General features: G+C 37.8%; 2 protein-coding genes across 2 annotated transcripts; both read left to right on the top strand.

Moving 5' to 3' along the window:
- The first annotated feature begins 3,489 nt into the window (after positions 1 to 3,489).
- LOC134795096 (uncharacterized) lies at positions 3,490 to 5,869 on the top strand. The gene is made up of 2 exons (XM_063766929.1): positions 3,490 to 3,550; positions 4,926 to 5,869. The coding sequence occupies exons 1-2, from the start codon at positions 3,490 to 3,492 to the stop codon at positions 5,867 to 5,869; spliced, it is 1,005 nt and encodes a 334-aa protein (XP_063622999.1).
- Positions 5,870 to 12,651: 6,782 nt separating this feature from the next.
- LOC134794710 (uncharacterized) lies at positions 12,652 to 36,865 on the top strand. Its single transcript, XM_063766493.1, has 2 exons — positions 12,652 to 12,893; positions 33,904 to 36,865. Exons 1-2 carry the CDS (start codon positions 12,854 to 12,856, stop codon positions 34,818 to 34,820), a joined length of 957 nt encoding a protein of 318 aa, XP_063622563.1. The 5' UTR covers positions 12,652 to 12,853; the 3' UTR covers positions 34,821 to 36,865.
- The last annotated feature ends 35,224 nt before the right edge of the window (positions 36,866 to 72,089 follow it).

Here is a 72,089-nt window from a genome sequence, read left to right as displayed (position 1 = left end):
TTCTCCTCCCTGCTAGGCCCGCGCACAGCGGCCACCAAGATCGTCGACCAAGCCGATGTGGATGGGAATGAATATTGTTACTCTTGCGTTAAAATCGACAACATCTGCTACAACCACACTTATTTGTTCGAGCTCCCCGCACCCTTCGATGAAAACCCCGTCGTTGAAATAATGGGCATCATGAACTTTACAAACATTATATTTTATACTTTTGAACCGAATTTCGGCAAAGAATACTCGAAAGTTGGCTACGTATCGTTATACCATCCGGAACTCTCTGGCGTGATCTCTGGCGCGCAGTCTTTCAACTTTCGTCCCTTTGATATAGATCACACAAAGAAAAAAGTATATCTAGGTGGTTCCGACGGCATATGGGTTGTTGACGATATCAACTATTCTCCAACATATTTTACCGTGAAGTCGAATCTCATTACTAACGTTGTTTTAAAGGACTATGTGTATTTTACTAAGTACAATCGGGAAGGAATATTTAAATATGTGGACGGGCATTATGTCGTTTATTTAAGATAAATAAGTTTATTTTGGATGTCGAGTATAATATTGTGTATTTCAATGTTAGTGGATTATTTATTTCATTTCTTACTAAAAATCACAAAGATGTACAATTATCAACGGAGCCATGGATGAGAGGTTTGACTGTTGATACGAAAGGAACGGTGTACGCCTGGCATATAAATGGGATATATAAAGTGACTGTAGGCAAAGTTCTTTCTCAGTCTAGATTGAAACGTGTTACCGGTATAGCTCCGGATGCGATGGCGTTTGATGAGTCAAACAACATCATATATTCGATCAGAAAAAAGTTGTACAAGTTGGCCAAAGTTGCTACCAGTAAGTGTTTTGGTAGATAATTCGAGTTGAAGAGTTGACGTATCTCTGTATAATTATTTGATCCTCTATATATTTGCTTTGCTTTGCCAAAGGCACTTCACAGCATGCATTTGTAACTAATTTAAGGAATTGTTTACGCGCTTGAAACTGCAAGAGAAACTCAATATATTTAAAATTTCCGATCTTTGTCCTACCAGTTTTCGTGTATGTTTTATTTAGTTACTGTAATGTATTTTGTTTTGAACAAATATATGTACCTTGTTTACTTGCCTTTAGTTGGTTTGTAATCTATTCATTTTTAACCCTTTACCTGTAATGATGAAGCATACCTATATTTCTTTCAAACCGAAGGTCGCAGGTTCGAACGAACTCCGGATACAAATGAGTTTCTTGAAACTTATAGACGACCGGTCTGGCCTAGTGGGTAATGGCACTGCCTATGAAGCTAAAGGTCCCGGGTTCGAATCCCGGTAAGGGCATTTATTTGTGTGAGTCCCGAGTCATTGGTGTTTTCTATGTATTTAAGTATTTATATATTATATATTATATTATAAATGACGACCGGTCTGGCCTAGTGGTGGTGGTGGTGGATAGTGGTAGTGATCCTGCCTATGTAGCCGATGGTCCCGGGTTCGAATCCTGGTAAGGGCATTTATTTGTATGATGATACAGATATTTGTTCCTGAGTCATGGTTGTTTTCTATGTATTTAAGTATTTATATATTATATATATATCGTTGTCTGAGTACCCACAACACAAGCCTTCTTGAGCTTAATTTGGGGCTTAGTCAATTTGTGTAAAAATGTCCTATAATATTTATTTATTTATTTTATTTATTTATATATATCGTTGTCTGAGTACCCACAACACAATCCTTCTTGAGCTTACTGTGGGACTTAGTCAATCTGTGTAAGAAGTCATATAATATTTATTTATTTATAAATGATACATTTTTAAGTTGATTTTTATTTTAGATTTAACGCTGGCTAATTGGCCATCTTTAATAATGAACGGAAATGCTGCCAGCATCTACGGCACCATGCCGCAGGGAGATAGTTTCACGTTATTTATTTTAAGATTTAGTATTTAAGTTTAGTAGGTAATTTTTTTTGGTAGATAATTCTGTTTTATTTATAGGTATATTAAGTTTGTAAGTAATTTTTCTGTTTATTTTATTGTCTGAAAACGAATAAAGATCCTAATGGATAGGCATATTAAATATTACATTAATTTCCCACTCAACTCCGCATAATACCCGAGCGTGTAGGTAAATAATAATAAATATAAATAAATATTATGGGACATTCTTACACAGATTGACTAAGTCTCACAGTAAGCTCAAGAAGGCTTGTGTTGTGGGTACTCAGACAACCATATATATAATAATATATAAATACTTAAATACATAGAAAACAACCATGACTCAGGAACAAATATCTGTGTCATCACACAAATAAATGCCCTTAATGGGATTCGAACCCAGGACCATCGGCTTCACATGCAGAAACATCCGGCGAAACATCTCCGTTTCAGAGTAGGCAATAATGCTTTCATATGTCCGGTTGTTCTCCTCCACAGGTCGCCTATCTCAACCAATTCTTGAGCAAGACTGCCACACTTTGTGTCAAAGTCAGAGCATGAGTGCAGAGTTAGCTTGTTCCGACTCTAAAACGTTCGGAATTTGTTCAATCTAAATGTTCTGACTGCCCTATTCTTTACTTTAACAGTACATCTGGTGTTACATTACGACACCAGGTGCTATAATAAGCACATTACGTAACTACGTCGCAAATTTAAAGGGCCATTATATGTGTACTGTAAAACGTTGTACGATACACGTGCGAATAGGTCATTCGCAACTCGTGTCGATTTAAAACACTCCCTTCGGTCGTGTTTTAATTTATCGCCACTCGTTGCGAATTTCCTACTTTTCGCACTTGTATCGTAATATACTCGTCGTAATTAAGGGGCTACCTGCGGTTTTCATCGTTTTTTGACAAGTTTTGAATCGTATCTAGGTTTTATATTCCTTGTTTTATTTTAGATATATTTAGGCTTGTTAATTAAAATTAACTAGGTACAATTATAATAAAGTTAATAACTGCATTTAGGTACCTAGTTATTTTTATCAGCATAAATATATCAATTTAAAAATAATTCAGGATCGGTAAGGTAAAGAGAGATAACGAAACATATATTAACCTACCAATTTATATATTATTGTTAAAGTCGGGATTAAACATGAAACTATGTGGTTTATCTATTCGACTTTTCTACATATAGTTAGGTTATCGTCTACGGTTGATTCTGAAAATAGTAGTACATAGGTACCTATCTAACAATGCTACGCCAATTACCTATGTGTAAAACCAGCCTAAATGAGATTGAACTTAATTTTTTTATGATAATGATACAATTTTCTTCCCTCTTTTAAGTAGGTATTTTTCTACAGTTAAACCTTATCAAATGTAAATTATTTTTAAATTGGTATATTCATTCTGATTGAAATAATTTAATTAAGATTATTAAAATTATGGTAAATTTGTACTTGTTTTCATGATTTCCGTTGAAGCGTCGTAATGCAGGCTATAAATTGACGAGAAATATTTGTGTGGCGCATTTTAAAGTGCAATACCATGGGTCGTGCACTGGCGGTGGTGTTTACCACATTGGTGCTACAAGCATTATGGGGCTCTGGTAAGCTATAGACATCTTCTTTTCTTGAATTTTGTTGAAAATCTCAACTACTACTTTTATTTATTTTAACCGACATTAAAATAGGAGGCCCTAAATTAATTTGGAATTTTTAATTTATTTATAAAGAAATAACAACATGACAAACATACAAACTAAATAAATCTAAGAATATTACTAAATGAAATCTAAAAGCCAAATTAAATCTAAAATTATACACACAAATCATATAAAACTACTGAAAGAGGCCTTCCCGCGCAACACCCGGCGCAAAGGTGCCCATCACACGTTACCTCGTTGAATTGCAATGGATAGTCTTTGCACCAGGAATGGCCATTTATAATTGTTTTTTTTGTTACTTTTCGCGGTTGTTAAAGTAGCCAAGTAATATATGCTCAACAGTGCTTTAGGTAGAGTTGGTGCGGAAAAAGAAGTCGTGAAATATAAGAGAATCGATACATTCTAGTTATGACTCTTCTCTTTCCGCTCAGACCCTAGTTGAAGTGAGGTAAGGTATGAAGACCAAGACCAACATCATCTGAATTCTGTTATGCTACGATGTACCGCAATCGTCTTTGACTTTGGGCTTATTCGATTGTTTACTATGGTCGTGAATGAATTTAATGGCTTTTTAAACTATTTTGTATAGTTGGTTTTTTCACAGGATAGGCGCACGGCGTGGTTCTTTCTCTTCCTATCCAAGAGATAAAGAGATAGGAAGAGGAGGCTTGTTCTGTGAAAGATTATCAACTAACGGCACCGTAAAGGCTTTTTTAATTATTTGAACATTGCGTTTTCGAAATTTCGTGCACGACGAAGACATGCACGATGCTAATTTGAAAAGTTAGGATTCACTTTGGATGTAATAATTAAAAACGAATACGCTAATTAATATGTAATGTACATCGTCCAATTGTCGAAATCGGTTTTAAATATGAGACAAGATTTTGTTTTACCTCATATTTAATTTACCCTACCGGTGGCCGCTTTTACTTTTCCCAAAAATTGGAATTACTATTTATTTGGTTGTTTCCGGTGTTTCCACAGGAGCCTTTTCAATTTCATTTACTCGAATCCTGGGATGCTTACTGATAAAGTCAGGAGTTTTCAGGTTCCCTCATCCTAGTGATCCGTACACTAACAAAATTTCAAAAGGGACGTTAAATTAATTTAGTATTGGTTACTTTTCTAATATACAGAATGCATAAAATAGAGAATTTCACATTGGTTCAGGCGATTCAGTGCAGCTACGTTAAAACAGTGTTATGTATAATATGGATTGTATTATAAATTCACTGAATAATATAGAGGTCAAAATGTATGGGCTAATTCATTTTATCTCTAATGCGGATATCTGTTTCGACTTGTTGATTACGAGTAACATTATCTACTAGATCTTTACCGAAACTAACATTTAGCTTTTACATTCCAGCCTTTTCTTCCCTGCTGGGCCCACGCACAGCGGCCACCAAGATCGTCGACCAAGCCGAGGTGGAAGGGAATGAATATTGTCACTCTTGCGTCAAAATCGACAACATCTGCTACAACCACACCTACTTGTTCGAGCTCCCCGCTCCTTTCGGTGGACAACACCCCGTCGTTAAAAGAATGGGCATCATGAACTTTACCAACGTTATATATTATACTTTTGAACCAAAGTTCAGTGATAAAGAATACTCCAAAGTCGGCTACATATCGTTATACTATCCGGAATTCTCTGGCGTAATCTCCGGCGGGCAGACTTTCAACTTTGGTCCCTTTGATATAGATCACACAGAGAGAAAAGTATATCTAGGTGGTTCCGATGGTATATGGGTGGTTGACGATATCAACTATTTTCCAACATATTTTATTGAGAAGTCGAATCTCATTACTAACGTTGTTGTAAAGGACTATGTATATTTTACTACGTCAGATCGTAAAGGAATATTTAAATATTTTGCCGGGTATTATTTCGTTCATTTAGCAGATAAAACGATACATAAGTTTGTTTTGGATGGCGAGTATAATATCGTGTATTTAAATGATACTGGATTATTTATTTCATTTCTTAATAAAAACCACAGAGATGTACAATTATCAACGGAGCCGTGGATGAGAGGTTTAACTGTTGATATGAAAGGATCGGTGTACGCTTGGGATATATATGGGATATATAAAGTGATTGTAGACAAAGTTCTTTCCCAGTCTACATTGAAACGTGTTACCGGTATAGCTCCGGATGCGATGGCATTTGATGAGTCAAACAACATCATATATTCGATCAAAAAAAAGTTGTACAAGTTGGCCAAAGTTGCTACCAGTAAGTGTTTTGCTAGGTAATTCAATAGAAGTGTTTTGATAGATAATTCGAGTTGAAGAGTTCACGTATCTCTGTATAATTAATTAATTACGTGATCTTCTATATATTTGCTTTTCTTTGCCAAACTTCAAAGCATGCATTTATAACTAATTTAAGGAATTGTTTACGCGCTTGAAACTGCACGAGAGACTTTTTTTTTTAATTTCCGATCATTGTCCTATCTATTTGTTTTACATGTATGTATCTGATTTTAATTACTGTAATGATGTATTTTATTTTGAACAAATAAATGAACCTTGCTTTGTTGCCTTTGGTTGGTTTAAAATCAAATTGTCCTAAACCTTTACTCTCTAAGCGTTGATGGTGGTTGATGGGGTAAGGCGTGCGACTTTCAATCCGAAGGTCACGGGTTTGAACTTCAAAGAATTTCTTGAAAATAAAGTACCAAAATATATTTGATACCTATTTGTTTGAGCTGTACCTACTGCTGGACATTTATGTATGGGCCATTAGTTGCCTGAAATAAAGATTTTCATTCATTTTCATTCATTCATAAATAATGACAATTTGAATGCCTAATACTCGATTATCTATTTGTGTAAACATGTAAAATAATGGGGATAAATATAACATTAGGTAATTAAAACTCCGCTTAAATATTATTGGGCGTGACATCTCGGTTATAGCTGGGGCAAAAATGCTCGGCTGTTCTCCTGCACAGGGGGTCTACCGCGAACCACGTTTGATGTGTTGCCTCCCTGTCACACTTGTAAATTCGTACGTGTGACAGGGAGGCAACATGTCGAACGTGGTTCGCGATAGGCCCACAGGTCGCATATCTCAACCGATTGTCAAATATTGCTACACTTTGTTCTATCAAAGGCAGTGCAGTTAGGAAACGCACGGAATTTACTTGAAATTCACACAAAACCGGCTTCCGGCAGTGACTTCCGCCGCTTTGTGGCCCCACACGTCCGTCATCCGTCACCGTGACGTGACCAGGGATACTTCAGAGCCTAAATTTTTCTGGTAGGTATGATGGATTTAAAATCAGGTGTTATTAGGGCTTGGGCCTTAATCGTTTAAGAAAGCCGATTGGCTATGGAAAAGACGGTTTGCTTTTAAACTCGTGTGTTTTACTAACAACGGAAGCTCTCCTTTCTACAGAAAGGAGAGCTTAAGGCCAACTGCAAAAGGAGAGCTGAAGGGCAACTGCAAATAACAGTAGCTTTATTTAATAGATTAGGGTTAAAGCCCGATTTTTTATTTATTTTTATATTTTATTAGTAAATAAATTACTTTTACTAGGTAGTCTAGCTTACGTATGTTGACCCCAGGGGCAAACAATTGGCAAGTACAATATACGGAGCCTGAAACCTATGTGTAATTATAAAAAAATATGATACTGTTTTACTGCCAATTAGCTAAGCCGAAGAGAATTGCTAAGCTAAGCTAATTTTAAAAAGTATTTTTCGACAGTTTGATACCTTATCGGATCTAAATTATTGTTAAATGTATTAATGCTGATTAAAATAATTGCAACATGACTTCTAATTAAGGTTATTATAATTTTAATTTGTTTTCATGATTTCCGTCAACACTGATTATGAGACTATTACCTACAATTCGATAATCAATGCAGGATATAAATTGGCAAATAAAATTTGGTGGATGCATTTCAATGTGCAACACCATGGGTGCCTTGTCGTTGGTTTTTGTCACTCTGGTGCTTCAAGTACTATGGGGCTCTGGTAAGTATTTTTATCTAGGTACCGGTTGCAAAAAGAGGGAGGTTCTTAATTCGGTTCTTTATATATTATTTAATTTATTTTAGTTATTGTGTTTGTTACTTCAGAACTCCAAATTTCTAAACCGTAGGAAATTGGTTTTTACTTCTCATATTCGTAAAACTGCATTTTTTGCCCTATGGAGGGAGCTTGCCATTTATTTTAAATCTTTATGTTTGCTCCGCGAGCCATTAACGCAATTGAATTTTGTAGATATACCCCTGTTGTCTTATTTTTAAACAGCATTATACAGCATTAAAATAAAATAAAACAGATTTTATAAATAAATAATAAACAATTAAACACAGGTCAAAATAATTACGGTATAAATATTTTCTCATGGGTCTTTGTATCCGATACGATTGCTTAATAATCTACTACTTACATATAAATTTACCAAAGCTAACATTTAACTTTCACATTCTAGCTTTATGCTCCCTGCTGGGCCCACGCACAGCAACCATCAAGATTGTCGACCAAGCCGAGGTGGATAAGAATGAATATTGCCACTCTTGCGTCAAAATCGACAACATCTGCTACAACCACACCGAGTTGTTCGAGCTCCCCGCGCCGTTCGGTGAAAATCCCGTCGTTAAACGAATGGGCATCATGAAGGAAACTCACGATCTATACTACACCTTCGAACCTACGTTCAGTGATAAAGAATACTCCAAAGTTGCCTTCGTGTCGTTAAACTCTACGAATTTCTCTGGCGTCATCTCTGGCAGGCAACCATTCAACTTTGGTCCCTTTGATATAAATCAGAACAATAAAAAAGTATATTTAGGTGGTTCCGACGGTATATGGGTTATTAATTATATCAGCCGTTTCCCAACATTTTTTAGTATGAAGGCGAATCTAATCACTAACGTTATTGTAAGAGACAATGTGTATTTTACTACGTCACGTCATAATGGAATATTTAAATATGTGGACGGGTATTATATCGGTCAATTAGTAGATAAATCAATAAACAATTTCATTCTGGATAACGGGCATAATATTGTGTATTTAAATGAAACTGGATTATATATTTCATTCAATAGTAAAAACCAGAGAGATGTGAGACTATCAACAGAACGGTTCATCAGAGGTTTGACTGTTGATGCCAGAGGAACAGTATACGCGTGGCATGTAGATGGGATGTATAAAGTGACTTTAGGCAAAGTTCTTTCTCAGTCTACACTGAAACGCGTTTCAAATATAGCTCCTGACGCTATGACGTTTGATCAGTCAAACAACATCATATACTCGATCAGAAAAAACTTGTACAAGTTGACTAAAGTTGACACCAGTAATTGTTTTGGTATGTAATGGTTGAATACAGCCGAAGATTACTAAAGAGATTTGCTGCATAAGTTGCTTTGCTTTGCCTGAATACATACATTTTATAACTAATTTAAGGATTTGTCCTACCTGTTTTATACGTATCTGCATTGTTATTTTTAAATACTGTATATTGTATCGAAAAAATAAATGAACCTTGCTATTTGCCTTTAATTGTAGTGCAATCAATTTGTCCTTAACCGTTCCTCTTTACCTCACTGTATGTTGCTCTTTTGATCTTATTTTGATACGACCTTGAACTTCGCTCACGCTGATTGGTGCATGCGAAATGAAGTGAATGTCGTGCGCTCGTGCGTGAGATGGACGTCAAAGTCGTCTCAAAATCAGTTCAACAACGTAACAGGTTGATAAATCTGAATCGAGCTCTATGATATTTTTCATTTCTCATGCTCTGAAAGAGGGTCATTGTTGTTCTAAAAGGTGTACAGAAAATGATACGTTTCTGCATTTTAGGTTCAAAGTACGATTTTTTTACGATATGGTTATCGTAAAAATAATCGTACTTAAAGTTTGGGTATAAATGGATTTGTTATACAATTTCCATTCTGATATTTGACTCCACATTCCATAAATAACGATACTATTGCCTAAATTATTAATTGAAAGTACCCTCAAAATATACTATAAAAAAGTATACTTAATCATGTTTTTTAAAAAACACATGCATTTTACTTTCCTCGTATTCGAAATGAAAAGTAGAGTGTTTAACTCGGGTGAAAGCATCATTTCAGCCTCGGACTATTGGCGCTTTCACTGCGTTCGAGCGCTAAACTACCTCAGCAAAAATGAGTGCCTTTCATAACGATCTACTATATTTGACTAACGCACGACAGCGAATGTCATGAGTATCTATATCTACTTCTACATAGCTCATATAGCAGTCAGCTTCATATAGTAGGTAGCATCCAAAGCATTCAAATAGTTCGGTACGCCATACATATTACATGTACCGTACTATTTGAATACTACATACCTACCTAATACTGAGTGATTTTAAATAGGTAATGAATATACAGATAAGAGTTTTGCTGTTAATTTCCTTTTAATCTCCGTGTTATAAACGTTTTTATATAAACGCGAAAATGACCTGATTATAAATAAAGGTCATTATCAATTATAATTACGATATTACGGTACACGAACACTAATAAAATGTTTTGACTTTGACTTTGAACGGTCACTGACCGGTGTTTAAAACGTTATAAAACAATACATAACACGCTTCAGTTGCTCTGTTTAAAAAAATAGTGAACAATGAAATAGGATTTAACGAAAAATGGTCAAACTGTGAATATGTTTCTTGGAAATTTGAGCTTTTTGGCCAACACTTAAAGCTGAGTTTACATTAGCTAACTTTTGCGTGTTACACAATTTTCCACAACTTTTTCTAAACTGAATGATTCGGTCATAGTTAGGCGAGGAACAGAACAAACGATTAATTTATTACTAGGTGATGAGTTTTTGTCACAATACGCATAGGTAGTCGTAACAGTTATTCGAAAACTCATTCCATTTTCTACAGTATTTCCGTGCAATAAGTTCCAAATTCAAACTGTTTTTTATGGCTGTTACGTCTGCTGTTATTAAGCGTGGTGCGGAAGTATTGTCATCCACACTTTGTGTAAGTATTAATTGTTTGGCTTTATTCGTAGTCACACTCTGAATCGACAGATGAATTAGAACATGGAATTAGTACGAAAACAACAAACTACAGAGAACTGTCAGATGCATTAAGGGTCAAAAACTTTCGGGAAACCGATGTCTTTTCTGTGGACATGACAAAGTTAACGATTTGGATACATTTTTATAAGACTTTCATTATGCTAATTTTAAGAAGTAGAAGATTTTTACATGCCTATAAGGATAAGGTACGAAAATTAGGCTTTGAAATCCATTTATTTTATGATGTCCACAGGAAAGTTGCATATTTTTTTTAACTTATACTAAAAAATAAAATTATGTAGGTATTATGTAAACGGTTTGTATCGCGTATAATAAATTTAAAATACATCCCGACGCTTCGAACCCTCAGCGTTCGTGGTCAACGGGTGGTGATTTATTTTATGAGTAACTATCGCGGTAACCAAATACAATATCATAATAAGAAAGTATTTGGCCCTTAAGTGTTGTTGAAGCCCATTGGGTTCGTATTATAAGCGGAACATGCTACACTACTACGCACACGCTACTACGCATGATTGGAACGATTTTCGTCGATCTGACTTACGGCGCGATTCGGGAAATGAATTAGAGATTAACTAGTTACTACTAACTAGCTACCATAACTAGCCGCCATAAGGTACCTTTTGCCGTGGAACGTCACATATCTTTACTATATCGTATCTAGTTAATCTCTAATTCATTTCCCGAATCGAGCCGTTAGTATTACTAAGAACCCGTCCGTGTCGCGTGTGAGTAGCGTAGAGCGTAAATGAATACCGGCAGACTTGAACCATTCGGAAAATTACATATAATCTTTCGTACAATTATTATAGTTACAGTCATGAATGATTCAATGCGATCATATGCAAATTATAAATAAAGTACCGTTCTATTTACGGATATACTTATATAAATTGATTTAGGTATTAAATTAAATGGTTAAATCATTTTAAAATTGCAAAAAATGATGGTAAAGGCTCTTAGAATTCAGCGAAACCTGTTTGATGACATAATATTATACGTATGGTTCAACTTCGCAGTGAATACAAAAGTCTTACATAGTAGGTAATTATTACTAAGTACGTAATGAAATACAACTACATACGGCTCGATTGGAACTTTAAAATACGTCTAAATACGTCAAATATTACGTCTAAATACGTCAAATATTACTAGATACGTTATGGATTAGATATGTCAGTGTCAAAAGTGGCGTTTCTTCAAACAAAAACGTCACTTTTGACACTGACATATCTAATCCATATCGTATCTAGAGGTAATATTTGACGTATCTTAAAGTTCGAATCGGCTCGATAGTTTCAAAATCATGTGCGCAGAACCGTCTTAATGCTACGCAAGTAGCCCGATTCCGATTTAACAATTTGTTATGGGTTTGAACTGATTTTGATACGACCATGACGATCGTTTTGGTGATTGGCGCGCATTTTACGCGCGACTCTTAGGTCCTTTATTTTGCATGCACCAATTAGCGTGAGCGATCTTCAAGGTCGTATCAAAACCATAACAGGTTGTCCTGCGGACGCAGCCTGGTTCCATTTTTATCGCCTGTCACTATGTCCGTCACTTTCGCATACTTGTTAGAACGTGACAGGCATGGTGACAAGCAATAAAAATGCGGCCGTGCTCGGTGCTAGACTGCTCAAGTATTTTTGTCAACAAGCCTTGAAAGTAATAAGACATTCCCTTTTCCCCCTGTATATATACTGACCCACTTATATGTAAGCACGTGGGCATAGACCCATATTACGGGCACCCGGAGGCGTCGTCAATTCTTTAATTCACATTGCGTATATAATTTCGTTTGATCCATATTACGCGTGACTTCACCCAGTGACTAAAAATAAAACCTTTGAACCGTAGAAGATGTAAAATGGTATAGGCATTCGAAGCCCGTGTATGGAGGGGTACGGTCGAGTCAAACATCTTTACAAGCTAAAACTCCATAAATATATTTACACGATCTTATTGTTAGTGTCTTAGAGGCGTGTAAATATGTTTTTGGTGCGTTGGCGTGTACAGTTGTTTGTGAACTTGACTGTTCAGTACGATTTGTCGCTTGGTACTTTGTGTTGTTTAGTTGGTGTTTCACGGTATTTAAGTATTAATGGGGTTGTGTAGTGGTATGGTGGCCGGCGGTCCTAATGGACGTGCTTGTGTTTAGTTGTTTGTTTTTTTAATAACTGCGCGATGAAAACAATGAAGATGCAGTTTGCCGGGGTTTGTGCAGGTTTGTTAGAGTGATTTCTTTAGTTTTTCATTTATTTACGTCAGTGGATTTAAAGTTACTTTTGTATATAGATTTTTTGTGTACTTTTGTGTCTTTTTGATGCAAATATTCACTTATTTATACGTTAATTCATTGGCACTTATAGAATTGACAGATAGTTATGCGAAAACACTACAATGATATCTTTATTTTATGTTTTACAGTTCGTTTTTATATCATAAAGTAAATAGGTATTACAAGAAATATTTCTCAGCAAATATTGGTGCAAAAATAATGAAAAGTAAAGCTTTATTTTCAGGCAGCTAATGGCCCATAGATAAATAGAAAAATAACTTAAAACTAGCATACATTTCACCCGGCTTATTGAATAAGCTGATTCATTCATTCAAGGCAATTTACGTATTTTTATTACATATCTCTCGTTTCTACTGAGAACTCATATTGTCTTATTAAGTATATCGTACAGTAATTAAGTCGCATTAAATTGCGAATGACGTTTAAAGCTCACCTTTATTTGGATTACGTTTATTTGGAAAACAGTTAAAATGTGCTAATGTTTTGAAACATTGTTTTATTAGGTTTTAAATAATAGTAATACGTTATCATTAACATTTAACACCTGTACTTACCGTAAAAAAATAATTTTGGTACCTATCGAAATATTAGTACATTTATTAGATTAAGTGACACGTATAAAAAAGCACAGACATTTTCTATAGCAGACTATACAATTATCTACAGATATTATACAGGTTGTTGGAAATTAAAAGTAGGACAATATTGATTAATTGTGAAGTGGGACATGATCACGTAAATAAACACAGGTATAGCTAAGCGAGTCACGCGGGACATTTTATTGAGTGATGAGTTTGTGGGATATTTACAAAGGCTAGAATTTTTACATTTTATTAGAACTCTTAATAATAACGGGATGTGACGACCCCATCGCCCGCTGGTTTTATCAGTGCAATCAGTCAACGCAGGGCAGCTTGTGGCGAGCTGTTGGGGATTAGCGCCCTCACGTACCCGAGAGCTCCTGGGGAGTTCTGTTACCCGCAAGGAGGGTGGGTGTTACAGGATTCTCTGCCTCTGGCTTGCCTTAGCCGGCCGGCCAGAGTGGAGTCGTTAGAGCTATAAGCTCCTGAGGTGGAAGTGAAATATGGATAAGACGCGAGTTGGCACAGTGGCTGTTAACAGCCACTGGGTAGAAAGCGGCGCACGCCTCTCGACACCCGTGAGCCGCTCACACCGATGTTGCCCTTAAGCCATCCTAGATGTCACTTTTTGTGGGGGCCCATCTTGTGAGGGCGAGTCACCGTCTGCCGGAAATAAAATTGCATACCGTTTTATTAGGCAGGCGTCCAGTTTTTTATCCCATAACTCAGTACTTAGTCCATCGCGTTCACCCAATAACCTAGTTAATTTTAGATCCCATCAACTCTCAATAGTCCTTACTTACACCCTGGCGGGTGCTGCCTCTGCGTGCGTCCCATGACACGGGTGTACGCATCCGGTCGGTGTACCCCTTACATTTCATTAAAGTGTCAAAAGGGCCTCTACGTGTTGGCTTCGGCTCCGCGCACGTCTCCCAAAGGTCCGGAACACATTGTTCCGTGATGGGAAAGACGTTAAATAAAGTAACATTAAGCTAATTAAATTTACGGTTTCACTCACGTGTTTTTTTTGTCACTCGCGCGACATGTTTACTGTTATTGTGTATGTGTGTGGTGTTTGTTGTGTGTTGTATTGTGGGACTAGAAGGTAGATCTGTGTAAAATTGGTTATTTATTAAGACGTGTGTTAAAAATTGTCAAATGTCTTGGAAACTGAGAAGAATCGCAATAGGATCTTGGAACAGTCGCAACTGGCCTTTGCGTACTTGTAGGAGTCTCTAATATAAATAACAATGCTTCAACGTCTTCGAGATTGGAGATATGACTAATCTATTCCTATTATGTGCGTACTAAACCTACACGTTTCATAGTAGACGTGGGTCATACACCGCAAATAGGATCATGACTTTCCTGTATAAATAGCTAAAAAATGATATATATTTTAACCGCATATTATAATTTCCTATTAAATTGTATAAATAATAACATCATCAGGAATTTACTGGTTCATGCTTACACGCACACAAATTGTTAACTATGTTCCACAGGAGTGACAATTTTTGTTTTATTTACTGTACAATTATGCCTCACATACAAAATGCCACAAAAACCCAATCAAAACAATTATCTGCATGCTACATGTAACAGGAAAAATATAATAAAAAGTCTACCTGTTCGCTATCTATACCTATAGTTCGTTTTTTTTAGCATTAGAAAGAACTTCGCAGAAGTAAGCTTGTGGTTCCAAATCCGGTACTTTTAGCAGTAATAATTTGAAGTAAATTATATGTATTGACCATGCTACATTAGATAATTCAATAATTATTAACAATTAAAGAGCCTGATAAAAACTGCACGCTTTCTTCTGTGGAGTTCTTTCTAATGCTAAAAAAACCGGGCAAGTGCGAGTCGGACTCGCGCACGAAGGGTTCCGTACAATAATGCAAAAAAAAAAAACAAAAAAAGCAAAAAAAAAAAACGGTCACCCATCCAAATACTGACCACTCCCGACGTTGCTTAACTTTGGTCAAACATCACGTTTGTTGTATGGGAGCCCCATTTAAATCTTTATTTTATTCTGTTTTTAGTATTTGTTGTTATAGCGGCAACAGAAATACATCATCTGTGAAAATTTCAACTGTCTAGCTATCACGGTTCGTGAGATACAGCCTGGTGACAGACGGACGGACGGACGGACGGACGGACAGCGAAGTCTTAGTAATAGGGTCCCGTTTTACCCTTTGGGTACGGAACCCTAAAAACGAACTATAGACGTGATACCATCGCCGACACTGTTAGCTGTACGTCGGTGGATCTTATGCCTTTTGTAATAAGGTCCACCGATGTACAGTTAATTAGCAGTGTTGCTGTTTGTACAACGTACTAATACGGCTATCTATAGGCATTGACGTGGTGATAAGAATCTCCATTTCCCTAACAAGCGTAATGACGCTAACATTGAAACTATACCGCTGCGAACATGCAAAGGTCTTATCTCAGTAAAAACCTGGCGTCACTTACAACCTTGTCTAAATAAATGCTGTATATTGAATTACTCTACAACAGTAACCTGTGGTAGCCTCGTGAGTGTAAATGCGTTTGTCAATTGTCTTTATCCATTCAAACGCATTACGCAATGAAAACGCATAATTTAGAACTTCTAATTTAAGCGCTCTGATGCATCTTACTACTAGTCTTATAAACTGAAAAAAGACATAGTCTTATATAATATGTAATACCTACTAAAAAACTGACCCTGTGGCCGAGGCCGGAATCGAACCGGCGTCTAGCTTAACTACGCGGCTAACGTTCTGACCACTAGACCACCCGACCTGGCAACGGGAAAATCCAGTTATTTTTTAGACACCCTGTAGTAGTGTGACTAGGTAGGTACTCAAATACACAATTATTTTTCATAGGTTTGGTTTTTTAATCATTTATTTACATACAATATATATACAATGGTACTACTAAACGAAATTAATAACTAGCTTAAATCTAAAATAGGCCCTTGAGGCATTGTACCAAGGATGCTGGCGGCATTTCCTCGCTGTATCGCAATGCTGATACGTTGTGCGAGGTAGCCGCCAGCTCTTCGGTCACCAGTTACGTCAACCAGACGCTTCGCGATTTCTGCGAACAACTTATGCGCGCTGGGACCCCATGGACCTAGAGTTTCAAGTTTGGTTTGGTTTGTTACCTAGTCTAGTAGAACTAGACTTTTCCTGATTTGTCCCATAGATAGACGTAGATTCCTTACATTCTGTCTACTAGATTTGTAAGCACTACATTTCACGATTAGGCGGAGGTAAACAAAATATAATAATTTTTCTGGCACTGTAACTTTACTAATAAAATTACTTGATAAATTTCTGTTTCTTGCCGCGTTGTTGTGCAATTAGAAAATTTAATTTCGTCACTCATTTTATCAAGAAAATTGTCAGTGACGCCCGTTTCCACTCCTGTAACTTTAACTTTAGTGTGTACGGCCGCACCTTTAGTACTTATATAAACGATGTAGAAAATTTGCAAATCAGATTAGTTAAATATTTAGTTGACAGTAAAATAAAAAATAGGTGTAATGATTATAGCGAGTTATTCCCACTTTGTAAAATTTTATCTGTACAAAAAAAAATTAAATACCTGATTGCTTTAGAAAACTATTACTTAGATGATTATAAACGGCCAGCATTTAATAAATACAACACGAGGAGGGTACGCGAAGGGAAGTTAATACAGCCTGCGGCGGTTAATTATTATGGGAAAAGGTTAAATAAATATTTAGTGCCTAGGCTGTTTAACGAAATAGGGTGGTTAAGAGGTAAACCTAGGTTAAGTAAGCCGATCCTTAAAAAGAGATTAAAAACATACCTTTTAGAAAATTAAACTTTGAGACAATGTGAAGACTTGTTAGGCATCTATGCATGTTAGTTTTTTATATTATAATAAGGATTACCTATTGTTTAAGTTACTAATTGTTTTGTTTAGGTGCATGATTCGATTAGTTAAGTGAGCGCTTCATTCGCCAACAAACTGGTTACAGTTTGGCGATATTGTAAATTTTGTTTATGAGCATGTACCTTTTGTGTAAAAAAAAAAAAAAAAAACAATTACTTACCTACATAAACATATAGATATACACACCCATAACTCCCTGTATCTTAGTAATCGAGTAATTTAATTAACCTAATAACTCATTAGGCCATAAACCATAATATATGCCTAATTCCATATTATACGTCGCCAATGACTCGTAATAATCCCAAATCCGATCGTGCAATCGGAGAGCACGGAGTTTAAACATCAGTGTATGATAGATAATGATAACTGGGGGTCTAGCCAAGATACCAATCGTTTGCGCCGTAGCGTACGAAACGCTAATTAAATTCTCTGTCGCACTTATATGGAAGAGTGATAGAGAGACGTTACCGTTTTGTTTGCTACGGTACGGCGCAAACGATTGGCATCTTGGCTACACTGTATAAATAAAATAAAAAGCCTTTTATTTCGTTGCAGATTACAAAAATTTAAAAACAAAAAAAGTTAAATCTAATAAGTTAGTAATTCATTTTGTTAGTAATAGAGTTATTAGTGATTTAAAATTTATTTTTTTATTTAAATGTTGGTATTATTTGATACAATTTTAATACAATTTTAATCTGCAAGAACCCCTCTGCAGGTGAAGGCCTCCTCCAAAGATAGCCAGTCCTCTCTAGATTGGGCTACTTGAATCCAGTTGGGGCCGGCTGTTTTTTTCAGCTCGTCTTCCCATCTATCTACCGGTCTTCCTTCCCTTCTTTTGCCTTGAGGACCTGCCCATGTAGTCACCCTTTTAGTCCATTAGGCCAAGAAAGGTACGCTCGGCTAGTATGGCGGAATGGAAATAATTAGTAATAGCTGAAATTTTCGGTGTATGGGACAGATAATAAATCTAGTGATTACGTCGACACATAATCCAAATAAATATATTACATTTAGGTATTTAAAAAAAAATGTAAAAATATAAAAAATCACAGAAAGTTTGTAAAAAATATTAATAACATTTTTTAAATTTATACTCATAGAGAAATATTTGCTTTATGACATTAAGCATGAATCACACAAAAAATAATTCTGTATCCTACATTTAAAGTAAGTAACCTACGGTTATTATTAAATTCAGTATATTTCCGTCCTCAAAAATGGTAATAGGCTATTTTTTCTCTCATTATTTCCAAATTACAATAAGTACAAGCGTTGCAATTTAATCGTACACTAAATAATACCGTATGGGAGGTTTTATGGGGTTGTGCATTAATTGCCTGGTTAAAAATGGTAATAGATCAATATCATATGGGATTTTTATTATGAGTTCTCCTTCATCGAATACTGTAAAAATCGGCTTGAAATATGATTCGTAACACAAAAAACCATCAAAAACGTTATCGTTGCTTTAAAGTTGCCGCGCACGAGCCAGCGAGCTAACGCGATTGGTCGTTGCATGGAGCGGGGCGACGGAACGATGAAACTTCCATCGCCCCGAGCGCGAATATTTAAAAAAGTATTTAGTATATTTACTATTTACTCGGTCAAAACATATGTACCAGTGAACGTAAAAAATATGGGAGACTAGATTCGAACTAATTATCAGCTTTAATCTGGGCAAGAGTGCTGTAAATAAGAAAGTAAATTTTACGTAATTGCAGGCTTTCCGTCTTTGCGTGCGCGTTAAATTTAATACAATAATAGGCCAATTATATAGGGCTATTATACTGACACACACCCAATTTGATAGCAGAAAAAGACGCGAAATTAAAATTTTCTTAGGGAAATCAAATCTTCGCGCCTATAAGTTTAAACTTTAGGTTTCAATAGCGGTCATTTAAGTACCACCCCTCACCACTAAAATGTAATTATCAAAAACGACAGTTGCTAATGTTCCCCAAAGTAAGCATTTCTAGTTAATGCTGCAATACAGTGGTACCGGGCACCTTGCGACGCAAGGCCGAGCAGGAATCGCAAACCTTAAAATATTTGCACTAATTAATTGAGTTAGGATTTTGTTAGTACTCTTTAATTGAATAGCAAAAAATATAAGTTATGCATTAGAAATACCGTTTTTATTCTATTTTTAATTAAGTAATTATTGTTAAACTTATTTTTACCGTGTGGTGTCGGTTAAAATTTCACTAGTAACATCATTTGGCGACTAGGGCAATAAAAGTCGACACCACAACCAACAAATTAACAAACAACAATAACCAACAAATTAACAAACAACAAAAATTTGCAGTAATATTCCAAAACTCGACTGAACGCAAGCGCACCGAACCGTGTCGCTCCCCTGACGCGACTCAGTGTCATAAAACGTAAGGCCGTGGTATTAACGACAGCGGATAGCTGAGCGGCGAGCGGTGACTGCAGGCGGCAATAAGGTGTTCAGTTAATGTTTTTATAATTTGAAATGACTTCGTTTCCATGTAGAAATAACCAAACAGACTTTAGAAGCATTTAATATTTTATTTGTGGCCGTATAAATTATGTTTTATTGGTAAATTAACTACAATTATTCATATTTGTGGATAAAACAATATACATACTATAATTAATACTAAATTAACATTAAATAAATACATTATTTATGACATAAAAATACATTGCGCGTATTTAACTACTTAGCACTGTTTAATTACGATACTTGCAAGCAAGTAGTAAAGTATATGGCTCCATCCTATCCTGTACCACGATATACAAGCGATAACATTTTTGCGACAGTTTTGTATAGATAATGGATTTGTCGCTAGAAAATTACGATATCGAGATAAAAGTCAGGTCTCTGAGCGCTATTGAAACCTAACGCTATACATGTTTTAAATTTGCCGCGCTTTTTCTAGTCAAGCTGAATGTGTTTCACTATAGAATAGTTTAATGCATATAAATAACATAATTAGTAAATAACATAATTTTGGACTAAGTACATTATATATACCTACATGACATCAGGCTATGGTTTGGCGCACCGTGACCCTGAACGGCGCGGTAATGTGTTACGGCTGTTAAGTGAAGTCCAGACGGGATGATCAAATCGACCGATTTGATCAGAAATGAAATTGGGGTCAATCTCCAAATTAAGCAACAATTAAACAACTGTACCGATATTTGGAACCTCAGAATAATATACCCGGCCGGATACCGGATAGTAACTTTGCTTGATTTCAGAGTAAACAAATTGGATTTAAGAAACAGTCACGGTCATATTGTACATTACTCGTTTATTATTTCAAAACAATTTAAACATCCACTCACTTGCACGCGTAGGTACCTACTCATTTCGAACATAGAAATGAGTCCGCGCCAATGTTCACCACGAAACAGGTTAAAACCTGCACAATGCGCACCTAAAAACCGAAATGTAGGTATTGTTAAATTTAGTTTGTAGTTAATTCGTTTTTTGGTGTAAGTGTATGAACCAAGGTCTGAAATAAATGATTTTTTATTTTTTTTATTGTTCCGCCGGCCGAAGATTCGGCGGTCGGATACCGAATATTTGGCCGACGGTCGGGCCGAATATCCGGTATCCGACCAAACAACTATCCATTGCATTTCTAATTGAGAGTGGCAACACTATCGTAGGTCGTATTGCCCTTTTCTAGCATATACGTCCCTCGCTCCTACACTCCCACCACACAGGCAGGTTGCTTTGTCAGTTATACAAGGCAAATTTTCAAGTCATTGGCATGCTGTTTTTCCATCTGGAAGGTCGTGAAGCTAAACTGCTGGTGAGTTTTTGAATTTGTACCTCAGTTTAGCTGACTATATTGAAATAGTTATTTATTTTACAAGGGGGCAAAGTTGTTGTTTAACCGCTCGTGCTAATATTGATACTTGAGCAAGTAAAACATTCGAAACATGGAATCTTAAGCGTTGCGAGGGTTTCAAAGCACGAGGGTTAAACAAAATTTGCCCCAAGTGAAACACAAAATGTTTCACCACACCAACCCGAAGCAAATATTAAATGTAAAAATATCATACAAAATCAAATACAAATGAATTTTATTAAATATTTATGATTTAAAAGTCAATTCTACCAGCAAACATAAGAAAACAACTCAAAATTTGCATTTGATTCCTTTGCCTCACTTGTGAATAAAATGAAACTTTGCTCTCAGTCTTTGAAGTGCAAAGTAAGCCTTTCCGAGCTGGTGTGAAATAAATAATTAAATTTTTCACGCCACTGTTCGGAAATGTGGCAATAGATGGTCTAAAACCAAGCTGGAAAGTAGGCAATAGCTGTAGCACTTGAACCACCACTACTACACTCGCGTGCAAAAGTATTGCATCACTTTGCATTTTTTCGTCCGCACCCAATATCTTTGTAATTCTATACCCGATTCTGAAAATTTTGGTATCAACTGAAAGCTTATAATGTAACGCATTAGAAAAATGGTAAATTCAATGAAATTTCGAATCTGAAGACTATAAAAAATCATAAAACTGAAAGTAGTCGCATAATGCTCCAAAAATAAATCCGGAAACTTGAGAATAAAAGTCATTTTTTTAATACAATATCGTTTATTATTATTAAATTAATACTTGGTATTGCCACCTACAGGCCTCCTTTCACAAACCAAGTGGTTTTTCATAGACGTAATTAATTTTCTAATGTGATCATGAGGAATAGCGTCCCACTCCTCCAGCAAGGCTCCCTTCAACTCCTCAACATTGACCAGGGCAGGATTCCGCTTTCGAACCCTCCTTTTTAGGTAGTCCCACACGTGTTCAATGGGGTTAAGGTCCGGGCTCATCGCTGGCCAGTCCATTGTGTCGATGCCCACTTCGAGAAGGTAGGCTGCGGTGGCCCTAGCGGTATGACACGGGACATTATCCTGCATTAGGATGAACCCCTCATCAAAAATACCGGCATAAGGAACAACATGTTCCTCCAGGATATCAGTGATGTACTTGGCAGCGGTCAATCCACTGTCACGGCCCCCGCCAGGCACGAAAACCAGTTCTGTCCGCCCGTCGTAGGAAATGCCGCCCCAGAACATTACGGATCCACCGCCATAGGCGACCCTTTCGGAGAAGAAACATTGAGCGAACTGTTCTTCTGGCCTTCTGTAGACTCTTCCTTTTCGGTCACATCCATTCAAACACATTCTGCACTCTTTCAAGAAGAGAACTGGGGTTCATTGCTCAATGGTCCAGTCCTTGTGATTTTCAGTAAACTCTCTTTAGGCTGTACGGTGTCGCGCCAGCAATCTGGGCACCGCTGCGGGCCTCCTGGGTGTCAAGTTCGCTTTCTTAAGTCTTCTTCTTATTGTCTACTCACTGGCAGCCACTCCTCGTACCTCACGCAGACGCTGCTGGATGGCAATGCTGGTCTGGTGTCGATCTCGGAGAGATGTTGTGACAAAGAAGCGGTCGTCCCTCTCTGATGTACACTCTCTGCGGCCGCTTCTTGGTCTTGAAGTAAAGGATCCAGTCCCCTGGAACCTCTGGTAAACTCTGCAAACTGCAGATTGGCTTAAATTCAGCTCGGCAGCTACTGAACGTTGGCTACGCCCCGCTTGCAGGGGCTGGATGATTTGGCGGACTTCAGCTTCAGTGGTTTCCATTTTTCCAGGTCTTTTTCACGGGAAAATACGCGGAGATATGTAACGATCGACTTCTGATAAGTGACTGATAACAACCCCTTCTCTACCCCCGTTTTATAAGGGTCAAGGGTAACGCAACTCGTGCGCGTGATAACGTGAAACCGCTCACAAATCGGGAAAATGCCGATAATTAGAAAAATACTGGGCCGATTTCCATGTTTTTTTACTTTTCGTAAAGCTAAAACTTCAAGGAACAGTCAGCAGCAGAAGTTGCTAAGCGGGCGAGGTGTTCAAAATTATCTTGAAGCGACTTTATTGTTAAGGGTATAAGAGCGTGTCTAGGTAATTGTAAACACCTCGCCCGCTTAGCAAATTCTGCTGCTGACTGAACATGATTACATTAAAATAATTTAGAGAAATTAACCAGTTTACAAATATATTGGATGCGGACGAAAAAATGCAAAGTGATGCAATACTTTTGCACGCGAGTGTACAATGTTTCATTATTATCATCATCTGTCATTGGTGACAGTTCGCTACAGCAATGAGTATAATTTAAAACATAAAAATCAATAAAAGGTCTTTTTTGGCGCAACTTTTTCCTTCAAAAATAAATTTAGGTTATTTATAGGACCAATTTCTTGTTTAAAAAAAAACGAAATGTCAAACTATTCATTCATTCAGTCAGTTCATTCGATTCACGCTTAAGGCGTTTTTTACTTTTGTAGCTGTTTGTGGTTTTTTTAGCAAAAACGCTTCTAAGTTTAGAGTCCGTTTGAAGCAAACAACATAAAAACGCCTCTTAAATATGATAAAAAAGAAAAAAGGCGGGATCGGAATATTCTCACTGAATTGGATAGTACTATAGAATATAAGAAACACGTATCTACGCTCGCTATAAAAATGAGTTCTTCTAGTGAAGAAAATGATATTCTTACGCTGACGCCTACCGAAATTCAAGAGACAGCACAGGCAGTGGCTAGTAATTTGCTACCAGAGAAATCGCGGGCTAGTACTTATAGTTATCCAAATGTTTCCTTATTTCCTCGCAGTAGTCGTGAAAAGCACTATGTAATGCCTCGGCCGGAAACGCTAAAGATGGAGTCGTATTATTCGAGGGCCTCCACCAACGTGTCGGCCCTCAAACTCACTCGTCCATCTTTTTGCGGTTTTCCGTCCTCTCCTACAATGTACTATAGTTGTCCGTTAAATTATCTAGCAAATAAAAACGATCCGGAATAGTGATGTGAAAGTGCAAGAGGATATTAGAAAGAGAGATGCCTAAGAGTAGCATACCATAATGAATACATGTGTCTTAGCTGTATATTGTATTGTTATAAATAATGTTAAAAATGCTTTATGTTGCTAATGTGTTCCAAATTGTGCTGCTTTGGCATTAGCTGTAAGGTGCAATTTGTTATTTGAATTAATAAATAAATACAATAAATGTTAATTTTACAAAATGTACCTATCAAATTGTATACTTTACTAAATATCTCTCTCCTCACAGGTGTTACAATAAAGGGTGTACGTACTACATTATTAATTAAACACTCATAATATAATTATATTACATACACATAATAAGTATATCATAGGATATGTATAATCACATTGGTTTGGCGTCTTCCCACCACCAGGCGATAACAAACATGTTTCAATATTATTCTTAGGTTCCGAATATCGGTACAGCTGTTTAATAACAGCATTTACACAAAAATAAAACGCTAATTAAATAACTTATCATATTCGGAACTACAGATGCAACGGATAGTTGTTTGGCCGCATACAGGATACGGGAGGTACGGCCTGACCATAGGCCGAATATTCAGTATTCAGCCGCCGAATATTCGGCCGGCGGAAATATTCAGGTTTTTCAGGTGCGCATTGTGGAAGTTTTGGCCTGTTTCGTAATGAACTTTCGCGCGGTATATAGGTCTATCACTAGGTACGAAATTAGTGCGCGAGCTAGTGAATGGAACGTTTAAATTGTTTTAAAATAATAATCGAGTACGATTATATTCCGATATCAAGCATAGTTATTTAGTACCCTTACTTTAGTATCCGGTATCCGTCCGGATATTAAAATAAGGGCGAGGTAGGATACCGGATAGTAACCGAATATCCGGTGCATCTCTATTCGGAACCTAAATTTTTAATCCTGCATGGTGCAAATATGTATAATATTGAGACAATGACTTGAAAATTTGTCTTGTATAACTGACAAAGCAACCTGCCTGTGTGGTAGGAGTGTGGGGTAGAGAGGGAGGTATATGCTAGAAAAAGACAATACGACCTAGGGGCTGTCCATACATGACGTCATCTATTTTTGACGAGTTTTGTCGCCCCCCCCCCCCCCCCCCCCATAAAATCATCAAAAAATCATGCTTCGAATGACACCGTTTCCACCTGCGTCATGCTACCATCATCCGATGTCCAGACCCCCCCCCCCCCAAATTTGAAATGACTTAAATTTATGAATAGCCCCCTACGACAGTGTTGCCACTCTCAATATTATTTATTCTTAGGTTCCGAATATGGTATGGTTATTTAATTAGCGTTTTATTTTTGTGTAAAACGCTGTCATTTTAAAGCCGTACTTTTCGCCTTATTGCAAAGGAGTAAGGTGCAAAAGTGTAAACATATATTTCACGTCGACTCTTATTATACTATGTTATACTTATTATGGAACTTACTATGTTATACTTATTATGGAACGTAAACTATGAATTGAAAGAGCACGAAATAGTCAATATAATACGTTTGTTGAAAAAAAAACTACAGACGCTTAGGCGCGAAGGGTTATTGTCTCATAGAAAATTTGAATTTCGCGCCTTTTTCTACTGACAAAGTTGTTGGATAGACGTTAATATCAAATTAAAGAGTGGGCCTACACACTTCGCTGTGACAGAATGTGAAAGTGTCACCAAAACTGTCAAATGACTACGATAATAAGTATGTATTCCTTTTATAATGCCACTCCACACTATGCCATTCTGAAATTAAATAAGAACGATAGATAGTCATGCGCAATTATTATTTTTGTAGTGGGTCATAATTGACGTATATAATTACGAATATAATTTGAACATCAACCAATAATATTGGATATGATATCAGTTATTTTTAATCAGCTATCATTCACGCGCGCGTTCATTTTGCTCAGACTTGGCCGCACAAATATTTGGTGCGAGCGAGACGCCCGCGCACGTTCGAATTGGCCTGTCACTTGTAGCAACTTGTAGGTAAGTACATACTTACCTACATACTATCCACGCGTCCTTGGCACGAACTCCCGCCACCGCCCGCATTGAAACTGTCCCCGCGCGCCGCAAGGAAATGTAATCCTTAGCATTAGCGCAAAGAGTTCAAATTTGGTAGTTTCATTTAGCGAATTTGATAAAATGCACATATTTATTACATTGACCATATTTTTGTGTGATTATGTATTGAATATCACTTTGAACGTTATCAGAACAAAGTCTGCAAGAAATTATATCTATAACCATTTTTTCTAGCATGTTTAAGGCGTAAATATATATACAAGTGTTACAAATCATATTGATGTCGGATTCTCGGATAAATAGCTTAATGAGGTAGTTTTATGGTAATTCAATCAAAGACCTGATTATTACTTTTTTTTATATCAAGTTACGACGTATATCCGTGAGGCCCCGCCATTTATTGAATTAGTTATTTTCCGTGTTAATATTTTGACTGATTCCATTGTCGACTCATTATAAATATTATTTTCGTCACGTTTACGAACTAAAAATACTATTACTATTTTTAACAAACAAGAACGGCTCTTTTTTTTAACTATTTTTTTTTACCTACTTCCGGACAGAAAGTTTTTTGGATTCGAAAATAAAGTATCTTAAAATGATCTAAAGAACAGGAATCAAAAAAAAATTGCCTATTACTAATTAATGTTTAACGTAAGCGTATCTTTACTGGAGTACATCTCTGGTCTTGTATGCGTGCCACATGTCCGGCCCACTTCCATTTCAATGATTGAGCGTGTATCAATCCATCCTTTGCCTTCGTGATATGTCTTATTTTTGTGTGTCTTATTTTTTGTATTTTTTTAATATTCATCATACTGCGCTCTATACCCCTTTGGCAAGAAATAATTTTGTCCTTTATTGTTTGGTTAAACTTCCACGTTTGGCAAGCATACGTTAAGCACGGTATAAGGCATGAGTTTAGTACCTTAGTTTTAATATTAGTTGGCAAGCTGCTTTTGAATATCTCCTTTAGTGCCCAGTATTTGTTCCACGTTAACTGTGTTCTACGTTCCACTTCTTGGTAGTTACTATTTTGGTCAAAGCTAATTTGTCTACCCAGGTATATGTATCTGTCTGTATACTCGAGCGGCTCACTACACTCACTATCAGCGTATATTGTCCTCTTTGTGCTGTTAGTCATCAACATTGTTTTTTACACTGTATAAGAAACATAAAAGTAACGAGGCATACTCCGAAAGTGGCTCATTGCTTTACTATGAAGCGAATTGAAAGTGATACGTTTCGACCCTGGGGAGAGTTACTTTCCCAGTAGGTATTTTTTTTTACATTCATGGTCAGAAATAGTCTGCTTTTAACCCCTGGTTAACAATCTACTATTAATTATGCAACTATTCAGATATACGAATACGAGGCTAAAAGGTTTCGTTAAATTCGTGAATAATCTCATTACCTATTAGGGCGTCCGCTAGCTGGCGCTGGTGCCATTAAATAAATAATAAATATCAGGCGACATCTTACACAGATCAACATAGCCCAAAACTAATATAAATATTAAAATTAATTTAATAATTTTAATTAAAAAATATTTATATTTGATATATAAAGGCACAATAATCATAATAATACAAATTACAACTAACACTTACAAATAAAAATTAAAACTATAAATGAAAAAAAAAACAAACCGCTCCCTGCCGTTCCCGGTGCAAAGGTGCCCATGATGCTCGCAGCATTACCACGCTGGATCACCACGGACAGCCTTTGGACAAGGAACGACTCGGAGCGGGGGCCCTCCCCTTTCTGTCTGAGTCGACGTCCCAAATCGCGAGTGAAGCGTTTCGGCTGACCAGCAACCCGCCGCTTCTACAGAGAAAGGTATGACTATGTAGCCAGGGGAGAGAGGGACATATTTTTGATGCTTTAGATCCGCTCATTTTAATTTAAGATTCTAGTTAAATCCGTCGCACGCGTCCGCGCCAGTTAGCAACGCTCACCTATCGCTAACCCGCTCCGCGTAACCGCGCCAGCTAGGGGACACCCTAATCACGTTCGACGTGTTGCCTCTCTTTTGCACTTGTAAGTGTGACAGGAAGGCAACACGTAAAACATGGTCCGCGGTAGGCCCTCAGTTTCCTACGAAAAATCGATATAATAATAATGGCGACCGCTTCATCAAGCATTTATGTTTCCGTGACGATCGCGTGGCGTTAATGAGCCAATATCCTTTTAATTTCTGGTCATTTGGGCTTCAATAATGTTTCATTTTACGGAAACGGAGGCATAATAGGCGCTTAAATAGGTACGATATTATTAAAGTAGATTTCGGGGACGGTGAAGTCCCCGTGGTCTCGGAAAAGACTGGCTAAAGTTGACATCAACATGTTCTAGGCGCGCGAGTTTTTCGAACTACCCGCACTTGGTCTTGTTTATCGACTTGAACGTCGTTGTCGCTGTCGTCATCGCCGTCGTCCAAACAAATTAAAAAAAATACAACGGGTTACACTCCGGGAGTGCCGACAGAAGTAAAAACTCAATGACTAGTCCAAAATGTCTGCAGCACTATCTATGTATAATTGACCCATCCTCCTTTCTATTGAAAAACTTTAGTTCCGAAATTGCAGCCCAGTGAGCTTAAATGTGTAGCATTAATTGTTTAAAAATTCGAATAGAAATTGTAAAGTTACCTTGCAGACGTCGCATCTAAATATATTTGGTCATGATATTTTGAGTTTAATTCACCAGTACTAGAGTTCACTTTTATTAGCGATTTCATCAAGATGTAACTGTGAGATCCTCGTATTTCAGCCCGTACAAGATTAGAACATTGAGCTTTATTGCTTAATATAAAAGTCCAGTTTTAATTAATTGACCTGATTATGATACGTTATGACTAAAGTTCTTTGGTGAATAACATTGTCCGTGACACATGACGTCAGCGTTACGTTACGCGTTACGCTGAATCGAGTTTATCATTTTTTCCCCACCTCAAAAAGTGCTCAGCGCCGCTAAAGAAGTTTTCACTTCAAAAATATCCGTCATGTCGAATATAATATAAATGCAACAGGTTTTGTAATGGGTGTTAAATACAATATTTGAGTGAATTGAAAAAATTTTTTACATAGTTAAGCACCTGTAATTAGTCTAAAGTTAATTGATTCCATTGTGTTACCATTTCTATTTAAGTTAAATGAATGAAAGTGTGCTAGTGTACGCTATAGACTTATATGTGTACGAATTAAGTACAATAAATACAATACAATACAATTTACATAGTTAATTTTCGTAACACGAATGAATCAATTAAGTTAAGACTAATCACAGCTTCTTAACTGCGCTTAATTACGTAATTTTTTTTTGCAATTCACTCATTTATATGTTCAGCATCATGAGTCAACTGTCATCACGAATGAGATAAACACTCATATGAGTCGGAAAAACCAAGTGGTCAAGGTTTCAATACAGCTACGGAAGTAACACAAAACAACTTTTAATTGCTCAATAGACCCGCCAATCTATCGCTAATCCTTCTCAATTGGTTAATGGAAACACTAGTGCTGAGAAATACCTTGTGCACGTCATTATCTATTAGATCGTTTATTTACGAGCTTAGCTGGACCTTGGTTCAATCAAAACATGTGTTTTTGTTTTAAATCATTTATTTACATACAATATATATACAGTTGTGGTACTACTAAACGAAATTAATAACTAGCTTAAATCTAAAATAAGCCCCTGAGGCATTGTACCAAAGATGCTGGCGGCATTTCCTCGCTGTATCGCAATGCTGATACGTTGTGCGAGGTAGCCGCCAGCTCTTCGGTCACCAGTTAGGTACGTCAACCAGACGCTTCGCGATTTCTGCGAACAACTTACGCGCGCTGGGACCCCATGGACCTAGAGTTTCAACTCCAAATGGTACAAAATGGTACTCTCTACCGAGGCTCTTATATTTGTTACGTTTTAAAATTTCGGCGCTTTTTAGGTACATGTGTACCTACAGACAAAGGAAAATTGTCCATTTCGCAGACACTGCCAGTAGTATGAAGTTCGTAACATACCAATAACATATTATTATCGAATTGTTTTTTTTTAAATTACGAATAGGCCTCCAAAACATAAATATACCTACTGAAATACTAAATAATGTTTTATCAATTATATAAAAAAAATTGTCTAAAATCTAAATGAGCAGAATTGGAAAAATTAACACTGCGATAACAATAACAATTATCGTAATTATTTTTAATAAAACCTGATGAAAAATACTTCATACCGTAAAATGGGGTGAGTAGGGTTTATGTTCTAAATCTTTTTAAAGATGATAGGATACCGACTGAACCTCTAAGCGATCTCAACTTAGAGAGTCCATCAATACTGAAATCAGAATTTATATCAGCCTTAGAACATATGAAGCGTAGAAAAGCTTTGGGTCCCGATGGAATTGCGGTGGAAGTATTAATATTGATACATGATTATAATATGGATAATTTAGTTTCATTATTTAACAAATTTTATCAATCAGACAATATGCTCCCTGAAGACTGGCTCTTGTCAATATTCACACCACTACCTAAAAAGGCCAATGCCAAAAGCTGCGGCGATCATCGGATGATCAGCGTGATGAGTCATTTCCTGAAGGTATTTTTAAAAATCATACAAAGAAGAATCTACAAGAAAATAGAGGAAAACATAAGTGACACACAATTTGGGTTTAGAGCCGGACTAGGTACTAGAGATGCCTTAGTAGCAGTCCAAGTTTTGGTACAAAGATGTTTAGATGTTCAAGTAGATGTTCATATGTGCTTTATCGACTTCGAAAAAGCATTTGACAACGTTAATCATGCTAAATTAATCAATATATTAAAATCAATTGGAATAGATGGTAACGACATTAAATTTATAGAGAACTTATACTGGAAACAAAAAGCTAAAATCAAAATTAATAACGTTCTGACTGAAGAAATTCAAATAGAGAAAGGCGTAAGGCAGGGCTGTATCTTGTCACCCTGCTTATTCAACTTGTACTCGGAGGTGATTTTTGAAAGGGCTTTTGAAGAACTTGATCTTGGGATCCGTGTAAATGGCAAATTGATACAGAACATTCGTTACGCTGATGATACCGTCTTATTTGCTACTAACCCTGAAGACCTTCAAATAATGCTGCAAAAACTGAATAACACACTTTTGGAATATGGACTTAAGATAAACACAAGTAAAACAAAACACATGATTGTTAGTAAAACACCAATTTCAGAAACACTTAGACCACTATCCTTAAATAATAAAATAATAGACAGAGTAAAAAGTTATAAGTACTTACCTGGGTTGTTGGTTAAATGAGGACTGGGAATCAGAGAAGGAAATACGGACGAGAATTGAAATAGCCAGAAACACCTTTCAGAAAATGAGGAAACTTCTAACTAACAGGAAAATAAACCTAAAACTGAGGTGGCGCATGGTTAAATGTTACATCATCCCAATTCTTATGTATGGTTCCGAAAGCTGGACCCTGAAAAAGAATTTGGTCAACAAACTAAGGGCTTTTGAAATGTGGATTTATCGAAGGATGCTCAAAATTAAATGGACTGATAGAATAACTAATGTCAGAGTTTTGGAAATCATGAAAAAAGGCTTAGAGGTAGTATCAACAATAAAGAAGAAAAAAGCAGCATATTTTGGACATATATATAGAAACAATAAATACAACCTATTGAAATTAATAATTGAAGGAAAAATTGAAGGGAAGCGTGGCCGTGGTAGAAGGCGCACATCATGGACTGAAAATATAAGAGACTGGTTAAAAGTGAAGAGCATAGATGGACTAATTCGCATGACTGAACATAGAGAGACATATAGACATATGGTCGCCGACCTCCTGGACGGAGATGGCACTTGAAGAAGAAGAAGAAGGGTTCGCGGGGAGAGTTGGGTTATGAAAGGGGAGGGAAGGGATGAAAGGGGGGTGAGATAGGATTTTAAGGCTACTGCTACAAAAATAATGTATTCCAATTTAAAATGGAGCTGTAGTATAATACTCATAATAAAAAAAAATCGATCCAACCATCTTCCAAAATCACCTTTGTATGAAAACCCATCTCACCCCAATTACGAGGGACTACGGGGTGAGGTGGGATTTCCTGTTTATCGTCAAACTTATGAAATGGAACTACCTAAAATAAACAAAACTAAAATACAAACGTCCGGAACACTTATTATATGTCGCAGTCGGATCGTATAATCCGCCGTATTACATTACGGCTAGCCGTTTTAAAAAACAGGGGCGTTTTGAAATGCGGCGGTTTAACGATTAGCCGGATTGAATGCGGCTGAATGAGAATCCGCCGGAATGTATTCGACGTCATACGTTCTTCAACACGGCTAGCCGTAATGTAAAACAGCGAGTCATTAGCCGCCGCTTTGACAGTTTTTAGTTCCCATTTTTAACACTCGTGGCGCTGCCTGACAAACGCTGGGGTGTGCATCAAATCTGAAGTTAGTCGGACTGTTTCTTTACAAAAAACATTTCCTTCGCAACTTAACTAGACGGAGCCCCGCTTCGCGGGGCTCCTATTTCTGAGCGGTTAGCCCTTCGGGCATCTGAAGCTACCTAACGAACCTAACCTACCTACCTATTGATTTAGTGAGACGTCCGTGAAAACATTACACTTTGGGGAAAAAAGCGTAGGTAGGTAAGTAGGTTAGGTTCGTTAGGTAGCTTCAGATGCCCGAGGGGCAAACGGCCCAGAAATAGGAGCCCCGCTTGCGGGGCTCCGTCTATTTAAGTTGTGAAGGAAATGTTTTGGAAAAGAAACACATGTAGTGCGGTGGGACCATGGTAAAAATAAATTAAATTGCAAACATTGTCAAACTCCGGTTACGTAGGCGACCGAAAGAACTGGTCACTCTACAATCTAAAATAGTAGTACGATGCGGCTAAACGTAGGACGCCTTATTGAAGAACGTGTCGCAATGACAATCCGGCTAATCTCTCTCTCGCTTCGCGGGGCTCCGTCTAGTTAAGTTGCGAAGGAAATGTTTTTTGTAAAGAAACAGTCCGACTAACTTCAGATTTGATGCACACCCCAGCGTTTGTCAGGCAGCGCCACGAGTGTCTCTAATCCTGTGATTGTGGGGAGCCAACTCAAACAATCCCTCACATCATAGGAGAATGTCCTATAAGGCGATTTACCGGAAGCATGCAGGACTTGTTAGCACTCACACCGGATGCAAGGGATTGGCTACTCAATTTAGATATTAAATTGTAAATATTTTCTTTCTGTATACTTATAAAAATTGTAAATTAAATGTGTATTCAGGAATAAAGCCATACGACATAATAATAATAATCCGGCTAATCGTCGAACCGCCGCATTTCAAAACGCCCCTGTTTTTGAAAACGGCTAGCCGTAATGTAATACGGCGGATTATACGATCTGACTACGACATATACACCATTCAGTTTGCATATGTAATAATAAAATGTTATCGAGGTTTGAATGTCAGTTTTGCGCCTACTCACCCCATTTTACGGTACCGTTAGTTACACACTAATACTTTTCGTTTTTCTTTCCAGCCCTATTCTCCCTGCTGGCTCAGCATGCTACTGCAATCACCACCGAGATCGTCGACGTAGGCCCAGAGGAAGTGCAGGACTCCCCCGAATACTGCGCCACGTGCGTCAAACTGGACTCCATTTGCTACAACCGCTCTTACCTCTTCGAGCTCACCGCTAACTTTAGAAAACACGTCGTCATCAAGAAAATGGGCATCCTAAGATCCAACAACGTCTTGTACTACACTTTTGAACCAAAACTCAAGGATCCAGAGTACTTTAAAGTTGCCTACGTCTCTCTAGATTCACCAGCATTCTTTAATGGTACGATTAATGATGGGAACACTAGCGTCACATTTAATTTTTCGGTCTTTGATTTTAATCAGAACGAAAACAAAATATATCTCGGTGGTTCTGATGGTATATGGGCCCTTGAAGAAGCTAATACAGACCGCCCAGTTTTAAAATTCTTCGCTGCTAAAGGTCATAAAATCACTGATGTTGTTTCGAAGGACTATGTATATTTTACAGAGACAGATTCTCAAGGAATAATTAAAGATAAGAATGGTCACTTTTTTAGAAAATTGGAAAATAAAACTATAGAAAGTTTTGTTTTGGATAAAGATGTCGAGTATACAGTGGTTTATATACATTCTACTGGGTTGTATGCTTTCAATAGTAAAACTAACGAAGATGTGAGGTTGTCGACGAATCGTTTCTTCAGAGGGCTTACAGTAGATTTGGAAGGGATAGTATATGCTTGGTATATAGACGGAATATATAAAGTAATTCTAGACAGTGTTTTAGTACACTCGACAATAAGACGGGTTTCCGATGTTATAGTAGGTACTATGACGTTTGATAATTCTAATAATATAATATATTCGAATGGAAGGTCTTTGTATAAGTTGACTAAAACAGATAATACCAAATGTTAGGTAGTCATTAGGATTATAATCCTAAAACTTAAAAAAAAATTAGTACAAAGATCGGTACCTATTTCTTCCCTCGTTTTTGCTCATGTCATATTGAAGAGAATATTGCACAAATACATTAACCTATAATAGATAATTTTTAAGAAAAAAAACCGACTTCTAGTGGGCCCGGTGAAAGATGATGGTTGATGGTGCACTATGTAGAAAAGGAGGTAAAACCACCCACTTTCCTAGTAGCATTTCGTTTCTGTATAAGGGTCGTAGTTCTAGCCTAACCTAACCCACTTCTCTGATAGCAGTTCGGTTCTGTGAGGATCGTAGTTCGAACCTAATCAAACCCACTTTTCTAGTAGCATTTCATTTCTGTAAGGCTCGCAGTTCTAACCTAACCTAACCCACTTTTGTTCGGTTCTGTGAGGATCGCAGTTCAAACCTAACCTAACCCACTTAACGGCGCATGCGGTGCGGTGGTTTGAGCGGGAGGGGTTTGGCATCATCATACTTTATACCTACATTTTATGGTAGGTACCTAATCATAGTGGTTTTCCGGGTCTAAGTCCGAGTCCGGATCCGAGTCCGGGTCCGAGTCCGGGTCCGAGTCCGGGTCCGAGACCGAGTCCAGGTCCGGGTCCGACCCGGATCCGGGTACGAGTCCGGGTCTGGGTCCGAGTCCGGGTCCCAGTCCAAGTCAAAATCGAAATTCGAAATCACCAAACGTGTACTATGCGTCGTTGAAGAGTTCTGTTCTGATCATCATCAGCAGTTCCACTTCATCAAATGCGACAGTTTTTAATGTAAATGCTTGATTTTATGATGAAAATACAGAAAATTCTATACGTATGCCTTTAAGATTTAAGGAGTTCCCTCGATTCCTCATGGATCCCATGTTCAGAACTCGAGCTTGACAGAAATGTGGCTTAAAAACTAAACTTGCTTAAAAAACATAACGAAGAGGACAAATCGCCAAACGTGAACTATGCGTCGTTGAAGAGTTCTGTTCTGATCATCATCAGCAGTTGCACTTCATCAAATGCGACAGTTTTTAATGAAAATGCTTGATTTTCTGATGAAAATACAAAAATCTATATACGCATGCCTTTAAGATTTGAGGAGTTCCCTCGATTCCTCATGGATCCCATCATCAGAACTGGGTTTTGATAAAAACGGGACCAATCTGTATGCATATACATACAATCAAAAAAAGAATTTTCAAAATCGGTCCAGTAATGACGGAGATATGGAGTAACAAACATAAAAAAAAAACATACAACCGAATTGATAACCTCCTCCTTTGGGATTTGGAAGTCGGTTAAAAAGTATTTCTTACTTCTCATCATCGTAAAAGTTGTTTTTATATCGTTTGTAGACTGCACATGAGAACAAAATGACTTTTTATGCTCTAGAGTCTAGTACATAAAGTTAATTCATCCATTAAAATACGACCCATATAAACGTATATTGACTTAGCAATAAAATCCAAAACCTGCCATTCAATTCCACCACCTGGCAGGGAGTAGAGAACTCTAGCATAAATAACCGTTTTTTCCATTCTTTGGCCCATTTCGTTTTTTTAAACTGCATGCGTTTTAAAGGTACTTCGTAATAATATTATTTAAGTAAAATTAATTAAGTTTATCTATCGTAAAATGTGCCTATTTTGCTCCCCACTGGGTCAATGTGCTCCACAGTTTTTTTTATATAGGTATACATTAAAACTATACCACAATCTCATTTAAGTGTTACAACATGATGGTAGTGATTGTCTTCTTTATATCGGTATATATGTATCAATATGCCACAACATAATAAATTTAAGAAATATTTCAACTTTTGGAGAAAGGTAGTACATTTTTCGGTACATTGGTTTGTTGATACTTCTTGAAAATTTATATTGAACATACCCAGTATAGATAATTGTTGTTAATTGTAATTACATTTATTTTATACTTAAGATATGTTAGACCACCAAATTTCTGTGATTTGTTGTAAATTAAAATTGAAATAATTGCTTGACGAATTTTAAGAGAATAAATATTTTTCATTGAGAATGTATTTTTTTTTTAATTTATTTATCAAAAAGTTCACAACATTTTTGTAACAAATTATATTACTCGCCAAACTGCGATTGCACTTTGTTGGCGAGATCGCGCTCATTTTTACGTTTTAAACCTTTTTAAACTTATACAATATTACCTATTATGCTATGCACTATGCACTAAATACTTAACTTAAAATACATACTATCCGAGAAGCGAACATGCATGGCGATTATGATGACAAATCAAAAAAGATTTAAAGTAGGTTTTAAGTATTTACATAGGTACTTAAGCCATTGGCATTGATGTAGGTGTTCATTTTATTTCCCACTTCTCAAAATGGACTATAAATAAGGAAATTCCCATGCCGTTGTGTCTTTTTACTTGTTTTGAAACATAAATTGAAATGCGAGAAGGGAGCCAAGTTCATTATGTCTTGTATTAATTCACCGACAAACTAAAATCCAAATGTAAATGGTAAGCCAGATAAGCAATTACTAACGACAAATTAACTTATCCGTACTGTACGGATATGATGGTAGTCTTGTCTACACGACACCGTGATAAAGCGGTGTTCGTCACTTTATATCCCGCGGTGTTAAAAAGTGACAGTTATTTTATCACGTGGATAAACGCATCCGCAACACGCTTGCGGTTTTTTTTACACAAATGCAGTCTTACACTTGTGACGTTTCAAGTGATAAAATGGACCGTTTTTTCAGTGGATCTCGGTTTAGCCAGCATTTAAAGTCTGTTCATTTAACGGGCCCGAGCAACACAGGCTGTTCAGTGGAGACCACTTACATTAACTATTGCCGGGAAAGGCTAACTTTACCGGGATAACTTTTTTAGGGTTCCGTAGTGAAGAGGTGGAGAAATGATCATTTGATACGAGAACAAAAATTCACAGATTTCGTGCCTCACACGACTATCGAGCACATTGGAAATGAATCTACGGAATTCGAAAAAATATTGTCGCTGAGCGACGAGAAAGTCTGGATAAGGAAAAAGTTACAAAATAAAACTACAACGTTGAATGATAATTATTTTATTCTTAGACTAACACAAGTATCCTGGACATAACGCATGTGAACAAACAAATTGCAAAATTTCCACACGCGTATCCAAGTTTGAATAATTGTCGCCGTGGCGCATAAGTATAGGTACATATTTCATTTTTCGATTAATAAGCAGGATATATTAATGTTCAAAGTACAAGAAAATTATTACACGGCAAATCCGTAGTCAACTCGAGAAGTGGTGATCGGCAGCGGCCCATTTGCTGCAAGATATGAAATTTTCTTGACAGCAGTTTGACGCGACGAGAGATGACCATAACAGCGTTTGTCTATGTTGCACCAAACCTGAGTTCCAATAGGTACTACCAGGGTTCAGCATCAGCTATCTTGGGTAATGCTCTACCATGTGCTCATCATGACGAATCGGGTGTCCAAAACAGCGTGTGCCTATGTTGCACCAAACCTGAGTTCCGCTAGGTACAACCAGGGTTCAGCATCAGCTCTATCATGGGTACTACTCTCCTAAGTGCTCATCAAGACGAGTCGGATGACCAAAACAGCGTGTGCCTATGTTGCAACAAACCTGAGTTCCTTTAGGTACAGCCAGGGTTCAGCATCAGCTCTATCTTGGGTACTACTCTCCTAAGTGCTCATCGAGACGAGTCCGATGACCAAAACAGCGTGTGTTTATGTTGTATTAAACCCGAGCTCCACTAGGTACTGCCAGGGTTCAGCATCAGCTATCTGCTAGCAGCTGCCAGCAACATGCTGAGGTGAGACCATTTCGTGGCACTTTTTCTTTTGTATGTTTCTCTGTATAAGTTTTTATTTTGTGTTTCTCCCTCTCCCTCTCCCTCTCCCTCTATTTTAAGGTTAGGCTACAGGGCAAACCCTTAACCCGATCGTCTTTGTTTTAGGCTCAAATTGTAGCTGACTAAATTGTCCAGAGCCGTTTTTCTCAAATTTTTGATATCATTCTTCGTTTCCAAATTATCGAGCACCAAAATCAAAAATTCGGAAAAAAATTAATTTTATTTTCACTATTTCGACCATAACTTTTTTTGTTTTTGACTTTCTCGAATAATTATTTTTGCACCTTACAGCTCTCGTGATTATGCGTCTTTTGAGCCTATTTTTTAATATCATATCTTCACAACTTTCCGAGATATAAGGGGATCTCACTTTTTCGTGAAATCGGACCGTATACTGGAGCGAACGAAAAGACATTTCCAATGTCAAAATAAAACTATTTAAATGGATTGCAGAAATATATAAGTACCTAAGTAATTGCCCAATTTCTCCCGGGTACGAAACGTCGGGATGTATTTTAAATTAATTATACGCAATATAATCCGTTTACATAGTTTTATTTAATGATCATGCGTAACTATCGCGGTAACTGAAGACAATATTAGGTTTTTGAGGATAAAAAAATCAAGGATGTTGAGTTCTCGCACACTTGCGGACTAACGACCGTATACGAACAATGCTTATAAGATGTCACAGCGATACGATACCGATCTGTCAGCGTCAAAAGTGACGTTTTTGGTTGAAAAAAATGTTATTTTTGACACTGACAGATCAGAATCGTATCGCTGTGACATCTTACAAGCATTGGACTTCCGGTTCGAGCGCCATCTTGATAGTCACGTCTCGTGATTAATTCCTTTGTTTTTCGCTCATTAATATTGTTTAAAGTATAATATCGATGTGTATAGTTTGTCAAAGGACTGTCTCATTTCAATCATAGACAGAGAGAACCATACTATCTTTGTCTTACACTACTACTAGCACCCAAAAGAAAAGGATGAGTATAGTTTTCCTGGTTCTTACTGACTGACAAATTGGTTTGACCAACTACATATATAAATAATGTGGTAGGTAGTGTGCAGTGAATGGAGAATAGGAGGAGCCGATAGTTTTAATTTTCTCTGTGTACGGAACCCTCGGAACGCTTACCTGATTCACAGTTTCCTGTTTTTTCCGCTGCATCGAGCCAATATTGGGATTAAAGTTGGAAATTGTTTATTGGCGCCGTTCAATTTGCGCGCTATCAGCTTTTTATTTCGTAATAAAAGCATAGATTGGTACTATATCGATCTCAAGGGGTTTTAATATAACCATTTGACAGGGATGGGGTAGGATCTGATTAAATAATTCACTATTGTAGTTAACAGGGATGTTGCGAATATTCGCATCCGCATCCGCAACCGCGGAACTTCCGCATTATTATCATAATCCGCATCCGCATAAAATCGATGCGGAGCTCAATGCGGATGCGGATGTCGAACAAGTCGGTACAGGAACGTCTTAGCGGCGGCGTAAATGCTAGGTAATTTCGTCATTACCTATAACGAAATCGTCTAGATCCAGAAAACTCGGCCAAGTTACTGTTTATTAAATATAACGCACGTATTCTTGCGCATATACTAAACTATTCGTTTTTTTTAAATAAAAATTACTAAAATGTAATATTTGTCATTTTTTAAGTATCTAATCTTGACATCCGCATCCACATCCGTGGATGTGAGCTTTTAAATATCCGCATCCGCGGATGTCAAAAAATCTGCATTCGCAACATCCCTGGTAGTTAATGTGTTAAAACAAGCAAAAGTGCGTTCGTAAAATACTATTCAGATACCTATAATTGTTTCACCTGGCGTAGGTGCAGATTATGTATGACGGATTCGTCAATATGGGTCATACACATTTTTAAGCAAACTCGTTCGCGTCTTTCCTGTAGACATCGCAAATGTAAGGGAACTTAAAGCTAATTTGTACGCGGCACCTTTACAGGCGGATTACATTTTTTCAGTACTTGAGACTCAAATAAGAAAAACGGGATATCTAATACGTATCAGAGTTGTTAACTTTTATTGTATTATCCACTGAAGTGATTTTTTTCTAAAATGTGTTTGACCCTCATACGATGACTTGTGACAGCATAAAAAATGCAAACATTATAGCGAAAATGAAGAATTAAGGTTGATAAGGATGCCCCTTAACGGCGGCCCGCGAACTACCGGTGGTCTCTGGAAGCAACTGAAGTGGCCCGAAAATCTGAAAACAAAACAACACTTTGTTGATTTTATAACCACTAATATTAAGAACCACTAAATTACATTTACTAAATTACAATAATTGTCTTAACCTAAACTAAACTAACAACACTAAAACTATTCACAAAATTCGTTCCGAGCCCATCCAGTCGCAAAGGAGCCCATCACGCTCGCCGCATTGCCACGTTGAACCGCGATGGGCAACCTTTGCGTAAGGAACGACCCGGAGCGAGGGTCATGACCACCCTCCCTCAAACGCATGCCCGCTTCCCCAATGAAAGACTTGGCCTCGGCACACAAACAGCCAGCGGTTTCCATGGCAAGAGAGACAAACAGGTAGTTCGACCACTATTTAAAATACCATGAGTCTAAATCACTATAAAATGATATTACCTAATGAAATGACAATTGGAAAATTAAGCATCTAGCTTGTATTGTTCATCCTAATACGAAAGTACACCTCTAAATAAATCCCCCGTGTATACACGTTCGCCGTAAAAAACCCACTTCGCATTACCTAAGAAAATGAAGAAAAAGGAAAAACAATAAACTGGTTTCCTTGATCGTTTCTTATTATAATAATCATCGTGGCGGGATCGGTTTTTTACGAGTTCACGGAAAATATTCATGAGCTGAACAACAGAGGTTTTTTTGTTGATGAAAATACTGGGTATTTTTGTGATTCGAGTATTTTTAATACTATAATAGGTAGATTTAAAAAGTACGATTTTCGGTATCGTCTTGGGTCGTCTCATTCGTTTTTCGTCAAGTTCTTAAATTAGTCCTGCTCAGCTTTCGTCACGCATTCTGCATTGAAAGCCACCGACGATTGTGACGAATGTAGAATGGGTGACGAAAGCAGAATAGGACAAATTTAAGAACTTGACGAAAAACGAATGGGACGACCCAAGACGATACTCGATTTTCAAGGCAGAGGTCGTGGATTCGAATCTGGGCTCAAGTTTTTTAGAACTTATGTACGGTACGAAACTTTATTTGATAACATCGAGAGGAAACCAGACTCTCAATGACGTCTAGTTTCTCCGGTCGTAAATCCATGGGGAACACAAGAATTGAAATTTCGTTATCTGCCTCTTTATCACTTGCATATTCGTACGATAGAGAGGCAGATAACGAAATTTCGATTTTCGTTTTTCCCGGTAGGCCCTCAAATGGCAGTTGCTCTCATAAAAACAAGTGACTGTGCCAAATCTTGGGATTAGGTTGTCCGTATCCATTTTGTGTGTTGTGGCAAAATGCCAGAACACCGGGGTTAGGAAGATGATGATGAGTATGCTTAAGAGGTATTTGGTTTAGAAATGAAGCAATAAAATAAAATTGTTTATAAGACAACGGTTTCACTCACTTGAATTTTTAGTCGCTATTGGCGACATGTTTCGGGCCCGTCGGGGGTCCTTCCTCAGGTTCGAGTGCTCGCGGCGGCTGCAACTCGTGCACTGATCGCGCCGCCCGCCTCGTCGCTCGTTGCGCGCGCGCTGATAGAGCGGGAGCGGGGGCGCGGTGCACTCCGCAGCCGGAGTTGTCAGGTGAAGGTCTGGTAGGGCGGCTGCATCGACCGGCGTCAAGCACACTGCGTGCACTCACTATGTCCACGCGATCGTCACAACGCACTTCCCGCCTAATACCAGGTATTATAGGCTTCCATGCAGGTGGCAACATCCAGCCTCCGTCCCGATTGAAATTAGGGCGGCGTCCAATTTCAATCGCCTCGCGAATCTTACAACGGCACAAAACATTTCTCCCGTACTAGTAATCTCGCTCTATCGAAACGAATGAAATGGGACGCGCCTGTATCGTACGCGTGCTCTGCCACCGCTGAATTCCTGGTATCCATGTTCTTTACGCTGCGTATGTGTTCCGACAACCTCGTGGAGACATTCCTTCCAGTCTCACCGACATACGCCCTACCACAGTCGCAAGGTATCTCGTATACCCCCGGGTTCCCCAGCGCCTTGTCCTTTGGCGAGCGCAGCATCTGTCTGACCTTGGGACGGTTGGGACGGAAGATTGTCCTAATGCTAAACTTCCGGCGTAATAGGCGTCCAATTCTATTCGTTACCCCCTTAATGTCGTATAAATAAACAATTTAAAATATGTCGAACGAAAGTTTAATATCGAATAAAATAAAACTTAACAAATACAAAACATAATATTTGAGCTTAGCTACTGAACAAATGTAGCAGCTAAAACCTTACAACGTACAATCTCAAGTGTTAAGGAATCTTGATAGTTGTTCGAGGAACGATGCTAGTTACAGGCAAAGTTCTTGTTGGTGAAATCTTAATACGTAAGAGTATATCGTCTTGTTTTTCTGTATTCCCAAGTTACTTTAAAAGTTATAGTTGGCGAATGAAATTTGTAGAAATGCAATTTGTAAAAACACGTTAACTTACTATGATACTTCTTCGGTACTATTTATCACAAAATGTACAGAGTGATGCTCTCCTGACCGATTTCGGCCACAGCGACTGTGTGCTCGAGTAGGCAATTTTGATATCGCGTTATTAGAGTGTAGTTGATCCACTCTCAGTACGGTTACCATCAGTGTGTCACTGACGTAAACGCCGTCGAGAACGTAATTTACTTTCTATACATCCCGTTTGCACTAATATGCGAGTGCGAGCGAGATGTATAGAATAGTTATTTGTACAACAAGAGATCAAAGTTTGATATTTCTTCAAGTGCTTATTTCATTCAAAAGCGCACGAGATGTAAATAACTTTGATCTCGTGTAGTACACAAAATTTTTCACCCTAAGCAGTGAGAACATACCTAGAGGGACAGAGATAATAGAACCCAAGTATATCGAACTTGTATTAGACCCCGCATGTTGAAATGACATTTGACTATAAAGGTCACTTGAATGTCATTTTGTTCACTGAGTGAGACAAAATGACTCAGTGAGCAAAATCGCATTTTGCTCACTGTTTTTAAGAAGCAAAGTACCCTTGTTCGAGCTGCTGAGGTGAAAAGTAAATTACGTTCTCGACGGCGTTTATGTCAGTGACAAACTGATGGTAACCGTGCTGGTGCGCCCTTAGGTGGCTAACGTACCATATCTTTTTACTAAATACTCGAGCGCATTTTGGGCACGTCAGCGCATCACCTACATAGTTGTAGGGAATTGCGGCTCGTTTTCTGTCGAGCTCACTGCGACGTTCAGTCTCAAAATCGCTGACTCGATCATGAAATTCATGAATGAGGCGCCGCCATTCGGGGCGTTGCGCTGCGTTCCGCTCCCAGTCAGTACAGAGTAGGAAGGCATTATGTAATAACTCCTACTGGTACTTAGGGTAGGCTCCATCACGTATCATCCTTAGGGGCTATTCATAAATTACGTCATTTCAAATGATTTTTGGATGATTTTAGGGGGGGGGGGTAAAAAATCGTCAAAAATAGATGACGTAATTTATGAACAGCCCCTTAGCAGCCATTGCAAAATTAATTAATTTATTTATTGAGGTTTTTTCTTGTCTAGTTGCAACGTCCGTCCCTGCAATGACTGTGACTTCAAGATTTAACTGTGTAAATACTTCCATACCTCGAAGACTAGTACGTATGAAGTATAAATACTTCCCTTACCTTACACCTTACAACAAAACGCACAAAATCAGGACACTGCCCTGTCTCAACTCACGAGATTGCCTTCGACTTATTTTCATATTTTTACCTTTTTAAACCTCCTCGATGATTTAGTAGTAGCTTAAGAGCGTTAAAGCCTATTACTGAAGATTGGTGCCTTAGGGGAAAACAATTTGAACTTTCCGATGTTTTCATTATTCAGGTACTTTTCAGTGTTTAAAACGCTTCCACTTTGTGTACGAATTTTCAAGGAAAATAGTATTTTTTTTATATATTTCATTTAGGATAAAAAGTTCCATACATTGCAATAACTACATTACATAATTAATACAATAAATTAAACTAAATTAAATTAATACAATAAATTAAATTAAATTAAATTAATACAGTACATTAAATTAAATTAATACAATAAATTAAAATATATGGGAGACCGAGCTTTGCTCGGAAAACATACAAAAACTCAAAAATGCGCGTTTTCCCACAGAAAAGTTAAGACCTAACTAGATAGATTTTTCGCCCCCTAAAACACCCATATAGAAAATTTAATCGAAATCGTTAGAGCCGTTTTCGAGATCCCCGAAATATATAAATAAATATACAAGAATTGCTCGTTTGAAGATATTAAATTATTATTATTGTATTAGGCGAACGCCGACACATATAGCCAATTATTTGCATAGCTAATTAACGCACGGCGCTGTGATGGCTCGTGTACATACATAATGGGCGACGATTCCATCATGTGCTGGGCACGCGCACATTCATGGCTGCCACTTCCTTTGATGTTTGCCCGAAAACCGACAGAATGGCGATTACGCTCCATCATCGCCAATCACTGGCCACTGTGGGCCATTAAGCCCTCCACACGATCGGGATAAATAGTTCCAGGTTTAGTTGCAGCCGTTTCAAAATGACACTAATCATTTCCCTTCCTAACGAATGTGTAAACATGTATTTCTCAGGAAGTGATTATTCTTGTAATCTTTTGAGAAATAAACATCTTAAACCTAAATAAAACGATCTCTTTCTCATGATTGCGCTGCACGGCAAGACAATCGGCAAGGTCGTATCAAAACCAGATCAAAACCATAACAGCCTGTTTCTCGCATAGAATGTCCAATAAATAACAAATGTACTTATAATTAGACTCTTTGACGAAGCGAAATGTTCAAAACTAAATTCCATTCGGGATTAAATTTACAAACTCGTATTAGTTTGGCCGGGACATGCATAAATTTCTGCACTTTTGCAGTCTAAGCTACACTGACGCTACAAATTTAGTAGCTTAGAATGAAATTAGATTACCTATTCAATACTATAGGTACTAAATGTTAGGAGGAACAGCTAGCTTTCACTTTCGATCGATGGGAAAATATGAAAGGCCATGAATTTCTATTAGGCTCCGTTCTTGATAGTTTTCTATTAGTACACGGTATCGCTTTCAGCTGGAATCAAACAAAGGTCAATGATTTTACGAAGGGGCTAGTTAGTGCTCAGCGTGATATGAATTAAACAATCGGTCTCCGTCAGATATATCGGATTTACCAAGGAGCTTACATGAAATATGTAGGTACATATCTGAACACGTTTCTATCGTCAAGGCGTTAGTGTATGTACAGATATTTTAGAGCACCTTGGCCACTCCGATATAGGGGTTGTTCACGAGGTTCGATAGGGGGAGGGGGGGTCACGAAAGAATCACGATAGATCACGTTGGGGGAGGGGGGTATAAGGAATCCTCACGTGTATTTTTCTACAGTGAACGAAACTAAGAAAAAAAAACCTACCACATGAGTAGATACTTTTTCTCGGTTTCTTTAAACATAAATCTTCACTCTGCACTTCAAAATAGCGAGTCTATTTAACGAAAATAGAACAATAAACAAGATTTTCTATATACAATACTATTTATCTTAAAATTTGGTCGAATTAAAAAATTTCAAAAAAATACACGTGAGGTTGTGTGGGGGGAGGGGGTAGCCAAAAACCTCACCAAATATCACCAAGGGGGAGGGGGGGTCAAAAAGTAGCCGAAAACACCTCGCGTGATTTGTGCACAACCCCATATCAGACGGCGACTGTACATTAGAATCGATGCATATTGTATACATAGATTTTAATTAGCAAGTTCCGCGAAAATAACAAATGAGCACACATTTCTGCATCTGAATATTCATTCGATTGGACACTGTTCAAATGAGTATTCATTAAACTTCTCGTGCTCACCTAAATGAAACTTGAAATGAATCAGTTCTCGTTGAACTAAAACCAATACCGATGCATCTGAAGTAAAAGTGATAAGTCTCTTGTTAATCAAGGGTGCTTACGACGTTTTTCTATCGAGAGTGGAGTCGTAAACGATACATTTTGGGAATTAATTTATAGTCAGAGTTGTATGGGGCGAGGATAGTTGGGATTCTGGAAGTTTTAAACTATGGTTCGGGAATCGATGCTTATTGAGATTGTTTATGATTAAGGATTGGTTCAGGAGCTTAGATTTGGGTCAAAGAAATTTCGAATACCTTGTGGAAAAGATTAAATAGTTAACGATTTAAGTAGGTAGGTACATTAGATAAAACCGCTCCCATACAATTAAAGTTATGATTACAAATGACATGAAACTTGGCATGAACATTTACGTAACATAACTATGTCTATGTCTGTTACTTACTAGTTTCTGTTGTTAAAAATTGTTACACAAAGAAAATAAACCGGGTAGAAGTTTTGTAGATACGTATAATGACAACCTGTCGTTTAATAAAGAGTTTGTAGCCCATATATTAGTTTTTAGACCCACGCATTACAAATAAGTTTTAAAAACTTATTATTTGGAATGGACACGCTTAATAACAAGCAGTAAAATCATTTCAGATCGCAATATTATCAGCGTAACAAAATTGTCCAGTATGCAGTAGGCACTATGGATACCTTTATCCATGTGACAAAATATCCATCACTTTTTACCAGAGCGCAATTGAAAGTGACTGATACCGTTTTGTCACGTTGTCACGTAGACAAGAACGACCATCATATCTGTACAGAGGGCTAAGATGGTCGGCTCTTTATCATTTGTCACCATGCCTGTCACGATCTAACAAATACGTGAGTGCGAAAGTGAAGCATGGCATGACAGGTGATAAAAATGCGACCATGATAACGCTTCGGCGCGCTATGTTGTGACCACTTGACAGTTTTTAAACCCATTTTATACATTGTTAAAAAATATTTTTCTGGCATAGCCGCGAATCCCCAGTAGCCTAACTCTGTTAATAGCTCGCGCTAACTCATCTCGGTCTAAGAGCCCCTTTGGCCCCGCGCCAGACAATCCAGGTCCCCTCAGCACACTTTAAATATTTAATTCACAAGACACAACAGCACGGAACAACGGTAGTTTTGTAGAACACTGGGTTAGACCTTAATTAAAACATATTTAAAACCGGGCCTATCGCGAACTAATTTTGTAACCTATATTTCTGACGTTTCAACACAGGTTTGAAATGGTGATGTCTACCCCAAACTTTTTTAGAGACTTCCCTTCGGGTAGTTACACAAATCTCTATTGTGACATTTTGCTCGGACATCAGTTAACGGATGACTCACGCTAGACCGAGCCGGGGCCGGGCCAGCGCCCGGCGCTTGGTTTTCTATGGAAAGCACCACGTGATCACCGAGCTGCCGTCATAGAAAATTACATGTCGGACGCCTCGGCCCGGGCACGGCCCGGACTAGCGTGAGTCATCTTTTATCCGCGACCACGACCAGTGAAACCAGCGTCGAAACGTTAGAAATAAAAGTAACGAAATAAATTCGCGATAAACCCGGTTTCACTATGTTTTAATATGTGTTCAAAACGCGAAAGTTTTAAATGTTTTAGTCCGTAATTTCTTACTGCTGGATAAAGGACTCTACATATAACTTTTCACACTGTTGCAAACGCAACCCTTTATTTGTATAAAATCCTAATGCAGTAGCTAAACGCAGCCGTCGGGCTCGGCTCGTATTTGGAAGCTTTTTCTAAAGTACCAATAGGAGCGCTCCACATACCCTGTATGGCGGCCAATTAGAGGCACCTAAATCTAAACCACCATTTTGTACAATCAAATTATGCAAACCACTCTTTCATCAGCCTTCATACAATAACCACACCACTTCTACATCTAACCGTTTAGTCAAGGAACCCTTGTAAACCAGTAACTTTGGAAAATTATAATAGTTTACTTCAAATCGAAGCTTTTTATTTGAGTCGTCGAGATCCTGACCTGCACGGCGGCTACACACACATATATGTATACATACATGTTGTGTTTTTGACCCGGAAACCACCGCCTGGAAAAATACCTAAGAGCTGCTACTACATTCGTAATTTCTAGACGAATTTGATTAGTTACTACAATGTCTGCCCTAAGTACCTCGTTATCTATACTAGTTATTATAATAAAGCATAGCAGAGAGAAATGGCTTCGTATTATCACAATAGACTACGTTTGACAGATTCCCGCCATCATCGGTCTAGACTGGAGATTAATGACTACAGCAACGCGAGATGAGGTACCTAATAAGAAACTACAAAGGTATAGCTATTCTAGTATTCTATTATAAACATTACTTTGTACTTATAAAAACCATTAGCTTCTGTAACTATAAGAAAAGTACAATTAGCGATAAAAGTTTGTATCAAAAATGAAATTATAGACAAAAAGCTTTTTAGAAATAAGTTTTTGCAAAAATTTCATTTTTGGTACAAGCTTTTATCGCTGACTGTACTTTTCTTACGACAGACAACTAATATTCAACGAGACAATTCTAAAAACCCCTAACACAAGTAGGTTGCGTTGTTTCATCACAGAGTTCCTATGGCCACCTCCTGTCTCCATCATCAGATCAGCTCGATGGTACCATGATATTGCATTGTCATCCAATTTATACATGCATGCAAAATTTCAGCTCAATCGGAAACCGGGAAGTGGATCAAATTTAACTTCCAAGATTTGATTACAGACAGACAGACAACGGGACAGGTGAAACTAAATAAAAGCTTGTAATAATAAAAATAGTCGTCATAAAAGATTCAACGAGTGAATTCCGCCATATTTGAGATTCGCAAAGTTTCACAAATGTCGAGATGTCGCTTCTTGTGGCAGGAACGAGCCACTTACGGCGACGAGTGGTGAGTGGTGCTTACATTCTGTGTATTTTTGCTAGAGTCTGCAAAGGATAAATAGAAGTATGTAGGCATGTAGTCGTGTAGAGTTAGACCAAGAAAAGTCTGCAGCGATTTTCATAGCCCACGCAGTGCAAGTGTTATTTATTATAAACTTCTATGAAACTATGACGTATAAATAACGCTTGCACTGCGTGAGCTATCAAAATCGCTGCAGACTTTTCTTGGTCTAACTCTAGTAAAATAACTTCAAACATACCTCAGTGAAACATATTTTTAACCAATGAGAGCGAGTACATAAATTCATCTAAATTGGTGTGAGCATTTACTTATAATTGATTTTAAACATAAGTTATCGTGTGTTGTGAATAATTAGTGTAAAGCCTGACCAGGAATATATGATCACGCGCCATGTTGCGGAATTTCACTGGAACTAATTTTTTCATACTAATACTGAACGGTCACCCTATACGAGAATAACAGCGCCCTCTTGACAATGATCATTATATTTCTGGTCAGGCTTGAAAAGGCTTGACTTTTATTATCATTACCGTATGAAATTGGTTTTAAATCCGCCCTCGGGCACACGCATGTGGCAACCGTATAGCATACTTGCTATGAGTTTTACTTTTTAAATTTATAATTTGTTAATGTGTCTTATATTCTATTTTACCGTGTAAGCGAATTGGTAAACTACTGTAACCTTATATGAGAGAAATAAATGGTATTGTATTGTATTGTATTGTGTTGTGTTGTGTTGTGTTGCGTTGCGTTGCGTTGCGTTGCGTTGCGTTGCGTTGCTTTGCATTGCATTGTATTGTATTCTATTGTATGAGCGCCGTCATCAAAACAGTTTTTACATAGCTGTCCGACTTGTCTGACAATTGACACCATTCAAATAGCAGTTTATTATGTAGATGTCGTCCAACGAAAGATAAAATTTCTTCCACGCCGTGCAGTCCCTGCATTGTCGTCTCCTATATCCTCTCTCGCACGCACACAGCCAATAGAAAGTAGCATAAAAGTTCGTGTTTTCATAGGGTATATTTTCGTACCTCCTTGCCCGAAGTGGAAGTTTCACAAACGAGTTCCTTTCTCATCTGTGCGTGACCGGCATTGGACTACGCGCCATTGTTAGTCAATGTAGTGCATTGCGCTGGGCGCAGACTACGCATAATAGATCGTGCAATCCCAGGCGTGTGTGACTCGCGGGAGGGTTAGGGATAGTCGACGAACATCAACTTCGCTCTATAACTTACATATCCCAATTTATAATAAAATGATAATAATTATATTTACCTCTCGACACCCCTGAGCCGCTCACACCGGTGTTGCCCTTGAGCCATCCTAGATGTCGCTTTTTGTGGGGGCCCATCTTGTGAGGGCGAGTCACCGTCTGCCGGAAATAAAATTGCATACCGTTTTATTAGGCAGGCGTCCGGTTTTTTACCCCATAGCTCAGTTCTTAGTCCATCGCTTTCACCCAATAACCTAGTTCATTTTAGATTCCATCAACTCTCAATAGTCCTTACACCCTGGCAGGTGCTGCCTCTGCGTGCGTCCCATGACACGGGCAAGGGCAGCCTCCGCTCGGTGTACCCCTTACATTTCATTAAAGTGTCAAAAGGGCCTCTACGTGTTGGCTTCGGCTCCGCGCACGCCTCCCAAAGGTCCGGAACACCATTGTTCCGTGATGGGAAAGACATATTTATAATGAGTTCGACTTTCATAATGGTAGGAACATTTATAGTATACTAGCGACCCGCCCCGGCTGTGCGAAGCCCGCCCGGCTTACACAAAACCTTAACAAATTATACAGCTAAACCTTCCTCAAGAATCACTCTACTGATAGGTGAAAACCGCATGAAAATCCGCTCAGGAGTTTACGAGTTTATTGCGAACATACATACAAACAGACAGACGCGGCTGGGGACTTTGTTTTTAAGGTGTTAGTGATTATATAACTAGGGCAGAAAAGTAAGAAATGTCTCACACATGTGATCTGAGGCTTTCTTATTTACTTATTTACGTTCGACGGACCCGGAAAGTGGCAACTTCGTTTAGCGCTGAGAGCTGAAAATTGATGCTTTCTGCCTGGAGGGCAAAATAATACATTTTCTTGAATCATTAGGTCTTAAAAACGACGCGAGTTATGTTGCACGGTCTATAATATAGGTACCTAATTAATATATAGGTAATGTATTCCATTTTACCGCAATTATGATTAATAAATCCGTAATGAGTTTAAATTGTATTGTATTGTATTCTATTGTATGAGCGCCGTCATCAAAACAGTTATTACATAGCTGTCCGACTTGTCTGACAATTGACACCATTCAAATAGCAGTTGTTATTATATGTAGATGTCGCCCAACGAAAGTTAAAATTTCTTCCACGCCGTGCAGCCCCTGCATTGTCGTCTCCTATATCCTCTCTCGCACGCACACAGCCAATAGAAAGTAGCATAAAAGTTCGTGTTTTTATAGGGTAGATTTTCGTACCTCCTTGCCAGAAGTGGAAGTTTCACAAACGAGTTGCTTTCTCATCTGTGCGTGACCGGCATTGGACTACGCGCCATTGTTAGTCAATGTAGTGCATCAGACTACGCATAATAGATCGTACAATCCCAGCGTGTGACTCGCGGGAGGGTTAGGGATAGTCGACTTGCACCAATCACTAACCCGGGGTTAACCGGTTAAACATGGAGTTACCATGGTTACCAGTACAATATGACTCCAGGTTTAAGCGGTTAACCCCGGGTTGTTAGAATGGTGCAAGTGGGCCTAAGTCGACGAACATTAACTTCGCTCTATGACTTAAATATTCCAATTTATAAATAGGTAGTTCGACTTTCATAATGTCTTATTTATATTACATACAGTCAGCAGCAGAAGTTGCTAAGCGGCCGAGGTGTTCAAAATTACCATGACACGCTCTTATTCTCTTAACAATAAAGTCGCGTCAAGATCATTTTGAACACCTGGCCCGCTTAGCGACTTCTGCTGCTAACTGAACCTAAGGCAGTAAAGTAAGAAATGTCTCACACATGTGATCTGAGGCTTTCTTATCTACTGGCCGAGGTATAGGTATACTATTTTTCTGTTCGACGGACCCGGAAAGTGTTAGGGCTGCGCTTGACGCTTTCTACCTGGAGGGCAAAAGAAATACATTTTTCACATCACCTATTCGAAAAAGGGCTTTTTCTTTTCCGCTAGGAGGGATCAAAGTGGCACTTTTCTTCCCTCCTAGGGATTAAAGTTGTCCTTTTCTGTTCTAGGACACGATTTTTTCTTTCTTGCATACTATTTTTTTTGGTCAAATAATACATATTTTGGAATATAACAATTACCTCATAGTTGATGTGAAAAGCAATTATCGGTACAAAATGATTTCGTCTTGGGCGTTAACACTTGAATCCCTCATTAGGGGCTGTCCATAAATTACGTCATCGATTTTTGACCCCCCCCCCCTATAATCATCCAAAAATCATGCTTCAAATGACCCCATTTCCTCCTACTTCATGCTACCGTCATCCGATGTCCAGACCCCCCCCCCCCTAATTTGAAATGACGTAATTTATGAATAGCCCCTTACGCTCAGGATTCAATGTACGCCCTTGACGGAAATATATCATTTTGACCCCTTGTAACACAAACTACTATTCTTGAATCATTAGGTCTTAAAAAGTTAAGTCGCGCGGTCTATAATATAGATTAGATTAGATTAGATTCATTTATTTCTTATTGAAAATGTACATCAAATTTTACATGTCAAAATAAAATGCATTCACAAAAAGATCGTCACAACAAAATATCAATAATAATAATCTAAAAACAATAAAATAACAGTAATATAATATAATATAAAACGACTTTCTATAAAATAGAAAAGAGTAGGTAAACGGGTAGGTAGGTGTGCGCAAAGTGGAGGAAAGCAAGTAGGAAAGCGGACCCTGGCAAATGCCGGGATAACGCTAGGTAGAAGAACAAGAAAAGAGTAGGTAAAAAGTAAAAATCAGTCAAATTAATAAAGAATATAAAAAATAAAAATGTCCAAAAATAATAAATAAACTTGATATAGGTATACCTAACTAATATGTATTAGTATATATTCCATTTTATCGCAACGTCGGAACTACTAATGATTAATAAATCCGTAATCAGTTTAACGGTTACCTTTTTACATGGTATATGGTTGTGTATTTTATTGAATAACGACAATGCCTAACTAAATTAATTAAATATATTAGTTACTAAAATCTTATATTTGAGTCGTATATGTTTCATCTAGTAGGAAACAGTGATCATTGACCAGCCAATTCTGAGCTTTATGTCTTCGAATACCGCCCGTAAAATTACGGACATTGAATGAAATCTGAGACCAGAATCTACGGAGCATAGTAGTGTCCCGATCAGAGAAGTTGGGAAGTGGTTCATCGGAATTGAAATTAGACTTCAAGTTTCGGGGTACTTCATTCTAGAATTCGAAAATAGTTATAAACTGAAATAGGTATCATATACTCTTTCTATTATACATGAACCAACTTTGCAATCTGCCTATCGAGCAAGGTTCCATCATTGCTTACGCTGATGACACAGCGGTTGTGTTCTATGGCGATACCTGGGATGATGTGCGTAGGTATGCGGAACTTGGACTAGCCAAAATTGCCCGCTGGTTTCAGGCAAACCTTCTCACCCTAAACGCGGATAAATCAAACTATATATGTTTCTCAAAATACAACAGGACACAACCAGACCACATGTATAAAATCAGGATTCACAATTGTAACGATTTAAATCAAACGAACTGCTCTTGTTCAACTATCACTAAAGTTGACTATGTTAAATACCTCGGCATTATGATAGATCAGCGACTAACACGGCATATGCACACAGAGCTGATCATGTCACGTACTCGCAAACTCATATGGACATTCAAAAATTTAAGACATATTGCCACCAAAAAACTCCTCAACCAAATTTACATTTCTTTAGCACAATCGGTTCTTACATATTGCATTCCAGTCTGGGGTGGAGCCACTAAAACCAAATTCCTTCAATTAGAAAGAGCTCAACGAGCTTTACTCAAAGTCATGTATTGTAAACCGTACAGGTTCCCAACCGATAAGCTGTATGAAGATAGTGACCTCCTATCGGTGAGAAAACTGTATGTGTGGAATGTGACTTTGCGGAGACATAAAAATACTAGGTATAGTCGGGAGGATACTTCAACAAGGTCCACAAGGAAAAGGAAACGAAATGTTATCTCCATTCCAAAAACAAAGTCTGTATATGCTAGAAGACAATACGTTGCTCTATCTGCAAAATTATATAATCTTATAGATAATGCCATTGATTTATATCCTTCTACATCGAAAGAATGTAAAAGTAAAATATTAAACTGGCTAAAAACTAAAAACTACACAGAAATAGAAGATTTATTAGTTACAATAATGTAACACACACACATACACACACACACATACACACAGGCAAACACACACACACACACACACACACACACACAAGTGGCCTATAGTTAGATATTTAGTACTTTTCTGTTACTCATGATACATATACTAAATTTATGGTTCCTGTTAGGTTAACTTATGTATTGTTAATTTTAATTTTAATTTGAATATTTTAATTTTAGTTATATTTTTGTTTCTTTTAACTGATTGTTTTGTTTTGTTACATAGCAAACCAGTAAGGAAGAGCGGTGTCTCTTGACACAGGTATCTTGTATACTTAAAAAGAGACACCAACCTGCACATTGTTAAGCTATTAAGTTACTGAATAAATCATTTTTATTATTTTATTATTTTTATTTATACTGGGTCAAGCAGATCTTGTCAGTAGAAAAAGGCGGCAAATTTGAAACATGTAGGCGCGAAAGGATATCGTCCCATAGAAAATTTGAATTTCGCGCCTTTTTCTACTGACAAGATTTGCTTGACCATCTATACATTAAAAACTAATTTACTGTGTGTTACTGACCATGGGGCTTTAAATCCAGGGCTCGATTCTACTCGCTAAACTGAGCTACTTTTACCACCAACCCCGAAATCCCGAAAAAAATTTTTACTTTTTCATACATTTTGGCTGATCAGATGTCGATTTTCTATGGAAAAGCCAAAAAATTTTCCCCGATTTTAGGGTTAGTCCTATGGGACTAAAAGTAAAAGTAGCTCAGTTTAGCGAGTAAAATCAAGCCCTGGATTTAAAGCCCCATGGTCAGACACACCATGTATATAAAACACCAGCGCCGTGACCGTGCAGGCAATAGTCATCGTTCGGGTATGACTATGAGCACGTTTTGTGTTTTTTTTTCATCTTTTATACGTATTAGGTATGTATCTTGCATTTACACATTGTGTAATTTTACGACAATGAATAGTCATTCCTTTTGACACTCATAGACCCATTGTAATAAAGTTTCACTCACATAACGCCATATCCAAGATACCAACCAATCTTTATGACCCAAGGGTCCCAAGTTCTCCTTTATAATAACCACGAGATGGGCGTGACTAAATGTCCCCATATTAGTTCGGAAGCGAAAAGTTACTTTCTTATTTTCGTGTGGAACCAAATAACGGCGCGATTCGGGAAATGAATTAGAGATTAACTAGATACGATATAGAAAAAGATATGTGACGTCCCACGGGTAAAGGTACCTTATGGCGGCTGGCGCTTACGTTATTATTAACGCCGCTCCAATATTATTGCGGCACTATGCGACGCGAGCGCCAGCCGCCATAAGGTAACTTTTGCCGTGGAACATCACATATATTTACTATTTCATATCTAGTGAATCTGTAATTCATTTCCCGAATCACGGCGCTAGACGCCATAAGGTACCTTTTGCCGTGGAACGTCACATATCTTTACTGTGTAACTGTCGGAGCGGAAACCGGAGTTTTCTATTTATAGTTGGGAATGGGTGTTTGTGTCGAATAAGTAATAGATTTAGAAGATTAATTCCGGTGGCTAATAATCGGTTTTTCTCGTATTATTGGCTTTAATTATTTGTAATAATATCTTTTAGAAAGTGTGACCTCTTCTCAAAGAACTTATCACTGTCCATCACAACTGACCATTCTTAGATATTTTATATTAAAGGAAGAATGGAAAAATTTACGCTTCCGGCATCGCTCTTAACCAACTGAGCTATGGAAGCCTACCAGAAATGCGCAAATCTTTCCATTCGTTCCTTTATTTAGGTATACCTGGTCTACACTTCTTTGGGGTGCATGGATTGCAGAGGTCATGGTTTCAAGTCCTGCCTGAAGCGTAATTTTTTCCACTTTTCCTATAATATAAAATTTGTAGTACCTATCGCTGGCGGACGTATCTGCTTGATAAAAAAAATGTTAATTCTTAGATGTAATTAGAGTTTTAAAAAAATTAAAAAATAAAATGCCCCTGCAGACCCATTCCCAGTACCTATTTTTAGATTCCCAGAAGGTACCCATTAGCTACTATTGCTGATGTCCTAAGCATAGTAAAACGTTTCTTCTGATAAATATCGAAAAATCGGTCTATAAGCCTCTTTGGACCTAGTTTAAAATACACGCCATGAAATAGCCCCGCACGAATTATTGTTTTCGACTTACCTAACTTAATTACAGCTTATTGGAGCCCAAATGAAATAATTTCACCCCAACAATAACTGTATTATTTAAGAGGCACAATTTAATGAACAATATGCGTATTGACAAAGGCTCAGTAGAGGGTGTTCACAATTAACGGGAACAAATTAAAACGATAAATTGGTGGCGCCCCGGCCCTTCCTGTATTAGAAGTGAGCCGGATAAAATGGCGCCGGCATCGGTTGTGATATCAAATGGTTTAATATCAGGGCGGACGGCAATTGTGTAGCTTATCAAGTGAAAAATCTGAATGCCGAGATACATAAGTAGATAAATAATAAAATAAAATAAATAAAAATATTAGTGGACATCTTAGACAGATCAACTTAGCCTCAAACTAAGCAAAGCTTGTACTATGGGTGCTAGGCGACGATATACATACTTATATATAGATAAATACATACTTAAATACATAGAAAACATCCATATCTTAGAAACTAATATTTGTGAGAAACATACAAATAAATGCCATTACCAGGTTTCGAACTCAGGACTTTGTAGGCAGAGTCACTAACTCACTACCGAGGCGAGGAGGCCATTAAATCAAGATAATGAAATCGATTACGCAGCGCCATTTTAACCGCCGTATTACCGGCCATTTTGTTTAGCGATTTAAAAACGTCGCGGCCACAGCAGCCGGCCCATCCTGATTTATCCGGTTATCCGCCCACCGGTGACTTATGACGTGTCATTTGTTTTGTGTGGGGTGTGATTGGGGAGTTTTGTTCATTAAAGCGGTTTGAGAGTTAAGGTATTGATGCCGTGAAATCAATTCGGCCGTAGATGAAGTGTCGTTTGCTCCGAGAGTACCTTTTAACAGTTCTTACTTTAAAAATGTGCCAATTACGGTACATGGCAGCACTCATGTGAAAATATATTTTAACTTGAATAGTGTTCAAGTTGTACATAATTGCTTATTCGAATTATTGTTTCATTTGTTTTGTGGTACCCAATTAAATGTTATTTGAACTTACGTTTAATATACGATTTCAAGCTAATACTAACACAGCACATCAGTTAAGTAGGTACTCCATGAAGATCGCGTAAGAAACTGTGCTGAAATATCGGGAACTCACAAAAACAAATATAGGTACCTACATCGTAAATACCTCGTTTTCAACAGTCAACAGCAATAATTAGGTACGTTTAAACTCGAGAACGGATCATAGATTAAACTGATTTGGTTCAACGGTAAGACATTGCTGACGGCGTCGCCATATTGAGACTCAAGTTGGCGATCTGAATCTGTGTATTTAAACCTTGTTGAGTCCATAGGTACACTCTCTCCAGAGGAAGAGAGGGGCATCTATAAAAACTGAAGTACCGGACGCCGTACCCGGAGCCGGACCGGTATAGCGTGAGTCATCCTTTAGGTACTCTTCAATACTCGTCATCAGTAAATGTTTGTTTTTTTTGTCCGTGTTGTATCTGGGCTGCAAGTTAATATTAATGCTAGAAGACAAATATTCGTACAAAATTTCAGAGAGCCGTTGGATGAGGAACTACTCTCACGCACTAGCTTGATCTGTCGTTGTCGAGATCCTTGAGGGAGCCTTTGTTCAGCTGTGGACATATTTCCGCTGATACCACGACGTACCATCCCTTACATCTACAGACTATTGACACACTTTGAAAACGACACGTTTGTGAATGGTAATGAATATGGAGCCACGGTTCTGAACTACTGTCTTTACTCAAAGTGTGTCACTGTCAATACGTTTGGAGATGTAAGGGATGTTAACAATAGTTGAAGCAACAGAAAGTTTTGGAAAGCAATTCAGGGAGTTTTGCGACACAATAGGGCGTAATGCTACAAACAGCGCTGATAAGTTGTACGGCGATAATTTACACTTACGAGCGCGGGAGCCGTACTATTTGCTTTTTTACTGTGGCGATAAAACTGATCAAATGATCTACCTGTTCCTAATATCGACAAAATACCATCCCGTCCGGTGATAACCTCCCTTTGTATTCTCCGCTGTTAAGGATGACTCACGCTAGACCGGGCCGTGCCCGGGCCGAGGCGTCCGACATGTCATTTTCTATGACGGCTGATCGGTGATCACGTGGTGCTTTCTATAGAAAACGAAGCGCCGGAAGCTCCGGCCCGGCCCCGGCCCGGTCTAGCGTGTCATCCTTTATAGGTACTTCCTTCAAGGCTGTCTGTCATTGCGTTGCTAATCGAACTGAGATTCTGTCAATCTATCGAGGTGAAGCCATTCTGTATGAAATACTTATTCAGTGGTCACGTTTTACGTATTTTTATAGTCACTCGTTTTAATATTATCTTTAATGGCTACGCAAACAGCTAGACAAATAATTATCAGACATTAGAAGATTCCTCAACATTAAAAGCGAATTAAAAACGCGATCGTTACGCGTAGTAACGACTCGAATCGTTTGGTCGCAGCGCAACCGCATTAAAATCGCATTACCATCGATACTTTATATCGATACTGGCAAATGCACCCCGCACTATGCGACGCGGTGTAGGCCAAGAGCCAGCCGATTTAAAATTATAACTTGTTTTGTTTTGACACGTTTAACCTTAGCACGATTCGCCCTTGCGAATCCTTCCTCATACCTTCATCACGCTCGCACCAATAAGTGTTCATGTAAACTTGTGGGGTCCACTTGGCAACTACTCCCAAGAATGGTAGGCACTAGTTTTCACTGAAGCGACTGCCATCTGAGCCTTCAACACAGAGGGGAAACTAAGCCTTATTGGGGTTAGTCCGGTTTCCTTACGATGTTTTATTTTACTTCACTGAAAAGCGACTGGTAAATATCAAATGATATATCGTACAATAGGTACCGAAAAACTCATCGGTACAGTGGTTTGAACCTGCAAACTCCTGATTGAAAGTCGCACGTTCTTACCGCTAGGCTATCAGAGCTGGATGTAGTAAATATAGAAATTTAAAATACATTTTTGACGACGACCGGTCTGGCCTAGTGGGTAGTGACCTAGTGACCCTGCCTATGAAGCCGATGGTCGCGGGTTCGAATCCCAGTAAGAGCATTTATTTGTGTGATGACACGGATTGTGTGATGTTCCTGAGTCATGGTTGTTTTTCTATGTATTTAAGTATTTATATATATTTTTTATAAGGATCTCTATGCTTGCAAAACACTGGCGAGCATAGAGGCTTTGTCTTTAGAGGAAAATTATACGACAATACAAAGGTTCTCTTCTGAAGAAATCTTGGCTAGGATAAAGTCTCTAAAGAAAGAAAAAAGCAGTGGTCCAGATGGCATACCTAACGAAGCCATTTTAACGGGCAAAGCTCTCCTAGCACAACCCTTAACAAAATTTTAGATGACAGAAAAATCCCCACTGAATGGGCTAAATCAGATATTGTGCTGTTGTACAAAAAAGGAAACCCTACTGACATAAGCAACTATCGACCAATCATTTTACAATCGAATCTCTACAAGTTGTTTGCTTCTTGCCTCGAGAAACGCCTTGCGAATTACACCGAAGAGCACCAGCCAGTAGAGCAAGCGGGATTTAGAAGCACATATTCAACTACAGACCACATTCACTCGTTAGAGCTGATTATAGAAAAATACGAAGAAAAGAAACACCCGCTCTACTTGGCGTTCATAGACTATGCTAAGGCATTTGACTCTATATCCCATATCAGCATGTGGAGAGCCTTACAGGATTGTAATATTCCAAAAGAAACTATAGAGCTCATACAAGACATTTATAAGAAAAGCACAAGTAGAGTAGTACTAGACAAAACCGGCACTGAAATTAATACAGGGTGAAATCGGGGTCGTGTAGCAAGAAAGAAAAATAAGACTTGCCACTTAATTAGGAATACAACACTGTAGATTTGAGTGCATTAATTTGTATCTTTTTCGCACATACAAAAAATAAATACAAAATAATTTCTTATTTAAAGTCATGGTCACCCTGTACAGACTTGACAAGACAAACATCTAGTAAATAAAGTAGTGGTAACTTACGATAATTAATTGATAACACTTATCTTCGGTTTTACATTCAGTGTAAAAGCAATTAAAAAGTATAAAAATAATTTAAAGACTTTATTAAAATAATATTATTTTACAATCACTGGGACGGAGACTCCACAAGCTTTTAACAAATACGATCACAACTTAAACATACTTCAGGAGCTGCTCAAAGTGTGATCCGTTTTGCTGTCGCAGTGTCGACACAATTCGGCTCGTCGCCTTAGGTTATCTTTTAATCTGCCGAGAGCAAAGTGATTCATTTTCACACTTTCAAATGCTCCAATAACTCGCTGACGAAGCTATCGAACTATCGAAGGATGGTGTTGGACTCTTGTTCGTACACCAATCTTTTGATTTCGCCCCAGAGAAAAAGATCCAAGGGCGTTAGGTCGGGCCTACGAGGAGGCCATGCCACGGGTCCGCCGCGGCCAATCCAACATCCCGGGAACTGTTCATCGAGGTAATTGCGTACTCGGTGTTCAAAATGAGCCGAAGCACCATCGTGTTGATAGTGTAAGTTATGTAATTAAGTAATGTTCCGGCACTTCTCGCAGTAAATAAATAAATAATTCCCGAGCAGTGGTAGCACGACGTGCTTGGTAATAAAACATTACCATGTCAGACCGCTCAACATTCGCAAACGGATATGTCGCGGGCATTTTTCTGCTTAATTATCTTTAAAATTGCCAGAATTAATAAACTCAATGTACAATCCTTGGATGAATTTATTTATTTTAATGTTTTGACTTTGTCATAACAGTGACGGTTGACATTTCTTACTCGTCTAATCAGTTGTTTATGAAATAGGTTTTAACATTAATTGTAAGGTAACCATAATTTGTGTTTTTAACTGGGATACTTAAATTGCTGATTAATTAATGAATAGCTGCAATTAGTTAAAAATTAACTTTATACCTAACATCGCATTAATTTACCGAGTTAAGTACAATAGCTTTGAGTCACGACCCCGATTTCGCCCTGTATATACGACGACGCATAAACATCAATGGTCAATTCCTAAGTAACCTAAGATTCGCCGATGACATCATACTCTTCTCAGAAAATTCAACGCAATTAGAGTCTATGGTAAAGGAAATTAATTATGTCAGCAATGAAATTGGCCTAGAACTAAATACAACTAAAACTAAAATTATGACAAACAGCAAAAAGTCACCAATACACATTAACGGTGTCTTATTAGAATATGTCCAAGAGTACACATATCATGGCAAACAAGTGTCATTTAAAAAATCAAGACACCATGATGAGTTGATGAGACGTGTAAACCTGGCTTGGAACAAATTTTGGAGTTTTAAAGAAATTCTAAAGTCAAATACTTATATTAAATTAAAGAAAAAGATATTAGATTCCTGCATCTTACCTATGCATCCCAAACTTGGATTTTCAACAAACAAACCAGAAATAAAATATTAACAACCCAAAGAGCTATGGAACATTCTGAATCTAAAATTGAGCCACAGAAAGAGAAGCACTGACATAAGAAAAACAACAAAGTTGATTGATGCTCTAGAGCACAGCAAAAGATTAAAATGGAAGTGGGCCGGTCATATTGCCCGTATGAACGAGGACAGGTGGGCCAAAAATATAACATTATGGAAGGGACCGGCAGGCAAGAGACCCAGAGGCAGATCTGCGGAGAGATAGCTCGATAAAATTTTAAAAGCAGCAGGAAAAAACTGGACTGATAAAGCTAACGACAGAGACATGTGGAGAAAAATGGAGGAGGCCTTTACTATATGAAGAGGTCCTTGATAAAAATGTTTTTATTAATTTATTATTTGTGTTGTAATTGTTTTTATTATTATTTATTCTAAAATTTATAAAATTGCATGCACTCAAATCACAATAAGTACCATTGTCAATCAAATTTTATTAAGGAAATAAAAAGGCTTAGTTATAATTATAATTATATTATATATATCGTTGTCTGAGTACCCACAACACAAGCCTTCTTGAGCTTACCGTGGGGCTTAGTCAATTTGTGTAAAAATGTCCTATAATATTTATTTTATTTTGAATTTTATTAACGGCTACCTCTTCGACTATGAATAAATATGTCCATTTGGTCCAAATACGCTGCTCAATTACGACCGGAGCAGAATTGCGTTAATTCAGATTTAAAGTGAGTCAATAAAGCTTGGTTAAGAATGATTCCATTTATTATTCCAATACCGATATGCAATGCAGTCATTTATACGAGTAAATGCAAAGGTGTTTGTGCAATTCAATGTGTTTTTCCATACAAGGTTTTGTTAGGATAATTTGAATTGAAATTTAGTTGCAATAATTAATACCTAGGATAAAATGTTTAAAAATAAAAGGTTTGAACAACATTGAAAGGGAGTGTACCTACTTATATAAATATAAAATTATATGTTTTTCATACATAATAAATAAGTGTAAAACTTATTTAATCGTATGGCGTATATAGTATATATGTTACTGTAAAAGCCCGAAGTGCGATAAAACCTAGTTTTTACCGATGCCGATCGGTAAAAGCCCGAAATGTTAAATCTTACTAGTTTACTTCGGGCTTTTACCAACACCGATATGGTAAATCCTAGGTCTTACCACGGCGACCGGTAAAGTGAGACACAACACGGTGAGATAGACGGACAGACGGATAACGGACAGCGGAGTCTTAGTAATGGGTCCCGTTTTTACCCTTTGGGTAAAAATCTGAATCTAATCTAAAATTGCACACTTTAGCTTATTGATTTAAAAAACCAATGAAAAAATCTAAACAATCAGTATTTGTCTCTTCTCAATACAGAGCCTTACCACGAGTTTGACACCGAAGTCGTGACATTCACATATTCGCTAGCGTTGGGTAACTTATTTTCTATGCATCTCGTTTGTACCTACTGGCATATTGCAGTGCACGAAGGATTACAAATTTTGTAAGATGGTCTTGATATACAAGTACGAATTTATACTTTCCATCAGGATTGGTTTAAAAATCTATTAAATCGACTTGACATCTTGAGTTCATCTCACTATAAACAATAGGGTTAGTTACTATGCCCTTTTTTGTGACTTTTTTTTTGTTAGCCTCGACGGTCACGTTTTATGTACTTGCGATTACACTCCTTTATCATCCTTGTTCTTCCTCCATGTCCAATGGAGATAAAAGTTATTTTCTTTTTTGTTTGCCACTAACTCGTCCATTAACTCATAAAATCTTTCCTTCTAGGTAGTTATCCTACAACTAGCCAAGATGCCAGTCTTTCGCTCCGTAGAGAACGTTAGGGTAATATCTCTCCCTATCACTCTTCGATATTAGTGCGACAGAAACGGTTGCGTTTCGTTCGCTACGGATTGTAAACGATTGGCATCTTGGCTAGGCACATTGGTCATCTGGAAAGCGAAACACATACGGTACGCGTTTCTATTACCTAATACAGTGGCCAGCTACAGATTCGGTTTTAAAGTTAATACCTAAACCTGGGTGCCTAGCCAAGATGCAGGTTAGTAGAGTTCACTTTCACCTTCAGCAGAACCGGGAGACCTAAACCTACCTACATGATAACACGACGAGTAAAATAGTCGAAACAATATGAAGCATCACTCTAAATGAGCTACATATAACGGTCCCTACACAGGTACAAGCAATGTAGCCAGTTGATGAAATACACAAAAATGCGGAAGCAGTGCTTTAAAGACGCAGATTTTTAAAGATTTTCATGGAAAAAAGCGCATTATATTACCCCAGGCCGTTCATCTACCTCTAAAAAAGCGGAGCCACATTAATTGAATTTAATTCAAAGGATTCCATTGCAAAAATTCGTTGAACAACACGGAAATATGGGACACTTGGCAACACTGGGTACAAGATTTTCATCTAATAATCTCAAGAATCAGCGCATAATTCAAATTTTACCGGTCGCCGTGGTAAGACCTAGGATTTACCATATCGGTGTCGGTAAAAGCCCGAAGTAAACTAGTAAGATTTAACATTTCGGGCTTTTACCGATCGGCATAGGTAAAACCTAGGTTTTACCGGTAAATCCTAGGTATTGCCGTACTTCGGGCTTTTACAGTAACATATATACTCCATACGATTAAATAAGTGTAATACTAAACATTGTATCTCCTTCGGCTAAGCCTTGGTTTACGTTACGTTGAGCCTCTCTTTAAGCCCCCGCTACGCTTTATTCTGCACTGATATACGTTAAAATTTAACTGGGTTATGGGAAAGGTGACCTATTTTAAATTTTTGTACAATCTTTATTCCTACTAATACTACAAAATGCGAAAGTAAACTCTGTCTATATATAATGTTACCTGTTTTCACGCTTAAACCGCCGAACCGATTTAGATGAGATTTGGTTTGGAGATAGTTTGATACCCGAGGAAGGACATAGTATAGTTAGGATAGTTTTTATAATTTATATATATGTTAGGAATATAAGGAGCACACGGGAAGCAGACGAGGGACTAGCCGAGATTACGAATGAGCAACACCAAGTTATGATATGAGTCTGTATTAATCGTAACAAATTAACACACCACTATATCTAGTTTTTTTAAATCATTGAAGATATTAAAATATATTTGTAAAAGTTGTATAGGCTGAGTAAAACATAAAATAAATGTAAAAAGGGGACGACACAATCTTACGGCTGCATGGGCTGAGAGCAGCGATCAAAGAGAAAGCCACAGATACAAAATATTTGACACCTAATGTACGGCATAGACTACACAGACAATTTTTAACACGCCTCCTTATGCTGTACATTGGATAATCTTACAACATGATAGAATATTGAACAAGTATACTGAACAACATGAAATAGAACCTAACTAGTATGGTGACTCTAAAACATAACAAGTAACAACAGCTATGGATGCGAGTTTTCAGTTATGCATTTCAGTTTCAGACCTTTTACAAATTTCAAATGCTTTTGCACACACAATGGTTTTGTAAGCACATCGGCTATCATTTCATCAGTACACAAGTATTTAACACTAATATTGCCTTCATGTATCAAATCTTTAACAAAATGGTACCGCAAGTCTATATGTTTAGTTTTTCTATGGGAATACTCCTTGACTAACAACAATTTCTGTGCACTTTGATTGTCATTGAATACATTGACATTAAATTGTTTATCAATAATTTCCGACAAGAAATTCTTAATAAAACATATGTCCTTGCAAACATCAGAAATACAAAGAAACTCACTTTCTGTACTAGAAAGAGCGACACATCGCTGTTTTCTGGCTTCCCAGTTGATGACACAATTACCAAGTTTAACTACAAAACCAGTATACGACTTGCGGTCAGTTATGTCATTAGCCCAATCAGCGTCCGCAAAAGCGTTTATTTCAAAGTTCTTATCTTTTTCGAAATAAAGGCCATAATTGATAGTACCGGCTAAGTACCTTAATACCCGCTTTGCAGTCCGCCAATGGCTTTCATCAAAACATGTACTGAATTGACTTAACTGGCTACACGCGTATGAAATGTCTGGGCGAGTACAAACGGACAAAAACATAAGCGAGCCTAGTAGTTGCCTATACTGATAAACATTGTCATCTAAATGCTTGTTGGACCTTTCTAATTTATAATTTACAGGTAATGGAGTTGACACTGGTTTACAGTCAGACATGTTGTAGCGCTCAAGCAGCCTCTTAATAGAATCATGCTGATCTAAAACAGTTACATTGTACCTCCCGCCCCTTCTTACTTACTTACCTACTCGTAATATGAACACCCCCTTTAGATATACCCCTAAATATGGCCATGTGATCGTCTAGCTAGTAGTTAGGACCCCTCTGAAGTGAACCGCGGTAACCTCAAATTCTTTAATGAGTATCAGCTAAATTTTGGACTCTGATTTTATTTATTATTACCTAGATTTTGAGAACAGATATTTATGGTAATAAAATAACCATTCATGAAAGTAAGAAATAATCCAAAGAAAATTATTCAGAGAAATAGAAAATTATTCAGAATTTATTAGTGCAACGTAAATGATGGTGTAAAATTTACTATAATGTATTTAAGTATTGCAGCATATATGATAATATAAAATATATAAAAATGTTGTTGGTAAAATCCTGCCACACCTATTAAGCTTCCGGGATAACATAGAAGCAGCACTCCTGAGATAAGCTCTTTTACACCCTAGCATTTCAAGGTTAATTATAATTAACTATCATCTTCTAAACGATGTGTGATTTAATCACACGTGCTGCTCCGTACGCCCGATGCAGGTCTGGAAGCTCTTAGTCCGATTTGCAAGTATTAATCGGAACACCTACCCTACCAGTTTAGCCAGAAGGGCTATGACCAACACTTCGTAACCTAAGCGCACCTAGATGATGATGAAAAGAAGTGTCAAAGTATCCATCAGTCATCATAATTACTTATCTTTTTTATATTCAAAAGCTAGGGATGCTAATCCCTTTCCCCAGAACTGATAATCTATACTGAATTCCTAGTTCTCTATATGTATAAACGAAGTACCGAGTTTATTCACTAATTATTATGTTTAATCGAGGCCGAAATTGAGTATTCACTCAATTTATCCTTTGTACTGCTCTTGCCTGACAAAGGTTCCCCAAAGCAAACCGTTCTTCAATCCCAGAATAGTCTGCGTTCCTAAATCCAGATTGATAATTAAGAGATTATGTTGTAAATACCTGATTATATTACTCAGTACCTCGTCCCTACACCAGACAACCAGAAATGAAAAATAAAAATTTATAAAGCCGTTAATGATCCCCATATCAATTAGAAATTAGGAAGATTTAGGCAGATGAACCCTTAAAGAGAAATATATATCAACCATATCAATTGTATAGACCAGAACTAAAAAAAGAACTCTAATAAACAACAAAATGAGTGTGTGATTCTACCCTAACTCTACCCATTGTCCCTAATCTAGTACATTCAAAGCATAGTTCGTTCTTACCATCGACCTAATGCTTTGTAATATACGCAAGTGTGGTCCCTACGAGAAGCTGTAACGTTCGGCAGGCGAAACCGAGAAGGCAACCTACAGGCCAGTGTATTTGACTCCCTCCTTATCGCCCGCGGGCATGGTGGATAAGAATAAGTCGCCCTATTCCGTGTATATAAGTGGATCAGTACCCTAGCACACACACGCACTAATCACGAGGGAAACTCTGCCGCAACAAAGACTAAGTGTAATATCAGTCACGACAGAAGTCTGTCCCCGCAACCAGCACTAGTATGAACCGGAGCACCGAAATATATAAATATATTTAATAGGAGACCTAGCCTCAATTACTGTCGATTTCAGTGGGCAGGATTTACACCCAATGACGCGCACGTGACGTCCCCACATCCATCTAAACAGCTGGACCTTGAGACTAGTGAGATAATTCGTCTCTTATGTTGATATAGAAGAGACGCCAAGTCCTCTCAAACTTGGAGCAATAGACTCCTAACCATCCAATCCTTTGGCACCGTTAGGCGGAGTGAATGCTTAGCAGGACAAACTGTCAGTCCAAACAATGATCTGGTTTTAAAATAGCAAAAAGACCCCATAATAAAACACTAAAAATAGCTAAGTTATCGCAAAATTAAACTAACTTAATAGAAAAGTGAAGTTCCCTTAAACACTGTCATCTATATCTAACGTTACGAGAATTTCTTCCCGCAAAACCAAACACAGACACTATTCCAAGCCCCGGCCATGCAACGACATTGTCACTGCATAAATATGACGGCACTCAGAACACACGGTGTAGGAAACCTCACAATAACTAAAATCCCATACATGGCAGTAAAGAAACTCCACAACAGCCCATGTCCAGCGTTACGACGATATTGTCTCCGTAAAACCAAACACAGACACAAATTCTAAGTTTAAATTTACCAGGATAATTCCAAGCAAAAACAAACACAGAAAAAGTAGCAGAGTAACTTCACTTACCAGTATTACGTTACGCCCGAAAACCAGAGTCACTGCTAGTCCGATGGTTGAAGAATGAATGATCCGAGTCGACGGTCCGCTCCGCCTTTTATAACTTTTTCTAGAGACGAACCGGCGACCTATGCGACATATTGGTGATTAAACGGGGACATACTTGCGACATACTGGCGTCTCGCGACATACTATCGTCCTAATAGTGACATGCCGGCGACAAGTTGAGACATTCTGGGGCCCCATTGGCGACATGCGCCGTACTGGCGACATGCGACGTATTGGCGACCTATTAGGGACCCACGACATTATGGCGACCCATCGGCGACATAACGGCGACATAACGGCGACATATCGGCGACAAATTGGTGACATAAACGGTGACACAATAGTGACATAACCGGCGACACAATAGTGACATAACAGTGACTTATAGAGACAAACGCTATTCCAAAAATACCAGGGCACCAGAACTGAGGAAGAAGTTATTAGCCTCGTGGCATGTAACGACGTTAGAAGAAAGATCATAAGCTCCATTTTGTTTACTAAGCCATATTCCTTAAATATTAACGTTCACAATTGCTTACTGCAAAGTATAAATCATGTCCCTTTCATTCATGCAGTTTAGAGAAAGATGGAGCTAATTTTAATGACGTCTACGCACACATAGGCAGCAGAGAACGTTCGAAAACATCACGTACGAATTTGTTAACATTATTTTACTTTGAGATATTTTAAGTTTATTTCTGAAAATCGTCCCTGTATTGAAGTATTTTATGTTTATTAGTATCAAATATATTATTTAAGCCATCTGGGATCTAGAGGGTTAATTATTATAATATTTATTTTTGTCTTACGAATTTTAATTTCATGTTTCGAAATTGTACTAGGGCTTCAGCGTAACGGAACGTCGAGCTGTCATTAATGTCACTGTCAACTCAATACTATTTGTTGTTGGTTGTTTTCTGAAGGCTTATTTTGTTTATTTCTAAGCTAAAATAAGGATTAATTAAACAAAAATGCATCTGATAAATAATGAAACATGGAATCAAGTGCTTCAAGTTCCAATTGTTAGAATATTCAATGGAATCATGAACGAAATATGTGACCGCAAGGGACATTAGTATTACAAGGTATTTCCTACTATTTTATGTGTTTTGTAATGAAAAATGAGGCCAATACTAGGCAATAGGCATACGACTAGTCACAGTTCGCCCCCGATTTAAGTGTTTTATGAATTACTACAGTAATTTGTTAAAGACTTCAATCTACTCTAGATTAGTCGGATATATCCCCCCTTTTCTAAACGTGTAGTGTGTGTCTCAATACTAGGTGACCGCTAGTGACTCAGCCCTGAAATTAGCTCATCAGAATTCCGTCAATGAACCGTGACAGCTCTTTCCTCAGCCACCCCGCTTCACCAGTAATACCAGGTTGTGGATCTGGCAGGCTACTAATTAACCCGTTCTTGCTAGCTCAACCCGGCCGCGTCGAGTATTACTCTTGTCTCTACCCGAATTGCGCCGTACACTTCCGTAGAAGAGCATCTGTCGAGACAGCAAAAACCCTCCAAGCAAAGCGAAGAGACCTTTTTATAAGTACGAAGCTTTCAAGTTCTATTGCCAAAATTCGAACCAAATTTCACTGCCTTATCACCCTCAGTCACGTTTTCTTGGCGCATGTCTCATACTTGAATAAGATACTCCAACCTTTAAGTTTGTTTGGGTGTGTTTTTTTTTATTATATATAAACAAACTTAAAATTGACATAAGTAAATACCCCAATATGGTATGATAAAGATATTTTTGTTTCAAAAAAAAAAAAACCAAAATAAACAAAATATTTGCTTATTATTATTATACCTCATATTGAAAGCAACATAAGATATGTAATTGTATCTAATTAACCTCTTGAAAAGAGCCTCGTCCTTTTAGACGCTCACGGCCCTCAAATATGTCGAGTGTCAGATATATCTCATCCAAAATGAGTGTGTGGGTTTCGTAAGGGTCTTATTACCTTGTGTAGTACTAGCCATAAAAACCTACCCTTGTGAATGGGTCGAAATTTTAACCTACCGATAAGGTTTTTCTGGCTAGTTGTGTATCCCCTTCCCCCCCAGTTTGGTCCCCTGCAAATACCGACAAATCTAGTTTGATTACCCTCCAGCCTTTGTCTATCTGTATCAATCCGTTCTTTCCAAAAAGGTACACCCATCAACTTGACATCCGTCATCTCATATCGTACATCTCTTTCATAAATCACCACAGACTCATAACTATAAGCACTCAATGCACACACATTTTCATTCCTCCTCTATTACACTTTCACACTGATTTCTACAGACAGCCAACGCATCGATTAGTAATCAAAACGAGAAAAATAAAATATATGTATTGTCTCATAATCATTTGAAAAGGAAGAAAAAAAAACATACTCATTTTGTCCTAGCCTCACACTATCCCAACATTTATGTAGATGATTCCCAGATGATTTTAAAATCCCTCAATTTTCCAACTAATTATTTTATTTTGTTTATTTATTATTTATTTAGTAATTACTAGTTAATAGTACTTTGACTAAGTATTAGAATCAAATGATACGCACATAAAGAAAAATCTGCACTTTTGTTGTTAGATTTTATGATAACGCTTCGCGATTAATTTCTCTATAATACCTATCTTTCGCTCTCTTACTGTCGTTCAACGCGCAGCATCGACAACCTACTATGCAATAAACCACCGCAGAAGTATACAGACAAAGAAGAGTCGAACTTGATACGCGCTTAACCATTCCGCTGCCAAACCCTGGCAGTCCACGCGGCTGTTTTTAACGTCTAA

The sequence above is a fragment of the Cydia splendana genome, chromosome 11 (genome assembly GCF_910591565.1).
Source record: "Cydia splendana chromosome 11, ilCydSple1.2, whole genome shotgun sequence".
Taxonomy (NCBI): domain Eukaryota; kingdom Metazoa; phylum Arthropoda; class Insecta; order Lepidoptera; family Tortricidae; genus Cydia; species Cydia splendana.
This window is presented reverse-complemented; position numbering and strand designations above follow the sequence as displayed.

Bases quoted from the DNA above. Each gene is read 5' to 3' on its own strand.
- LOC134795096 (XM_063766929.1), top strand. From the start codon at position 3,490: ATGGGTCGTGCACTGGCGGTGGTGTTTACCACATTGGTGCTACAAGCA. The intron at 3,551-4,925 runs GTAAGCTATAGA...GTTGATTACGAG, and splicing joins ACAAGCATTATGGGGCTCTG to TAACATTATCTACTAGATCT.
- LOC134794710 (XM_063766493.1), top strand. From the start codon at position 12,854: ATGAAAACAATGAAGATGCAGTTTGCCGGGGTTTGTGCAG. The intron at 12,894-33,903 runs GTTTGTTAGAGT...TTTTCTTTCCAG, and splicing joins GTTTGCCGGGGTTTGTGCAG to CCCTATTCTCCCTGCTGGCT.